We start from the raw sequence: 56,474 nt of genomic DNA, 5'->3' as shown, positions 1-56,474 counted from the left end.
TTATTTTATTAAAATTTGAAAATATTAGACCTTTTGATATCCCTAGAAATATAATACTGATAAATATCTTCTTAGACATGTAATGTTAAGTTTTCTTTGGTTCTAATATTTCAATCACTTATTTTGTTTAAGGGAACTAGTCGGTGGTTAATAGTAAAAATCGAACGTATTCTTTATTAGCGTATAAAAATCGTCTTAATAACAATATTGTCATGAAATTCAATATCTCTTGAAAAACTCAGTATGGGCTTTTATTCTCTCGCTTGTGAATCCCAAAATCTTATTTACCGGCCCTTGAAAGTTCCTTCGATTGTAAAATCGTATTTTTTTAAAAATTGACTTCTCCACGCGTTTCTGATCGTTAGAATGAAGAGAAATCATTTTGGAAGGACTCGTATTTTGTAGGACCCGTAGGGAATAAGTGGAGCTAATTTTCAAAAAAATTATTTTCATGTTTTTCAGCTGATTTTTCGGATTTTATCAAAAAAGAACCCAAGAAAAAACAATTCATAATTTTAGGAAAAATGGGTGACAAGCATAAAAAAATAATTTTTTTGAAAACACAGATCTACTAAATAAGGGGTCATTTTCGGAGTAATTCTTTGCGCATAATTTGAATCCGAAGTCAGAATTTATCCATGACGTCAGGATTTTTGAATATCTTATCCTAAAGAGACGGAAAAGACCGTTTTTTGCCATATTTGATGTCACGTAACATCGCGAAAGAATTACTTTTTCAAAAACGAGAAAAATTTTTTGAAAGATCTATTTTTACTCTTCAAAATCCATATTTAAGATTAGAAATATCGTTTTCTTTCATTGGTATATCGTTGATTAAAATCAAGTATATTAGAAGTCTCAAAACAGCTAAGTTTCCGGATACATAGATATTAGCATATGTATGCGAAAATACGTGAGGTAATCAACAATATCTCGATGAAAAAAAATCTCAAACTAAAAAAATGGATTTTGAACAATAAAAATAGACCTTTCTTTCCATTTTCAGACAAAATTTTTTTCGCGATGTTACAGGACCTCAAATATAACAAAAAATGGGCTTTTTCACCTCTTTAGGTTAGGATATCTAAAAATCTTGACGTGATGATCAAATTGTGATTTTAGATTAGAATTTTACGCAAAAAATTACTTCGAAAGTGACTCTCAATTGGCCAAGAATAAAAGACCTGTGAAAATTGCTCCTTTCATTCCATAGTACAGATCCTAACGAAGATAACGAGGCTTTCTCAAATAATTTCTGTTGATACTAATGTTAAGACAGGGATAGTAAAGTTAATTTTTTCAACAAATAATATGTTACAATTAAGGAAACTTTCTAGGGTCTCTTAATGAGATTGTGGTACTCGTGATCATGAAAAGGAAAGCTCTTATTAAGCCCTTCAATATGAAAAAGTTTTCGTGACAATACCTTTAATAGGATGATTTTAATATGCCAAAAAAAAACTTTTAATATTCACTATTTGATACCGGCTAGTTCTCTTAACCAAAAAGTATTTTGACTCCATTAGCACAATTTTATTTTCATTTGTGAACATGTAACTTCAATTAATTTTTTTATGGTAGCTGTTCCATATATATATGTAATTGCCGAAATATTTTTCCCGTGGCTGATTTTCATGAAGCAGATAATATTATCAAATTATGAAAATTAAAGCTTTTTACTAATACATATCTCCAATTGAAATCAACCTTACAATATACGCAAATCAGTTCAATGTACCTACAAAATAAATTTAAAAAACTGGATAAAATCCAGCAAACGCTTCAAATGTTTATGAAGTTACAAAGAATACATGTGTAAAATTTCACAGTTCTAGTCAAACAAAGAAAAATAAAAATCACCTTGGATATTATTCTTAACTATCAGACAAAACATTTATCATTTTAAAAAAGCAAGAAGGAATTGTAAGGTGTGCGCGTCTCTCAAATTGCCGTAATTAGGTGGGGTTTTTTGAAAATCGAATGATCACACTCCGGAGCATCGCGATTGCGTTAATTTATAACGAGGAAGCAAGAAAAATGAGCTGACTTTTCGCCGGCTACGGATCACCCTTCTGCGTCTAGCACGTTCAAAGGGCAAAAAAGCTCACGACATAAAAACAGTAAAGTAATTAAAGTGAATATAAGCTTATGATAAATTTAAATTAGTTGTCAAGCAGTTGTCTAATTTCAGTAATCTAAAATACTTAACATTTCCATCATTTTCAATTAATTTTCATTGATCTTTGCCAAAATACTAATATTTACGATTTCCCGAATTCATTTGTTTATTTATCAAATTTTATGAAATAATTTATAAAAAAGTACTAAGTATCATTAATTCATTTTTGATATATTTACTTTTTCGTTCGCTTAATTTTTACTTCGAAATTAGGCTTTTCGGAAAAGATATCTGTATGCTAATATTATTTACGATTAATGTTGCAAATGAACTGCTAATATTGATGGCATTCAGAGATATAATATTATCTCGTGACATGGGATGCCATTCAAATATACGTTAATTCTGCTATATGTTTACTCACGTGTGCAGTACTCGTATTTGTATTCATGAGTGTACTTTATTATTTTAGGATGGATCATCAATATTAACACGGTATATTCGAAATTTCGGTATATAGCATGTGATAATTTATAGATCTTTACAAGAAATTTCTGTGATTTCTTATTATATATACAAATGTTGGCAATATATATTAACCTTCTCTATAATACAGACGAGCTTGATGATGGAGCCTACATCAACATGATGCTCCTCGCTTCCGAGTATGAAAGCTTCTGGTATGACGACATTTAAATTGACGAAATGCGATAAAATTCCTGTACTTCTGGAAACCTGCAACATAATATAATCGCAATTATAAATTTCGCTGAGAACATTACAACTCACAGATTTGACTACATTGTCAATAATTATATTTCAGTACTATTGTGGAATTTTAAGTTCATTCATTTAAAGTATAAAGAGTCGATTGTAACTAAAAGTCATGTTTTCCGAAAATATGCTTTAAAACGTTAACAACACCATTATAACAAGTGCAAACTAAATGTCACAAATAATCATTTGTTCCATTAAAAATCATCTTTTATACCACTAAAAAAAACTCGAATACACGTTTTAGCTCTACACTTTTCTTTAATAATATTACGACCCAAACGCTTATACTTCTGTAAGGCGGGACGAAAGTGTCGGTGATTCGTGTCAGTAGATTATGTCAACGTTTGGTCAGATATATCTATTTTTGAGGAAGGTATAAAAACGAGGTTGAGTGCCATTTTTCTCAAGGTGCATGTATTTTAATGAGCAGCTTCACTTTCTTTCTACCGCGCGCGAAACTATAAAAAATAAAGCGAATCGTGTACAGGGTGTTAATGAGTGGTAAATACGCACATTTAACACGACAAACGAAAGTGGATTTTTTCGCTTGTTGAGAGTTGCACCTGCAATGACAACCACTCCTTGTATACGTCAAAACTAATCCTTTTTTTTAATTGCTGTCGTATTTTTTAAACTATATTCAAGGTTGTTTTGTTTTTATTTCACTTCTATCTTTGATGCATTATGTGAGTATATTTAAAGCCGCAATATCGATATAGTAATGTCAATTAATAATTAATTATTAATTAATTAATTAATAATAATAATTATTAATAATAATTAATATTGATGATTAATATGTCAATTATTTGAATATATAAGCATGAACAGCTCATTCCGTTTAGTATATGAAATGCAGTTGAAGGTTTTCTCATCAATATTTCAAATAATTTAAATTAATTTCTCAATCGTAAATTTTTCTAGCGTACCACGTACCTTTTTAAGTACTGAATCGTAAATATAGTTTTAAAAATCGTATATAACTATATATTCATTAAGCACGAAAGAAGGAATCTCATGTTACCTGACATTCATAGGTCCCGTTATCTCGTTCCTGTACATATTTTATTTGCAAAGTCCAGTCTTCCGAACCCTCAGGGTGCAATACCTGGAAGCGCTCGTCGTTCGTGTACGTAAATGTTGAGCTCGTCAATACGTGCCAATCACGTCGCCTTATCCACGACACCTGCAAAGAATTAAATCGAAAATAATGTTAAATACTCACATCACTGAATGTGTTGATTAGATATTTATTAAATAAAAAAAACTTTATTAAAAAGATGAATAGATACTGATATATTTAGTAAAGTATATTTATAAGAATGGCGATTTATATAAAACAAGAAAATTTTAATTTCACTTTCAGGATATTTTCGCATTATCCCAATTTATCCTTATTTTACAAAAGTAAATTATAGTATATCCGTAGTTATTTTGCATCGTTGAAGGGATTGCGTCACTTAATTGACAGATAATCATAATAATCCATTATAAATTAATCAGCTTAAATATTTAATGCATCGCGTTGAAAATAAAACCTCACTTTTTTTGTAAATAATAAAAATAATAAGATAATATCGTCAGTTAGTAAAGGGTTGATTATCTTTCTCCATTAACACACTAGTATGAAAAATCGATAACGTCCTGCGTGACTGTATGGATAAAGAAAGCACGAACTGATCAAGAGCAAAAAATTTATTACGGGGTGATTCTATCTCTTCCAAGAGACGTGTAGGAGAGTACGAAATGATGAAAAACAGCTTTCAGGTTGATTATACAAATTTTCTCTGTTTTACAAGGGAAAAGTTTAGGATCGTATGGTGCAGTATATAACGTTTCGATTGCCGCTCAAAGGGCAATCGAACTTTGGTGTTTGGCGGCATGCCAATGTCGAGTGCACTTCCACGTATTCAAAGACGATCTGCCTACATAGTTTCAAACAAAATCACGAATTTTCTTGTATTTGGTTAGCCATAGGTGCGTACACCATTGATCTTTGATGTAAATTAACGAACAGAAAAAAGGCCCAAACGTTATGTCTTGTCCAATAATAATCTTATTATTCTTATCGTAATCATAATATAGTCAGATTTTTTAAACAGTAATGGTATAGTGCATCACTAAAAGAATTTTTTTACATTCAAGATAAAATAAAAGTTCATACAAAACAAATTGTTCCTACATAACATTTGGTTTCATTTTAAATATTAAAAACAAATGGATTTTTAATGATTAAAGAAAGCTTTATTACGGATATCGACATTATTTACTATTTATTCCATTAGTCAAATGAACAAACTTGTCATTGAAATACAAACATATTGAATAAACCCAGTATGACAAGAATGACAGAACACACAGCTAATTAGGAAGCCCAGCAGCGTGCCAAATTATTCAACACACGTGATTAGCAAGCAGGAGCCTGTTTGAATTGCTTTGATAACGTTCCTTTGAATGAATAGAATGTCTTCTAGTGAGGAATATCAATCTTACTCGCGTGAACATTGATTACACGCGTATTTGGAGCAAAACTGTCTATGGCCACGAGATAACGCGCGACAATTTTCGTTTGATGAAATAATAAAGCCGCAGGCTTATATGTACCACTGCTCTTTCGCTTCAGTCACACTCTCTTCCCACTGTATGGATTTTCTAATTTATGTTTCCTGGTACTTCACTCGAAATTATCTCGAAAGTGATTTCGCAAAGTTTTGTTATGGATTATCAAGAGGGCTCGGAGAAAAAAACAATCATTGGTTGATCTATTGTGTTTCTCGGGAACGGCTCTTCTTTCAACAGTAATCCTCACAAAAACACGACGTGTTCAACCAGTTTCGACAAAATTGAATTGCACAAGATGGGTAACGTGAAATTCACAGTTGCAAAACATATATATACCTCAACATCGGCAACAGTTCTCTCAACAGGATTGCGGAGCTTGCAGTAGAGGAAGGCGGTACTGCCCAACTGCACCGTCACGTTCGATATGGTGTTGTTCTCGTTGGCCTCGTTCGCGCGCTGTAGATCCTCGAGGTTGCTGTAATACAACGCCTTCCATTCCGAGGGTGGACTGAACTGCACTTGACGCTCTAGAATCACAATGAAGAAAACCGTTCTTTACTACATTTATCCTTGTCTTAATCCTTTGTTCTTTTCTCATTTTGATTAAAGGACGCGATCAAGCTTATACAACAAACACAGTTATATTGCAATCAGACTATTGCTTTTCCTCTTCTGGAAATTCTCATCTTATCATCTTACAACTGAACTTACTCATCGCAAAAGAAAACACCAATTTCGCTTATCACGTATAATTTTCAACTTGCAATATTCATTGCTTTACATCCATTACTCTTAATGCTGCAAGTTGAAAATTGTTCGAGTACGATTGGGTTTCAATATATGTTGGACGTAAATAAGTCAAATAAAGTAGTGCGACCAGTAAGATTATCTAAACATTTATTGACGTATTCAGACAACTGAAATTAGTCGCTATGTAGGTCATCGGGATTGCATTCGCAAACATTTGAGAGAGAGGGGGAGGGAGATGCGCAATCAATTAAAGCTCGAGATGCGTTCGAATTTCGACGTTGACTCAAGTGCAACTAGAGAGGGACAGAAACTGAGATCTAACGCAGGCAGTCTAATACCGACTATCGCCAATTGCATTTACATGTCGATGACATTCATCTCGTAAACCATTCATTTAGCGAAAGACTTCATGACAAACAGTTACAACTTTCGCACGAAAGGATGTATTTTTTCATTCATCATTCCTTTCGCGTAGGAAAAATTAAAAATCGGTAATACTGTACTGAAAAGAAGAAAAAAAGAAGGACAGTGAATTTCTAATAAGCTTACTATGCTGTGCAGGCGAAAAAAAGAAGAAGAAAATACGTGCAGGGAAAGAGTAGCGAAGAGTACAGAGTACAAGAAGACTCTTGAGACAGAGCTTTGAGCTTTCGGGCGAGCGCCTTTTGTCTTGCTAGAAGAATAAGCCCAAGTCTCCTTTGGATTATTAAACGACCAACTGCGTCTCTGCTCTCTTGTTTTCTTCCCAATAGCTACTTCAACTCTTTCCATGGATTTTTGTGAAATCCACTTATCTCTTCTCGCCTGACGGTCCAGCTCGCTGAATATTATCCTCCTGAAGATATCGTTGCAATTCTAAGGTTGCTCCTTTTACTTGTCTTTATAATTTTATTTTGGAACGCCTTACTGCTTTTCACATCCCAAATAGTGATAAGAAGTATTTACCGATGGCAGACAACGATTTGTTTTACTACTTTTCGGTACTTAATGAATTTACGAGGGTAACTACAACTTTTACGACCCTCTAACTCGACTTAAGATAAGGACTATTTTCATCGAAAATACAGCCATCAAGATACAACGGCGTGGCAAAAACCAATAGATAATAAATTGTAGTTAAGTTTTATGCAGACACTTAGTGCATTCGGTAAATTATGTACTACTCAAGCTTTCGAAAAATAGCTCTTTGTGTAATTCTTGGTTATAGTTTAATTGCAGCTCACTCAACTCTCTCTCTCTCTCTCTCTCTCTCTCTCTCTCTCTCTCTCTCTCTCTCTCTCTCTCTCTCTCTCTCTCTCTCTCTCTCTCTCTCTCTCTCTCTCTCTCTCTCTCTCTCTAAGAAAAAAACATCAAGGATGGTCAATGCTTCATATAATGACAACAAGTGCATTGTTGTTAAGTCTTGCTAGTAGAGTGCTGAGTAAACAAAGTGAAAGGTAAGCTTCTACTTTTTCATTCAGACAATCAATAACACAAGAATTCAAGAATATGTTTATATATGCTTCATCAAAACTTTGTCACTGTAAGTTAGCATTGCTAAAGTAAAGTAAATATTTCGGAAGAAATGGAAGATAAAAAAAGTAAGTAGCGTGAAAGCAACAGACGGAAATAAAAAGAAGCATTTTAATTCGTTAGAAGTACTGTGCACTCTATACTGCGCACATTCTTTAAATTTGGATGTTCATTGAAATTGCTAAAGCATTACGAAAGTGTACTTAATGCTTGAATTATAAATGATAGATTTCAGCAGTTATGCTGCTTATGATTAAGGAATAACGTAAAACATTATACTTTTGAAATATTTCGTTAAGCTATTGCGAAGTTATAATGTACACTATTGTTCTATTTATTGACCTTGTATTACTATAAATATTGTAAGTAACATAACCACAGCATAAATCACGAGCTTCTCCAAATATCCAGCGCTTATGAATCACAAAGTAATTTTTCGGAACCATAGAAACACCAATCAGATTTTTTTGTGGAGAACTGTCCTAATAAATCACATAGACGTGTGTATATGTGTAGACCAAAGAGAACGAGTAAAAACATTACATCGTCAAAGGGCGTATATTGTTTCGCCTCGTGAGCCCGAATTGCGTGTGGTTGATCGTCGTTGTCGATACGCTACAGAGAGTAGCAGTAGCAAGCAGTCCAGAGCAGGTCACGCGTGTATACGCCAGACTGCACGCGAGATACGTCGCTGGCTAAATAATCCGCGCGTATATTGAGGACGCCAACTAACTCGTCAGTTTTCAAACCTCCCCCCTCGACCTTTCCTGACTGCTATCCTGTCAAACGTCAGGCTCATCGTGTTAAACTTGCTTGGGTTGACCTCGCGGATGAGACAAAAAATAATTGCGTCATTGGATGTCAATTTTACATTCAATACAATTGCGAAACAGAAGCTCATTGACTGCTTTTTGTTTGCTTTGTTGAGATCTTGTTATTTTTCAAATACAATTTTCATACGGTTATTAAGCAAGAAAATTCTCTAAAGCAATAAAAATACAATCTCCTATTTCTTCTCTTCTTCTCTTATCTTAAAAAGGAGAACTGTCGCAGATATCCAACGATGTGATTGGTTGATGCGAAAAAAGACCGCAAAATTTTGATTTTCCGTACAATTTGAAATAGTTGCATTACAAATCTAAAAGTATGAAATTTATATTAGAGCAGTAAATTTAATTTAGGAATAACCAAAATGGACAATAATCTGCAAACAGGAAATATACCGTTAATAAATCGTTTTAAAAAAATAAGAGGTTATGTTTTGAAATTCTTAATATAAATCAATAATTTTATGACCATCTGTGATATTAAAATTAATAATGTCTTAAAGTTTGATTGAAAGAAAGAAAAAATTAATAGAACAAAATGAAAAAATTAGTAACAAAACTTGTAGCGACTACCACTTGTTTTTTATTATGAGCACATAAAAAAATGAAGATATTTCTTTAAGAACATTGTAAATACAACAACTCTTGAAAGTTTCATAAAAATTCAAGCAATGCTCTACATTTTACAGCAATTCAAAATTTTTCTTTTTGCAAAGTAACAAGCAAAGTAACATGCAAAATTCATCAATATTCTAACTTTTTACCTTTTTGACCTTCAGAATCGCATACAAAGAATAATATTGAACTGATAATAATTGTTTTCCTGATATATAAACGTTACAGACCTTTAAATTTAAGCCATTACAACTTGACCAAACTCATGTCTATACAGCTGTAGAAGCGAGTAACACAAAAATCAAAAGTTTCTGTGATTTGCCCATATATCTCGAAATGAGTTAAAATTGATCAGTTTTTATGAAATAATCGGTGCAAGTTCTATTTTTATTTATCAATGAATACCGATGTACGTAGTGAATTTCAAACAGCATGATTTGTCTATGCTTATATATTATTGGAATCTCAAAATTGTCTTGTAAAATGTTCACATAATGTAACAAATGACAAGAAAAATATAACACAAAAAGCCAACTAAGCGTGTATAATAATACTAGTTAACATGTTTACAGCAGATTTAAAAAAAATTATAACGTGAGTATTTTACATTTTCTGAGCATGTAAATTTTAAATTTAAATGACTAACTTTTAGAATAAATGTTTAAATTGCATGACTGTGAAACATGATTTTGATTTAATTATTTTTACTTTGTAACTTGTCAGGTTTATTTTAGATAATATTGTAGAAAGTTGAAGATATTCTTCTAGATTAAGCGAATATGGAATAAAAGATATATAAGCCAATTTTATACAAGAGAAACATTATAATTTTTGAATAAAGCACTTCAAATTGTTGTATTTAATTAAAGTCGTGAGAAATTCATTACTAAATGATTTTGTGATACTGTTTTCTATTAGATATTAATTATCTGTAGATATAAAAGCAATATAAGTAATATACCAAAGAATAGGATTTGCATTTTTATTTATATATAAATATACATTTAAATGTATCTTAATAACTAAATCTTTATTTTGAGGTTGAGTAACAAAGCCTACTAAGTCTATAAGAAAGTAAGAACAATATCTCGAAAATGATGTTGAGAGTAGTTTAAAAATACTAATTTCTTCGTCCTAAATAACTCTTTCTTCGTTTCAAGATTCGGTAAGCATTATATTCAAGACAATTGTTTGAAAAAAAAAACTGTTTGTTAGACAGATGAATTTGTCGTTTTTTTTTGATTACTTTAAGAATTAATGTCTCATCACTATGGATATACAATATAGCGATTTAGATGATCAAAAAAATAAATCACTACACCGAGTCCAATTAAAAAGTCGATTTTTCTCACGTTAGTCACATATACGTCTGAAGAACAGTACCAAATACCTGGTGTGCAACAAAGGCTAACAAATAAAATTGGTGCATGTGCTATCAGCAATCTCGAGGTGCGAGCGGCAGAGAGACGTGTGACGGTGAAGAGAAAAAAGTGCTAGAGATCGGGGATAAAGAGGAAAAAATCAAAGAGCGAGCCGACCAATGCGCTACTCTCTCTCTCTCTCTCTCTTTCCCTCTTGATATGACGGCGATTATAGCAATCATCGGTCGTATATGCGTATGAATGTATGCGATAGATCGGATTTGCTCGGCGCACGTATACAAGCGAAATGTGCGCGCTGTTGGCATGTGTACTTTGCGCATATATAGTCGCTTGACCCTTAAGCAATGCTCACATGGCGTGTAACTGTATTACAGATATCTATACTTCAATATCAAAGGGCACCTTTGATGCATGCTATATGGGCATTAGCCGTGCGAATACAATCTTGACGATCAAAAGGAGATTTTCAAGTATTCTTCATTTGTACGCAAAATTTGTTTGTCGAATATCAGACTTGTCCAGCGGTGCAACAATTGTCAACGATACTATCATTGGAAGTGATACGTCGCGCGAAGACGATATTTCAAAACGAACGCTTGTCTCAACAAGCATAATTAAGCGAGTGAAAGGCGGCGAAATTCGCATAATTCATAGGTACAGAATGATTTATACATTTGCCCGGTGTCACATAAATCTGGAAAACACAGCTTGAATAATATAACACGACCATCGTGGGAGCGCGCACATCGCACAGCGAGACCCGTGTGTGTGCGACGCTGAGAAGTCAGCAGCGTTTCACTGTCGCAAAAATGCTCAGCTTGCGAACGCATCCCTACCCTATTCATACTCGCACTGGGCGCCACGGCAAAAGGAAAAGAAAGGACGCAGGGCGGGCGGATTTTCACAAGGACTGACAGTTCTTGAATACACGTGCATTCAGAAAATACATGTGGGTCGTGGGTATTATCTGGCTATGCGCTTTACAGTGTTCCAACTGTTATTGGAATTTTTTCCCCCTTTCCGTCCATATTTTGTTGTGAAATTCCGTTGGATTAAGTTTGAGCGTTGCGAGAGTGTGAAATTTAAGCTTATACTGAAAGCTTTGAATTGTACGCATATGCCGCGTATTTAGTTTCTGAGGGCAAAAAGTTTTGTCGAAAAAATGTCAAACGTGTATTACGTGTGGAAATAAAAGTGTATGTGTGATACGTATTGAGAGCTTTTATCCGATTGGAACATGTGTCTCTGCGGATATAATGCTTTATTTCACTGTAAACTTATATTTGAGCGATCGTTCGAATAAAACGATTGAATGTTGACCAAAAAGAAATGTTCAGCACGATCAAAAATTGAAACGTATTCGTCGTAAAGTGCATTATGCATTTATGCGTTCTCTCGTAAACTGGAGTTTCATCGATCTCTTTTTTCCTAAAAATATCACTTGCAAACAAAGCGTTTCACTTCAGCAAGTGCTTTCACATGCTAGACGCATCAGAATTTGCATAGGTGTAAGAGTATCGATCGCGGGCATTCAGATTCAACCTTACCCAGTAAAAATTACGCGAACGCTTATGGAACGAGTGAAGGTTAAAACGAGCTCCCAACAAGATTAAAAATTTGCTTCTTGGTATTAATGTCGACAAATGCATCAATTAAGTAATCAACGAATGATTATTGGCACGAATGATATTTTTGTAAGTTAAACAGTTTTTCGAATTTTAATCGAGGTACTGAAAGCAATGCTTAGCTCAAAAAGAGAAACCAGCCATCTAAAGCTCTTAAAGAGACGCACGAGATTCAGGCATTAGGATTAAGGGGTTCCTCCCCACTCTTAAAAAAAAGGCAATTGGATACGACGTAAATTGAAAGCGTGGAAGGTGAAATTGACTTACCTTTGTCGAGAGATCTGGCAAGTAAAATTGTTGGCAAAATGAGAAACAGCGTGCACCATGAGAGTCGGTCGTGCATCTTTTATCGAAATTCTAATGTCCACCTGTAATGATTAATAAAATACTTTTCATTTAAGTATTCAATATGAATATAAACTTTTGTCATAGTGTTAGACAGTTTTCTAAATAAGAGATTAAATTTTTCACGTAGTCATAACATCATTGACGACGTTAATGTGAATTTTCTACGTAACATAATTATAAAAATCAATATACGTGTAGGATGCAAAAAGTAAGAATCAAGATCTAACTTTAGATGAAAATTAAGGGACCGCGTGAACGCCGCCTTGTACACGAAACGTAATTACAAGATACGCAGCTGAATTACGTTAACGAGCAATGGAATACTTCAAAGCGACAACTCCTTCACGCAGAGAAATCAAATATAACGCAACGTAGTACCTTATTTACACCTATTTCTTTCGTAAAAGAAAATATAAAAACAAATAGACATTGATATGCATTACTACAACAATTAGAAATACAAAAAAATATTTTCCTCAAACAGTATTCAGTTACATTTAGTATTTCTTTATTTTTAACGACAGTCAAAAGAATTTCTTTCTACTACGCAGTTCTAATTTTGAATAGAATTCTCATCATCTCTCATTTATTTTCAGATAAAAGTCACGCAAACATTATTCCGATGCAGCGTAATCTTGATATAGCAGGGATATAATCCACTATAATTTGTGTATTAAGCTTCACTGAATAAACTGAACCGAAGTGTTCGTTAGAGTTTGTCATAGCTATGAATTTAATATGATTCTTGAGTTTGGAGTTGAGAAACAAGAAAATACAATTACTCATTAAGGTCATATACTGTGGTAATGCTTACTTCAAGCCTGCTCGATAACACTAAAGCTCCTTTATTTCGATAAGCCCCTTGTAAGAAGAGATCATTTCTTTGATCTCGAATAATCGGACTTGGCGTAATAATTTTTTAGAGTTATCTATAGCTGTATCTATAGTTATAGATATAGTTTCCTATTATTCCGAAATATACAGATACTTAATCATAAATACGCAGATACTTTACTTGTACTTCCTTATTTCAAGCTCAAATATGAAATAGTTCCACACGATAAAATTTGAAATAATTAAAAACATAAAATAAAAACTTATTTTAAATAGTGCTTCCGTCATTGTAGAATGTCATATAAAGTATGATGTTTCGTGCTCAATGTGAGTCTTATATTATGCGTGTAAAATTTTATTGCGCAGGGGACAAGGACGAACATATCTGCAGGCACGTATATATAGTCTGTGCGATCATTAGCAAACGTCTGCTGCGTTAACGAAGTCTCTGTACGCGTCGCTTGATATTATTGATTTCTGTCAATAACACGTGGCATTCCTCGCTCGTCCCCTCCCTCTCTCTTTGGTGAGCGTTATCGAAATCCCTTAGTTCGCCCCTGTGGATGTGTATGCTACATATATGACCGATAGACATCCTAGCTTGGGAGCTGCGGGGCATAACTGCGTTAGTTGTGAAACCGATGTGTTTGCATGATTATTTTCCCAGAAATGTTATCGTATTGAACAAATAACACGCAGAGAGAAGTTCCGATAAATTTTCTATTACCAGTTATAAAACTCAATTCTATCGCGAATGGTAGAAAACAGTCTTTAATAAAAACATTGTATTTGAAAGTTAACTAATGGAATTTAATTGAAGAATTTTGTTCTTAAAAATATATATTTAATATTAGGTTAATTAGATAGTATGAAAGATACTCCGAAGGATTAGTTGAACATATCTAGGATACGTACCTGCATATAAGCTTTACTCAGTTACATTACACAGTTCCATAGCGTTCGCGAATTGAATTTCAGTGGTATAATCTTACATAAGAGCATCTTACGCATCGCTTATGAAAGTCATGTCAGTAGACACTGCAGTTTCACTAATGGTCTAGAGTGCTTTGGTATGCTGAGAAAAAAAGACTTCCTTCGCTAAGAAAATAGCCGTTTGAAACCAATTCTCTTGCATAAAAAAACTGTCACAAGCCATTTCGAATCTTGTTGTAAGGAAAGGAATTTTTTCAAAGTGTTTTTATGAGCTATTTTATTGAAGATGGAAGACAAAAAGACCGTTACAATTTTCACAGCGTGTGATTTCAATTTTCAAAGCAATTCTCACTTATGACAAACAATAAATGTGTCTATGCAACTATGCAAACAAGTCAGCATCAATTATTATAAATGCTACCTCGTATTTTTTTTTTGATCGAAAAAGTAATGAGTTTGAGTATTTCTGCTTTTTTAGTATATAAAAAGGAGCTATATTTTTGATGACCTCGCAAAATATATCTACCCTTGAAAATCAATCTCCATTATACGGTGACAGGTTGCTTATAGAAAGAAAACCCGTGAATTTTTCACTTTATAATTTAAAGTTCATAAGAGTAAAAATGCACATTCGAAGAAAATGAGGCTAATACTCCAGCCAAAACAAGCGATGATGCATGTTGGTACTAAACTTTTATGCGTATAATTCATTCGAGGTAATACCTGTCTATGTGCACACACCTGACGGATGGTTCCCGAAAGTTACGTTCATGCTACTTTTTGCAGCAGACTCCTTTTTCATGCTACATTTTCTTTTTTTTTTTTTTGTAAGTTACAGCTCGTAAAAAATCGTGATATATAGGACGTGGACATGCGTTTCATTAAACGGCAAAAATCACAAAGTTCTTTGTAAAAAGCAGTCTTGCAGGATTAAATCAATTTTTACGACACGTAACTCAGCGATTATAAAAGTTGAAAAAGTTTAAACGTACGCGCGCTCAACACGTTAAATGATTCTTCTTAAATGGTCCAACTTCCGACGTGTACTGCTAGTGAATGGTGATTCGTTATGGTCTTGATTTTTTTCTTCGCGCTCTTGAAAAGAACTTGGAAAATTATGTGACTTCAAGAGAACTTAAATTGCTTTAGAATTTATTTGAAGTAAAGCGCAGAGAACTGTCTTGTAACCTAATCTTTTTAAATGACAACCGAAATATCACGTGAATTATAAATAAAAATGTAAAAAATGAAATTCGTTTTTTCTGAATAGTACCACAATACACTCGTCATTTATAAAGAAAGTCAAACTTTATTATCGGCTCACACGTATACGAGTACGAGTATATTGCATCACATTGTCGTGTATGCCCGTGAAAATTATGAGCCCATAAAAATTTGTGCAGGGAGCGATAATTTCATTTCTAGTAAACATTTGCTAGCTTCTATCACGGCTGTTCTTGTAAATTGCCGTGAAACTAGGATTCGTTATCGTTGCGGTGCCATTGCTTAACCGCGTGATTTAACGGCCCTCGTAATCGATGTCTCATTAGGTATGAACCGCAAACTGAATTTCATATTCCACATATGCATTGTACAATCAGTTATATTTCAAATGTTAACTATAAAATTATGAATATTTAATAAATGAATACATTATTTTCATTATTAACTATATATTAATCAAGAATTGAAACATTTTTTTCTTGAATATTTAGCACATTGAATATGAGTTGGTTAGTAATCTTGTACATTTAATGAAAATAAATACTTTTAAATAAAATTTGTTTATATTAACAGAAGAGTGGGTTATTTGATTGATTGATGAGTCGTTCATTGACGACAGAGATAAGTCATTTAAAGTTTTTTAAAATAATTGGAATAAAAAAAAAACTAATAAAGTATAGTCTTAGTAATTCAGTAGAATTTTAGATAATCATAGTTCGAGATTTTATTTATACTTCATATCATAATCGTGTAAGATTAAAGGGAATCCTCAATACAGGCACCGAGTAAATAAACAAAACAGAAATGTACTGAACGTAGTTTATCATATCCTCTGGAAATACTTATCGGACCCTTGTTCCTGTAATGCGCACCTTATAAAGCAGTTTACACGCGAATTTCGCTTCAAGGCGTGATCGATAAATCCCTCACGCAATGCCTTTCCCCGGAATTTCCGCCCCCCTCCCACCGTCTTGGTTACGTCGCTGAATTAATTCCAGGCGCGCCCAAGTGAGACGTACGATGTCTAATGACCTCCGGCCAGTCCTCTCGTAACCAACGACTGAATAAAATATCAGCTTGTTAATAGTTATCCTTGCTTTGTCGCTCTTTTCTAGAACATACATAAGATACTCTACAATATTTCAGTCGTCCTCGAATCGTTCAGTGGCGTTGATTTGTGAAATACTGTGTCTCGAAAACAATTCCAGTGCTGTTGTTTGTTTTATTGGATAGTAATGAAAATTTAAAGCGTCTTTGATCATACGGAAGACTTTATTATAGGGATCAAAGAAAACAGTTAGTTTGTTTTCGTAATTTATTAAATATTTCGAACTTTCTTAAATATTTATTTTTTAAACTGTTTAGGCGGAATGAACGACTTTTTTTAAAACAAATATATTCTTTTGTGGATTCCATTAATTTTATGTGCAAATACACAGAGATTCCATGACAAAATTCAAGAACGACAGAAAGTATAATACGAAATTTTTTCATTAAATTATAAAAAAATGTCTTTCAGTGAAATTAATTTTTCTAAAAAATATTTTAGGGATTACTAATGTTACCGTCTAATCACTGTTTTTAAATCTATTTCATAAATTCTCGTGACCATCAAAACCGCATTCGAATAAAGGAAATTAAATTAATCTTAGAAAAAATATGCATAGAAATATTTCAGCGCTGTGTATTTTGGTTCTTCTAACTGACTTTATTTATTTTGCGTGATAAATATTTATTCGAATGCTGTTGCCGTTCTAGTCGTTGTAACTTTTGACTTAACCTTAATTACAATTTTTTTGGTGCACAATTTTTCAATGTCATTCTTTTTCTATCTGCATTGGTTATATCCCAAAAATATATCTCAAAAAGTCGATTTCATTTTAATCTAATCGAATTGCGGCACCGCTACACGTTTTTATGATTGGAAAACATTCACATAATCAATACTTATATTTGTATTTATGTAAAGAAATCTTATATTAATGAAATATTTATTTTTACTATTAAATAAAACGGTCTAGAATAAAATTAATATAAGGATATGATAAAATATCAAAAGGGAAATAAGAATTAGGAATTGTGAATACTGTGAAATCTTTACACGTCAGTGTATTAAGCCTCATTCTTCATTGAATTTTAACAAAACCAATTTTCTATAAAAAAACTATCGAGAAAATATTTATATACATAGACTTTGAAGAGGTAAAATATTTTCACTTTATTAAATAAAATTACTATGCATACTGTTCAGTCAACCTACACAATTTTCATTAAACAAACGAAATAAAAACTGTAAAAATTTGTGCCAAATCTATTTGTCATTCATTTCTCTAATATCAATAACAACAGTATCAATTCCAGGCTTTGTTGTTTATTTCTATTTTATACATAAATCTAGTACAGTGAATTTTATGGAAAAAACTATCGGAAAGGTGTCACGTAACTTTTACGATAAAAATAAAAATAAAAGCAAAGAGGAAACTTACACGTATATATATACAATGAACTTTATAGACAATGAACTTTTTAAACAATTTAAACATATGATTAAATAACTTCTTCAATGCTCTAAGTAATATAATTCAAAACAAACACTTAACATGTGTTAACACGCCATATAGTATCTATATATATAATCTCTTATCAGCTATGATAGATAACATGTAATAATGATCAGAAATGTATAGAATTCGCTATCAGTGTGCCTAACAAAGATAGGATATTATTGGTTCGTTTCCTATTCCTAAAATCTACATTAAACTTTTGTTTTTAATTTTGACAAGTTTATAATTTTTCTACATAGTAGTTTTTATTACCAACTATAACTCCTACGTTAGAATATCATAAAAACGGAATATGTGAATATATAAGATATTAAAAACTGAGAAACTAAATCATCTGTTTGACGGTCAATGAAAAAAATTATAAAAGCATTTTAATGAAGGTATATAATATATCTTTATGACTCGTTCATTAGACTCACAAGAAGGCAGGCAATATTGGCTGACCGCTAACAAAAAGAAAATAAAAAGATGAACACCGACGACGACACCGTTAACGACCTTGGCTTTGAACAAGTGAAGGCTCTGGTAGAAAGTTTCTTTTTCAATGAAGCTTGCGCGACGTGGCGACCAGTCGAATAATTACACGGCAGTTTACTGTTCCGAGGCTTTTTGAATAGAGTATAAGACGCCAAGCTTAGGTTGCTTTCAAGCGCGGCATAGACTCGTGCTGCGTTATTCAGCCGCAAAGGAGCGCGCATCAGGCCCTCAAATAGCATGCGCGTCGCATCACATTGTCGTCAGAGAGACAATATGTTGTATACTAAGCTTGCGAGCTCTCTGGTACAGGTGCGATATACACGCGCGTACAGACGCGGATGCGAGCATGCGTAGGCCTACGTCTGTTCACGAGCTATACCTAGTATTAACGGCAAGCATGCGTTTCTCGAATGCTCCAAGCCTCTAATGGCTAGATAATACATTTATGCATGGGCTTTCCCGCGATTAAGCCTGCGGATTATTCAATCTCGACGTTTCTGATTATTAATATTACTGGTATAACGCACAACTACCTTTCGCCCCGCGACATTTCTACGTCCTAATAATCGATAAATAATAATTTCATAACATCTTGAGAGTAGAACGAAAAGAAATTTACGGCTTGAAAGCGCATCACCGAGAAAATCAATAAACAAATACAGCGATTCAAAAAAAAACATTTTGCGGCCAGACAAAACTCTCGGATAACATGTACAAACACACGAATGTGAAGTATAGGACAACCCTCGCTCTCAAGAGACGAAGCAGAGCGAAAAGTAAGAGGCCAAGTAGGAGCACAGAAGCAGCCGCTCGTTGCAAGCGTATATAGCGGGGAAAAAATGAAAGCGAGAAGGAAGAGTCGCGTATATTACGACCGAGGTGGTTATTGCGCGAAATTCTCGAACGCAATCTGCTGAGGTATAAGCGGAAGAGTACCGAAGAAAATCCTCCGGCTGGAATGAGAACTGTAGGAGATAGTACTTATATATATATATATATATATGGAGAGAGAGAGAGAGAGAGAGAAGCGGTGAGATTTTAGGTTGCTGTAAACAACAACTTTATTAATGATGAAGTGGAGCTTTGATTTAGATGGCATCGGGTTGCTGCTACGCACGTTTTGAGGCATAATTTACGAGACGAATGATAAAAATAGTGAATCTCGACGAATCATTAATACTTGCTTACCTTTTTCTCTTATTCCCAGAGCAGAACTAAGTGAGTGAATATTTCCCTCGTAAATAATCCACGCTTAAGTGTATACCAAAATGAAAAATGACCAGCCATATACAACACACGCCTAGAAAGAAAATCAAAAGAGCAAATGATAAGCGGCGTTGGCGCGAAGGTCGAAAGTAAGATTTCGTGATAAACGGCAATTATTTAACGATACAATAAAGAAGAAAACGGGCGCCATTGTACAATTTCATTTCGGCGTGTTAACACATGCGTTTGATCGATTCCACGTCGGCAATAGACATCGCGCTCTGCCGAGTAAATATGTACTCTTACAGTAGAATCGTTTTTGGAATCACCGTATGTCTGTGCGCTCCTGAAAGAGATACAACATGAAAGTTTTTGTTCGACTTCAAAAGTTACCTCGAAGTGTGATAGTTCGACAATGAACCAGAGAAATTTACTTATAAAAAGTTCATACAACAAAAAGTCCTTTGTCATTTTTTACGTTATAATATACATTGTTTAACTTTGGCGTGGGCAAAAACACGTGTAAATTTTAAAAAGCTTTGAAGAATATTAGTTGCTTTATATATTATACACATAGCTTATTTCTAATTTGTATTATTCAGAACCAATCTTTTGAATCTCTATTAGATTGCAATATTGGTCGAAATGAAATTGTCACAACTATTTATAACGTAGTCAATGACATATATCAGTATTTATAGTGACCTGGATTTAGTTTTTATTTGGAAGTCCTTCATTACATGTGAATTATGTGAGTAAAAGCTACCTATCATGAATTAATTAGTTAAATATTGAAAATATTCTCTCTGTGAAATATTCAACAGCTATATTCAAACATATTCAGTCATCGATGAAACGAAATAATTTAAATTAATTATTTTAGAATGACACGAATAAAAAGAATTGGAATAAGTTTCATCAAAAGAAACGTATCTGACTAAATGTTGTAATGAATTAATCGATATTGTCGATTTTCTCATAAATATGTATAAATAGAATTTTTGTTCGTGTTTCACGTTAACCGTCGGGATTGAACTCAAATTTCACAAGGGTGAACTACATACCACGAGCTGAATTCCACAAAAGAATTCCCGATGAAGCCGCGAACCGAGATATTTTTGTTCGACGCCATGCTGTCGTATAAAGTGCCCGTAGTCAATATACAATACTTGACAGGTGTGTGCGTACGCTCTATTACATGCGAGCGCTTTGCACCAATATCATGTCTCGCTGACGTTTATTAATTGTTTTAGTCGTCTTTTTTATCAGTTCTCTGCTCATATTTTACTATGTACTGATTGATAGTAATATGCATGTGGTGTAATGTAATATTGACTGGCTATAGTTCGAGTGATTAAAAGTAAAGACTCATTTTTTCAAGTACCGTTCGTAATTGGTGTGTATAGTATAGAAATTAGTTTCACACCTTTCTATATGCTGCTTTCAATTGCATTATTAAAAATTAATTTATTGAACAATTGAAATATTCCGATAAGATATTCAATGTCTTTTGTAAATCAAAAATATATATGTAATCATACTCTAATAAAAATACTTGTTTTCACACTACACATTTTTTCCGTTGACAACAATGCCCAATATATTTTTTGTGTCATTCAAACGTATTGTTCACCCACGAAAAAAGAAGAAAATAAGCACACAGCTGGAAATTGAACCGATCAACCACAGGCCTTGCTTCATATTTATGCATTCGAGCACGCAACGTGTCGATTGCATTCGGTATTTGCAATTGCAATGAACGCGAAAGGCTATCAGCTGACCGTTCCCAATGTTACGTTGACAGCCGCGCAGTCGCGAGCTGAATTAATGGACCAACCCCCTCCTTCGCTCTTGCTTCGGTAGATTTGCATAGAAAAGCCTTGCATCATAATTCTTATTTTTCTCATACATATCGGAAAATCTGAAAAATTGAACCGTCTATCTTTCATTAAATTTGTCACTCATACAACTTTCAATCCGACTAAATAATTTATACTTAATTGTATATTTGAAAATTGTCCTTTTACTTTTTTTAAATTCTTTTAGATTGTATTGATTCATTATTAATCAATTTCTTATTGGAATGTAGATCTCTAGATAAATATAAACTTATTAACGTTTTGAATTTGAAAATTGTCGAGTTAGTGAAATCGGATTTTCCGAAAAAGCTATTGATTACACTGTCAATTTCCGAAAATGGATGTTCGCTGGTATCAACTGCGAAATATAATTAACTTTTGTTACGATTGAGTAAACTCTGTGGGAGTTTTTTTATAATTTTTACCTATCAGATAGAAGGTTCTCAGTCAGTGTTATTGCGGAGATAAAATTTACTCGCAGATGGCTTTGACGGAAATCTTACGATCACAGAACAAACAATCGAATACTTTCAAATATGAAAATTGCGAATCTTTTAATCGATAACGATAACATTTTTTCAACAACCCTACATCAATTTTTCAGGGGCATCAAGATGCAAACATGGCTACGTCGTCCCCTTTAAGGAAGAGCAACTTTGTGGGATAATTGTCAAAGTTAGGTGGAGAGAGAAATCTTTGACTGACAAGCAATTAAAATACATCTCATGAACAAATTAATTACAAGAGCCGATTCTCAGAATTTCCCTGCAACTGCGTATTTTCTCCAAGCTTGGATTGGACATGAATTATAATAAAGAGATATCTTCTATCACTCGAACAAGTATTATTTGAGAATTGTAATTTTTCAGAAAAACATGTAATTATTGATTTGTTTTAACTTTAAGTAAAACATTCTAATTGCAATTATAATATAAAATACAAACTTTCTGTGGACTACTTTAATAATGCCATATGAAATTAGGACGAAAAAATACAACGATTCACTTTCGAAATACGATTGTTATCACGCAGAGGAAATACACCGTTTCTATTCAGCATGAGAGAACTTTAATCCGAAAATTGGAAACTCGATGTTTCAGGAGGAATTGAAATGTGAAAATTCTTGCAAATTACGATAATTCTACAGAATTTAAATGAAAGAGTTATCAGACAATGTGATTATCGTTATGTTACATTATTTTACAGGAAATTATATGCATAGTAAATGCTCGACTTATAAAGAGTATCTGTAATTATTTTGTATGATTATTTTAACTGATTTCTCTGCAACTAATCTGGATTATTTTTATGTACAAATTTTACAATGAATGGAACCAAGATTGTTTATAGAATTTGAGAAAGCATATAAAACAAAAACTATGTCATTGTTGAAAAGGACTAAGCCGTTGATAAAAAATAATACGTCATCTATCTTTTTCTTTTTTCATTCATTTATTCAAAGGGATGACATGGATCACAATCTATCGGAGCGATATCATCTCAACCCGCTCCTCAAAGTAGGAAAATTGGAAAAGTAGTTCAAGAGTGAAAGAAGAAAGAAGGAACCTTTGATAATGGAAGAGAATTTCTTCCAAGCAAGATTAATGAACAAATCCAAGTGGAATTTTGTTTATGTTTCTTTTTAGTTTAGTAATATTTACACAAAAATATCGAAACATTATCTTACGTGTTCTGTTATTTATTAGTCGATTATATCGCTTATTTGAATAAAGTTGTATACACAGTCATACGCAAAGTTTCATAAGATTATCAAACTTCATTTATAATAAAATATTTTTAAATTTTTATTTTCTTAAAATGAAAATTACATTAGTTTTGATTACTATATTTTGTCATTAAATCACCCATACATGCATTAAAGAGTACACTCGAGTGTATACAGGAACCGTATGGTCGTTCTAACAACAGCTGCGATTTTGATTTAAAATGAAAGTTGGTTTCTTCGGTATTGATAAATGATTTTGAACGTTGGCATAATTATTTTGTATTAACAGAAATAATAAAATCTATATAGGTATTGTAACGTTTAGTAAATAAAGAGCTTACATTCACAGCAATTCACAAGTATTAGATAGAAGCTTTATTAGCGCACTCGCCTACACGAATCCGAAGTACAAAGCAAGTTAAGGCTTTATAAAATACCAAGCTCGATTAGAAGTTCAGCGCAGCTTTATGCGTTCAAGGATAAAAATTTAATTTGCTCTACTTACAATGCCGCTGATGACAAAGAAGTCTTCGTTCGTTAGCAACATAACATGTGTTTCCATGCTTCAAACTTTTTTATTATCCTTTTCGTTATATCAGATTTCTTTATACTAAAAATTATGAAATACCATCTCTACCGATGATTTTAGTTTTTTATTCACTATTATTAGTGATTTATTCATGATATTGTATACACATTTTATCATTGTAGTTCATGCATCCGGAAAAATTTTTAATACAGCTTTAACATCAATCACGGTTATCAAATAAATCATGTTTTCAAGTCTTTGTATAAGAGTAAGAATTTGTTAAGCATAAAAATTCGACTATGCAACTATTACAAATAATTAATCAGATAGAAAAATAAAGCCAACTATTTTTGAAATTTTATAGTAAAAAAATGGAGGGTATTTATGACAAGAGAAGTTTAGAGAAAATAAAGACAACGATCATATGTTTCGTCATCATAGAAGTAAATAAACCTATAATCACTATGAACATTCTTTGCATGTATTTTGAATATACAGGAAAATAATAGTTCTGATCTGAGTTCGAGTGAACGACCACTTCTATTTATACATTATTTATACATTCAAGCAAAACTTTTCACTACTTGCTAGCTACTATATATGTGTGCAACTACAGTATTGATGAAATATTACAAAATAAATAACTACTCGCTAATTTTGAATTAAATGAAAAAATAAATAAATACAAAGAACATTTTTTGATGATCCAGGATAAAGTGCAACGACGGATACTTACTTTATTTAGTTGAAAAAGTGGGTCGCGCGATACTGCTTACTGATTTCGTAATCATCACGGTAAGCTCCAGTTCGACTTTGCCACTAAATTATTTTTCACGAGATATGTCGTAAGCAAATCCATCATCTTCGATAATATTCTTAATACTATAGAACTGTATTTGATTTTTACTACTTAGTACTTCAGAACTACACTGCAACTTACAGCTAATTAACACTCAAATGAATAGCCACGCACGTTTTTTACTTAATTTACATTTACGTTCACTGAATTATCTTCAGGAAACGAGATGATTGCCGCTAATGTGCTTGTTGTCGCTTGAAGAAAACTAAATCGCATGTTATGTCTCTTCACGCTGATGCACACCAGTTCACTGGCTTGCTTCCGCGAGCAGAGCGAGTTAGAGCGAAAGAACCGAGGGTGGCGCGATCCCCACTCTTTCTCAGGGCACCGCGCAGGCGTTTCACTGCTCCTCAGCGCATTGACCCTTGAACCTAGCGTTGCTGCCCGGATATACGTAGCTAGCAAAGTGCATATTTTTTAAGTTAACTATTTTTATACTGTAAGCTTATTACTTTTTGAAACTAATTTCATATTGAATTTATTGATCAATAGTTTCATACATTTTGTTTTTGAAACATTTGAATAATTTCCATCGTGGAAGTTTTTATACAAGAAAAATAAATTATAAATCTAGTTACTTTATATTAGTCTTTAAATAATACACTTACATCAAATTTAAACTGAAAACAATCAAATATCATGAGAATCTTACATGAGTTTATAAATTTTTTTTCTTTTTAATACGTATATAGACCATACAAAGGATACATTTTATCTTATTGCACGTATATGTACTGTGACTGCATAAAATTCCTTCCTTGCCGTCAATTCAATTTTTACGATGAATCCTAGAGCTAAATGTTTATTTTTATTTGAATTACACTGTGAAATACAAATCTGGTTTTAGAGCTGCATCAAATTTATTATGTTTTCAATCTCGAAGAATTAATATTGATAAAATTGATGAATTGACGTTATATTAACTGAATTCTCAATGTCTATCACGAATTTAACATGAGTATTTCAAAAACGCCGCATCAACGAATCAAGTGTCAAATTTGTTATTCGTCAGGGATCAAAGTGTGCTACTAGTTCAGCAGAATGGGATTTAGAAACTTTGTTTTCAAGCAGATCGCGAAACTGAAGAGTTTCCATTCTTGGAAGGACCACTACGATAACTCGATAATCCGATTTAGAGCATCTCGTTTGGCACATTTGCCCATTTTCAATTTAGATCAGCTTGTTGTGTTCTACCGTTTTAAGCTTTTCCACATCACTGACATCCTCGTGATCATATTAGCGACCATTCAGTGCTAGATTTGATTAACTGATTGATTGGAAATAGAATCCTTCTAAATATATGTTACTATTACAAACAATTTATTCATATTTTAAGTTAGGAGAATGCTATTTACATAAGTAGTCACTTACATCAAAACCTAAAAGCTATAAAATAATAGTTGCAGAGAAATTGATATTTGGTTTCCACTTCTAATGAACTAATCTTAGGTTTGAAATAGCAACTCTATAAACATATTAATACATGATATTAAATTCACTAGACAATAGATGAAGGATATCTAGTGGGACGAATATCGATCGCGATATCACAATTATATAAGCTATCAAATGCAAATGAACCATTGAAATTTATGATGCCTGGTCACACCAAGTAAATAACCACTGTAATCATGTACTATTATTTGACGAATAAGAAATAGCTTTCTGAAAAAATGACCAAGCGAGAACGAATTTATCTTTCTTGTACGAGACTTAAAATTGCCAATAAATTGTCTTCAGCTATCAAGTGAAGTAAGTGACTGTAAATAATTTGGATAATTTATAACCAAGGCCAATAAACTAGACGCGATAAGTAAAAGCCGATCAATCAGAGTGGACTCGAGAAATTGATCTCGAGTACGAGGAAATTATGATCGAGAGTGATCAAACTAGATGTTGAATTCTCGTTAGATAGTCAGGGAAGCGAAAGTCCATTTTCGCGCTTCCTGCCGGCAACGAGTTTCGCGCTATGTCAATAAACGTTTGAGAGGCGGAGAGAAATCTCGCGAGTTTCACGTTGAAGCCCTCAGGTGATGTAAGTATCCTTTGTGAGGAGTTTCGTGAGTGCGAAACCAGTTTAAATGAGAAACTTGACTATCTGGTTCTTGCTTTTCGAGTAGGTTCTACCTACTGCAAACATCTATTAAGCATTCGTTTTGAAGTTTTTGAATTCGCATTACAGCCCGAATTAAAAAAAACTGATAAAAAATATGGATTTTTCGTTATACTTATTTAATATTTACAAGCCCATTCATTACACAATACTCTGTAGTAGCGTGTTATAGCGTGGAAGACTATTAAAGTTACATTTGAAAAGTCAACTGAAGTAAAATTTTACTTTACACGACGAAACAGTTAAGATTCGAATAACCCGAGAAAAACATACTCAAGCCACAGAAAAGCCAACAAAAGAGCCACACCAAGTGCCTATCAGAAAAATAAAATATGGAAATATATTCTTTCTTTTAAACACTAGCGATAAAATTAGATAGACTATTCCATAGGTAGCTGAATTAAGGCAATGAATTATTTTTTGATTCATTAATGCGTATACATGGCGAAATAAAAAAAATTAGTATGAGCCAATGTGACAAATAAGACAAAGGATTTTCCTATAATGAGTCTCTCGAAGAAATCCTTCCGTTTTAGTCTATCACATTTTTATAATTGAAAATCCAACGTAGATTTTTTGCTTCGATCATTATATTCAAAAGTTCATTCAAATTTAACCAGCGGTAAATGTAATAGTTTTTAATTTTCATCAATCCATCATTGTTTCATTTGAGAAATATTTTTGGGCTATATATCACATTGAAACCATTTCAATTTAATTAAATTACACACGTTTGTAGATGCAATAAAACGACCACGCTTACAAGCACGGATGACGATTCATTTCTACAATTAAATTATTTCATTTATTAAATACCTGACTTGGATAACTGAATATATATTTCAAGTGCACTTTAAACATTTTATTAATTTCACGTTGAATACTATATGCTAATCCGTATTCATTCGTTAAATATAAAAATTTTTTCACTTCCGAATTACATACTATTTTTGAAGTACTATCATTCAAACTAGATAATTTATATTTATTGTACAAGATGTCTGAATTATTTCTGCAACAAATGCGTGAACAGATGGTTCGAGAAATCATAGTAGTATGCATCTTGCTGGCTGCGCTACTTCCTAGCTGTAACTTGCGCAATGCTTGCATAGCGATATTTCTCTCGTCGCCCGCAAGATTCCGAGTTACAAATAATATGGACTAGCCACAGGGCGTTACAATTAATCGCCGGGAGCTCCGACGACAAGACGACTTATCTTAATGGTTAACCACTATGTGCTATACAGTTATGAGGATTGCTTTTTTTTCGACAATATTATCTTAAATAAATCTTGAGTGATCCTTCTTTAAATTTTGTTTTTATAACCAATATATTATATATGTAGTTGTAGACAATTATTGAAAAAATATATTGCATTATATTATTTTTACTATATAACGCGATGTACACGAAAAAAAATTGTTCTCTATAAATGTTTGGAAAGTTTTAATACACTGTATTGCAAATCCGAAGAAAATATTGTTATGAAAAAGATAAACATACTTTGATTTCAATTAAAGACTGATTAGTAATTAGCAAGTCAGTCACCAACAAGCATTACTAGTAAACGCGTCGTGCTCTTAAGTCAAATGCCTGAGTTTTCGATACTTAGGTTTATTATACGTATAAATAAACAATTTTCACAACGTTAAATTATTTGTGGACAATACGTTTTATTAAATTCATATAAATTCAAGTAACGTATTAAACAGAAAGTAAAGACTCATTTACATAAGCTTCTTTTGTAAATATTAACTAGTAGTACGGATCAATATTGTGTCAGACTTAACTAATGAATTACGTTTTCTACTATATTGACGTCCTTTTCAATGTAATTTTTGCATCTACTTAAAGACCAATATTTATAATATTACTTCTATAAAGGACAAGTCACCAATTTCCGTCCATTTAAGAATTTTATTAATTTACTTGGTTATAATAAATACAAGAAATGTCTACAGTAGATACTACAATTAAAATCTATATTGTCGCATTTTTCAGAAGTATTAACTAATACAATGAAATAGTAATATTTTATGTATTGAATCTGTTTCGTCATTATTTTTTTAAATGAATACAGAAATATTGGATATAGTGGTACTGGATCACCTATTTTATTTTCCTAGTAAATGTTAGTTTATTTACCACTTTAATTATATTTCGTATAGAACTATTCAATAAATCTTAATCAGTTTTTGTCAGTTGTACATTATGAATAGTTTAATTTTTTGTAGAGGTTATAATTAAAATAATCGGGTATAGAAGGTGGTTGGGTACTACTGCTTTGGCCCTATTTTAATAAAAAAATATCTTAAGATGAAAATAACAAGAAATCGAATAGAAGTTATCTTCCAAGGTGTCATTGAACAACCTATTTAACTAATAGAATACTGTGTATATATTTCCGAAGTTGATTCAGCCTAATTGACCACGTGTGTACGCCGCCCAAAATGCAGCTAACCGCGCGCTCGCATTGTTAGATGACGGCTTTGTTCGTGCGTGCTCTAACACTGTGCATTTGCCAGCCAGCAGAGCTGGAAATTAATTTCCTGTCGGAGATGTTCACTCCGTCTGTCTCACAAAGGCCTTAAGATCGATCCTTGTTTACTCAGCACGATTGATGGGAACATTCTCAATGTACCAAGACTACTTGTCTCTTTAAGTTTTATCACATACTATCTGAATGCCTTAAAAAGTTTGTGTAATTTTTATTTATGACGTAACAAAGTCATATATTCATTAGCTTATAAAGTAGAACATATAAATTTTACTTCATTCTGTTATACTTCCATCACATTGCTAGGTTCCAAAGAATTAGAATGAATATAAATAACAAACTTGTTATGATCAAATTGTTTCAAGTAAATTAAAGAAACTTTTTTAAGTCTGTCGAGGAAAGGGTTCCAATAGAGTATTAAAATATATTTTTTGTTAATATTTTATTCTGATACGACAATGTGGATTACCAATGCTGTTTCGTATACACTAGAGTTCTTGACACGGTTGAAGTAATCAGAGTGGCTTTGACACCTTTAGAAACATCAATGTACGCGTTTCATGTTTGGTAAACATACTGTTTGGATTTCGCTAGAAGCATAATGGAACGCGTAGCTAACTAAATTGTACTGGTGCAGCGAGAGGCTGTGAGCGTTAAATTCTTCCTTTGTGTCTCGTAGGAACTACCAACGCTGGTAATATCTCGTGTTGTAAGTGCAGCTAAAGCAAGAGGGCGAGAGAAGAAGGGAGAGCGCGCAAACGAGACATTTTTATGCGAGTAAACACGCGTACGCTCGTGTTGGAGTGGCTTTACAATTAAATTATGGTCATTTCATTAACCCCTTACATACTCTCGTGGGAAGCACTTCATAAACTCTATTTACCGGAAAAGTACGCTGTTTTAATGTCATGTATTAAGGAAGAACGCAAGAAACCCACGTTACTTTTCCACCCTTGTTATAAAAAGTACACGGCTCATTCTAGCTATGACTTTGACTCAACAAAGATTCACCTCAGTAAATATGTTAATCTTGGCTTGGCTTCAATCTAGCCATTCTTTCATTTATCAGACTATATTTGGACAATTTATCACAAACTTGTTATTTTTTATTTAAAACTATTTTTAGACGTAAAACAGAGTTTGACGATTAAAGTTTTATTTTTATTTTGATGCACTTTATAAAATTCTTTGAACTAATAATTAGAAGCTCAGCAACAACAACAGTAAAAAGAGAGAATCCCAGTTGTCACCCGGAAGACAAAGGGACCACGACTGGATTGTTATTACGAGGTGTCGACTTGATCCTCATTAAAAATTCTTACTCATTGTCAATGTGTACCCCGGCTTAAGTGATAAAAGTCAAAGGGAATACTTTGAAGTTGGCTCGAGCACATGGCAATTCGCAAAGTGATGTACGCTTTGCTTTGCGGTATTTTATTCTGTATCTCGTGGTGCTCTTTCAACGCGTCCCCCCAGCAGCACACTATCTACGACGTAAAGTCTTCTTATTTACTTTAGAATTCACACGTGCAAGCGTACGAGCTTGCGCAGTCTACCTTTTGAATTTCATGCAAGCATGAAATAACCGGTTACCGTTCTATTTATATACTCCTTCGTACTCGCGGAAAAATATGACAATCTTTCCGGCAGATTATACTTTCTGGCCTTTCTCGTTACAAAGCGTTTGTAATTGCACAATGTTTTTCAAAGTGAAATTGTTGATATCCAATACTTTGCTTACGTTAATTTTTCTTTATAATTATATCATGCCTAAGGTAAGATAAAATACTTTATTCTTTGAACACAGTCAATATTGAATACTATTTTTTAATAATCATAACTTTGCCATTCAAAGTATTCTTTCGTCACTTTGATCTAATCCAATACATCTAAAATTAGCAAAGTTTTCTCCATAATACAGTGAGTTTATCTTAAGAAATCAGTGAGTTTACCCTAAGAATTGTAATGTAATATGAGTTCAGTTCGATCATAAAAAAAAAGGAGCAATCGATTTGCAATTTAAATAAAAAGCTTTTCTCGAAATACGCGACTTGAATATTTTTGCTAATAAGCTTCTGTTTCGTGCACAAAAAAGAAACGAACCGAGTTCGTTAGCATGCGTTTGCCAAGTGTAGACACTGTACTGCTTTGAATAGATAGTATCACACGCAAAGAACAGAGTGAATATTTGCATAAGAAAATATTCACTGAGACTAGCTCATTTATTCAAAGTCACAGAATTGCACCACTTCCTTGGCAACGTCAGTTTTTTTTAGACATAAAGCCAATCACAAAGATTTAACGTAGACTTTACAACTAAAGCGATTTTATTAAAGCATACGTGTTTTAATAAAATATATATCAAATAGATGGTCGTAATACTATTTATAATCAAATAACTTCAGATCATTTTATACGTGAACAATCAATTCATATGCTCGATCAATTAATTTAAAAAAAGAAATAATTTCAGAAAATTGTAGAATCATATTAAAAAAATTAAAACAGCACAGAAAACCGTGTATTTATCAATAATTTGGTAAAAATTTTGTTCTCTGTATTGGAAATAAAAAAAAGTAGAACTTATTTGTAGTTGAGAGTGACGCCTCTCCAAGAACTTTACTGAAAACTTTTGAAATGAATTATGTACAAAACCATTGTATAAATGAGTAACTAAAAGATTCTACCATTTTTTGAGCTTCATTCAGTGGAAACTGAAAATCCTTTTGCATTCTCATTGTCCTGGAGTATTAAGTTTGTTTGTTGGCTCAAAGTAATAAGAACCGTTCAGTTTAAAAGAGCTGTAAGATCTGACCATTATATGCTCTCGTTTAATATTCTATAAAAAGACATTATATAATTTCAATTATCTCGTTATACAATTAAATTTTTGATAAAATAATAAAAATATCATCGAAATTTAATGTTTAATTTGTTGATAAATTATTACTATTACTTTGTTAGACGATAAGATTTATAATATTTCACAATCAAAAAAAAAAAGAAAGAAAGTTATTTTACTACAAATGTAACAATGTTAGAAAATTTCTCGATTGACAGATTATTCAGAATTTAAAAAATACATCTTGTTGCAGCTTCACCGCGCAATGATCAAATTCCCGGGATCAATGGCGTCCACGGGTTGCGGCAAAACGCCTGCGCCGCATGAGAGTGGAGGGGAGCCTACGCCGTTTTCTCCCCTTGCTCAGTTCTCAGGGGCAGTAGTCATCCGCCTCTTGTCTTGAGCGCTGCACGCTATTAGTGAGCGCAGCGACAGGAATAAACATTATTCGTGTGTGTTTCACATTTCTCTTCTATGATATCGAGATCATAGTGTGCTAGTGCAGTGGTGTAAATGTGATCTGTTATTTTTCAAGAATTTTTGGTTCACTTATGATCCACATACTGAAGCATGATTAGTCGAATCGTGTATTGATGATTTACGGAGCTTCGAATCGGAATAAAATCTCTTATCATCGAAAGTAAGTTGGTATATCACTAGTTCACCCATGAATCGTCAGTTTTGTACTTCATACAATTATATTGTACTACTCTAATATCTGAGAAATGAGTACCTTACCTAACTAGTGCGGGAAAGCAAGTTTTTGTCTCGTATGGTTTACACGCCCGAGCGAAGCTAAAAAAGCACACTATACGAGAATCTCTTTTCCGAATATGTTAGCTACAGCAATTTACAAAACAACTTGTGGAAAGCGCAATGCGAGGGTACGCTTTGTGCCGAGCCTGCGACAAAGTCATACTTTCCGCACGACGGATTGGAAGTAAAATTGACAACAAGAAATATTTGTTCGGAGGTATTAAATTTATGATGTGAACTTTTTAAAAATCGAAAAGTTCCTGTTAAAAATTGCTGATGCATTTTAATTAGATGATTTTTATTGTTATATTTAGATAATAACAAAAATACAGTTCGAAATGACCTTGTAATCACGCACATTTTTTAATTTCTGTCCAAAAGTTTAAAAAATCTCAAAAAATGATGTTACCGGTGATAAACATTTGATCGCAAGTAGATTTATACATATAACTGGATTTTAGTGCCCATAGTATTGTTCAACTTTGAATATTGGAGTTCATATTGTTGATAATAATGGTACATTTGTCTATTGCTTAAAGATTCAGCAAAATTTATATAGCTATACATTTATGTGCGGGGAAAATAATTTGAAATTATTTAAAAGTTATATTTTATAATAGTCAGATAGTGATTATCAAAATGATAAAAAAATTATATCAGTGACTGATTTACTTCATTGATTTTGGAAATTGAGCTGAGCATAAAAAAAAAATGTTAAAATCGAATCTCAAGAGAATTTATCGCTAGTAAATACATGAGTTAACTAAGGTTGATCTGGAATATGAATTATTAGCACATCATACATCGTACTGCCGCACGGTCGAATTCTTATTAATGCATTGCATGTTATCGTGTCATTATTAATGTATTTTTTACCACTACTATAAATGCATTTTCTGAGGATTTAATCTCTTGAGTTAACGGGAAAACTTCTTAAACTTCTTCCTGTAAAGATCATGTCAACTGACGTATAAATCAAACTTCTACTTATTTTTACCATAAGACTAACTTTTGGATAAAGTTGTTGAACATTTGTAGTTAGCGATAATGAAAGAATGAATATTTTTCGGTAGCTCTTCCTGTTTTAGTATAGAATATTCATTATACATTGCAACGTTGTTGAGAGATGTGAATTCTTCAACTTAAGTTCGTTTCATGTAAAAAGGTATTATTACTGTGTTTGTTTTACTCGTTAACTATTCTTCCTAATAACATTTGAGTAATTTTCTATCATGCGATGCTCTGCTTTCTGTAAGACTACGCTTCTATAAAATATAGTACACGAGTTCATATATTTCTCAGGTTAATCTCAGGTTAAATTAATTTTACTAGTTAGATGTCATCTTTCAAAGTAAAACGATCTCAAAAAATGTAATAATGAGAAAATAAAAATTCTGTTCTACTGTAGCTTAGACAATATTAATTATTATATTGTTAGAAAATATGGCAAAATGTTTAAGGGAATCACTTTTCTCATACTTTTGATTGAAATATGCTCTACTTTTTATTGTTTCAGCTGAACCGTCCAGTGTGATAGAATGACAGACAGACTCTCGCGGTACACACTGTTACTTATTTTACCAACAGTTTTGTTGGCTAAAACGCTGAAAAATGGTAAACTTTATTTTTGTTTATTTGTCTTTTTCTCTCACTTTCTCTTTCTATGTTATTTGTACGATATCCTAGTATGTTTATAGTTTGTTGTTTAAACACGTAAAGTCTATTTTTTCAATTTCAACTTTTGCTGTCATTCTCAATATTACTGTAGTCGGCAAATTCATATTTTCTGTGTATTATTTTATGTGATAGTATAGTAATTGTCACTAAAATTACGTATCGTTAACACATTACGTACTTTATTTTTAATGTTGTAAAATATATACATTGTTCAGCTCAACATTATAATTGCATTAAATGCATTTTAAACTTTCATAACTATGCAATTCTATAGTATATCTGATATATGGGTAATTCTAGGCTATTTCGATTGACTTGTAACCCTTAGGTTACGGATTTTTTTTTAATTTGGCACAATTGTTGTACACATAAAACTGAGATTTTTCCCAAATTTTGGAGACGATACATTAATTATATCAAAAGTTATTAACAATTAAAGAAAAATGATAAAAAATTTTCAAACAGCTATATTTTAAAAACTAATAAAGATATCGAAGTCGGATTTTTTTCAAAATACTTATAATGCCTTAAAATTTCGAAATAATTACAACAATAAACAATAAAAATTTTTTTTCGAAAGTTATTAACTTTTTGTTTAAACAATTGCTAATATCTCAAAAAGTATAATTTTTTTTTGAAAAATTCTTGCTCCTACGTATTCCTGAGGATTTTTGCTATCGAAATCAATCATAAAATTCAAGGGCCCGACATATCGGAAAGCGTAGCCCTAATCAAAAGAAGACGCCTCGGCGTAAGGCTGCGGTAGCGCTCCAGCGGACTCACGGTCGAAAGGTACTTTAGCTTTAATCTAAAAAACTAATAATTAAAAGAAGATGCTTCGGTGTCCGGTCGCTGAGGCGTCTTCTTTTAATTAGGGCTACGCTTTCCGATATGTCGGGCCCTTGAATTTTATGATTGATTTCGATAGCAAAAATCCTCAGGAATACGTAGGAGCAAGAATTTTTCAAAAAAAAAATATACTTTTTGAGATATTAGCAATTGTTTAAACAAAAAGTTAATAACTTTCGAAAAAAAATTTTTATTGTTTATTGTTGTAATTATTTCGAAAGTTCAAGGTATTATAAGTAATTTGGGAAAACTCCGATTCGGTATCTTTATTAGTTTTTTAGATTAAAGCTAAAGTACCTTTCGACCGTGAGTCCGCTGGAGCGCTACCGCAGCCTTACGCCGAGGCGTCTTCTTTTGATTAGGGCTACGCTTTCCGATATGTCGGGCCCTTGAATTTTATGATTGATTTCGATAGCAAAAATCCTCAGGAATACGTAGGAGCAAGAATTTTTCAAAAAAAAAATATACTTTTTGAGATATTAGCAATTGTTTAAACAAAAAGTTAATAACTTTCGAAAAAAAATTTTTATTGTTTATTGTTGTAATTATTTCGAAATTTTAAGGCATTATAAGTATTTTGAAAAAAATCCGACTTCGATATCTTTATTAGTTTTTAAAATATAGCTGTTTGAAAATTTTTTATCATTTTTCTTTAATTGTTAATAACTTTTGATATAATTAATGTATCGTCTCCAAAATTTGGGAAAAATCTCAGTTTTATGTGTACAACAATTGTGCCAAATTAAAAAAAAATCCGTAACCTAAGGGTTACAAGTCAATCGAAAAGGCCTAGAATTACCCATATGTCTTTTATAGTATTTTCTATATATATCTGATAATTTTTGCAAATAATTTAAAATTCCTTCTATTTTTCTCTTGTTTTCGTTATCATACGCTGTAATGTTTTTGTACAAAATACTTTACACAGTTAAAAATTATGTTCGACTTAGGATGAGGAATCTTTTATTGATGTTTATTTTAGTTCACTGAATCTACTATTAAAGCCTATTCAAAAGTACTGTAAAAATAAATGTATTAGAAATATTTATCATGTTTAAAACGCATTATAAAGATGATTATAGATACTTTTTAATGAGTACTTATACATAATTATATTTTTTATATATTTTATTTTACAAATTTACGAGTATGATGTTTGAGTAATTAATAAATTTAATTAACCGACGATTGAAAAAAAATATTTAAAAACTGCCTATAAGCATTTTGTTCTTATTTGGATTTCAGGGAGGCAAATACCCTATAGTTTGAATTCTGAGTGGAAAGCGTTGTATTACATTAACCCGGAGGAGCTAGATCGTGTGAATGAAGCGAGTGAAAATAACACTATATCGAACGTCACGGTCCAGTTAGGCGGTACTGCCTTCTTGCACTGCAAGCTCCGCAATTTAGCTGAGAGGACTATCTCTGATACCGAAGTAAGTTAAACTTTTTGGTTCATAAAGTTTCAAAGTTCCACAAACATTATAATAAAAAGTATTTAAAATATTTTTATCATACTGAAATTTATTAACCTTCAAATCATATTGAAGGTTCGAAGCTTTATAAAAAGCCATTCAATAACGAAATTTATACTATTGCTTTCAACATTCCGTGCGTGGAGACTCTAATTCACACATGCACTTTTGAGCATTCTTAAAATTCTTTACCACACACGTCATATCGAAAAGTAGAGTTGAATGTATTTGCAAGAAAGTGATTTTACCTCGTACTGACGTTTGCGCCTGAATGAAATGTGGGGTTGAATTACTTTCTTGTACCATTAGTATAAAAACGTACAATTTCAAAATCAATGATAATTGTGTTGATGAAGTCAAGCAAAAAATAATCTTTCGTTTATTTCTTTCTGCTTTTAGGTTTCGTGGATTCGAAGACGCGATTGGCACGTATTAACAAGCTCGACATTCACTTACACGAACGACGAGCGCTTCCAAGTGTTGCACCCTGAGGGCTCTGATGACTGGACTCTACAGATCAAGTACGCGCAACAAAGAGACAATGGAACGTATGAATGTCAAGTAAGTTTCTGAGCATCTATTATAAACATAACATCGTACAATGCGTTTTTACCTGTAGAAAAAAAAATGTTCCGTACGATGATCTATTCGATTGTCATATCACAATAAATTTTTTAAAATTCATATAAATAACAATAGTAGGAGCTTTATTTATTCCTATATAATAATTTAATTCAAAATAGTCATCTTTTTAACATACAATGATTGATAATTACTGTCGATATTATATTGAGACGGAATAGCTGCTGTGACTCAGAATGTATTAAATGGATAACCAAATACAGTTTAAATTTTTGTAAATTTGAAAATTGTAAAATTCGATAAATAAATCTGATATTGTTATCATGTTAATTGAAATTAATTACATTTTATTCTGGAAATATCGTTTCCATTTTTAATTTAACTATGTTAGACAAACTCCCGACTATGTGAGTAAGACGAAATTTTGTTTTCCTTTGTGATGTTGCAGGTATCTAGAAGTACCGGGATAATATCGCATTTTGTTAATCTAAATATTGTTATACCTGAAGCTTTTATATTAGGAAGTGAAGAACATCACGTTGACGTAGGATCAATTATAAATCTTGTGTGTATCATAGAAAAGGTAAGAGTCGTTACTTATGGCTATTTGTATTTTAATAATCTTTGAAACAGATAAAACAAATTAGGGAAAATCTTTATAATTTTTTTAAATGGAGTTTATTTAATTTGTTAATTTAATTTGGAGTCTATCACTGTCTTATACCCTGCAGTCCATGAATATTGTGTTTTTGATACGATTCGACACTAAAGTTTCTTCAGAAAAATCTAACGACCAGGTTAACGATAATCTAATCTAATATAACGGCGTATACCATTTATTTTGGGGCCAGTTCAATGCTAGATTTAAATTGAAAATTAAAGTAGAATTGTGCAGAAAGGACTAATATATTTTACATATTATACTTTAAATATCATTTACATTTTTATTATGAGAATGATATGATTTCAAGTAAATATATAAAAGTAACGCTACATCCGAATTACAAAAATCATGTATAATTATCTCTTTGTTACATAAGGAGACAACAAATTATGTCAATTAGCTCAATTTAATTATACTCCAAGAAAACACAAGCCGAATGTTTTTTCCAGAGTCCAACGCCACCTCAGTATGTTTTCTGGTATCACAATAATCGCATGATAAATTATGACACAACCCGAGGGAGCGTTGTAGTACAAACAGAGCCCAGACCAACGCAGAGCCGACTCACAATTCACCATGCGGTCGAATCGGATACGGGTAATTACACGTGCAGTGCTTCTAATACAAAACCTGCTTCAATCTTCGTTTTTGTGACCGAAGGTGAGTTGGGTCAGCTGTGGATATTCATTACTACTACTATTAGTATACTAATTTTTCGGAGCTAATTAATATTCGTCCGAAATATAATTGATTTCGGTTTAAAATAAATGAAATAAATGGAACTTGCCTACTTATGCTTTTGAACCAAATATATCATAGAAACAAATATATAAGCGAGCTTATTTCTTATTTAATACAATGAAAATTATTTTGTTTTCTGTTACAGGAAATAACATGGCAGCAATTTTGCGCAGTTTGAATTCCGGTTTCCAATGGAATAGCTGTCAAGTATTGATGATTCTCCTGCTGGTGCTGCAGCTGTGGGCACACTAATCTTTCCACAAAGAAAAAAAATTCCCCGACGAAACCAAAGTAGAACAAGTAAGGAAATTGGCCTGAATCGATGACTGGTTCATCAACGTTCTCATGTACGGATTCAATCAGCCATTAGCGCCGTCAATCTGAACGTGCATGTTTGTATAGGTAAGCATACTTATTTGATTTCTTTGATTTCTACCACAGTATTTTTTATCGAATTAGCGATCACTACAAAAATTTATCGCCACGTTTAAGATAACTTTCAAATTAACTTTCACATTAAATTAATTCAAAGTAGAATCTGATAAATTACGTTACAAATGAATAATTTAATTAATAAAAGATACCGTTGTGAATTTTCACTCGTAGTATTATTTTACATAAGAAAAATTTTGTATTTGATTTTAGGCATACGGTGATAGTTTGTCAATAGATTTGACAAGCCTGTTACACAACGAGATTATCTCGCTGACTGTCGAACATCTGAATCAGATGTGAAAATTCCTGTGATATTAAAAATTATTTTAATGATGTTGAATACAATGTAATTGATTTTAATAAAGAATTTGATACAGTAAATGGGAAGATCTTAATTTTTAATCTGAAAGGTATTAGATCTTATTCATACAATAATTTAATTTAAAAATCATAGTTTGGCGTTTTTCGCTTCCCTCTTGAAGAATATTTATTTTAACAGAATGCAATCTATTCAATTGCTATATATTGTACATATATGACAGGTAAGGTTCACTTACGACATGGACAACTTTGATCTTTTGCTTCATATGTCTATAGGTAACATTTTTCAGCTCCTCTTGCTCGCGTCTGTTGCAGACTTTAAAAGGGTAAGCCAATACAGTTGAGAAAAGTGCAACTTTAATATATGTATCGTTACAAAACATGAACATGTTTAAACGGGTCTTTCTAAATTTCAAGAGATCGATATATGGGTAATTCTTGGCTATTTCAATTGACTTGTAACCCTTAGGTTACGGATTTTTTTTAATTTGGCACAATTTTTATACACATGAAAGTGAGATTTTTCCCAAATTTTGAAGACGATACATTAATTATATCAAAAGTTATTAACAATTAAAGAAAAATGATAAAAAATTGTTAAACGGATATATTATAAAATATAATAAAGATATCGAAGTTGGATTTTTTTCAAAATACTTATAATGCCTTAAAATTTTGAAATAATTATAACAATAAACAATAAAAAATTTTTTTCCTAAGTTATTAACTTTTTGTTTAAACAATTGCTAATATCTCAAAAAATATATTTTTTTTTTGAAAAATTCTGGCTCCTGCGTGTTTCTGAGAATTTTTGATATCGAAATCAATGATAAAATTCAAGGGCCCGACATATCGAATGGCGTAGCCCTAATCAAAAGAAGATGCCTCGGTGTACGTCGCAACGGCAGCGGGACGTCTTCGTGGTCTTACGCTGAGGCGTTTTCTTCTAATTAGGACTACACCTTTCGATATGTCGGGCTCTTCAATTTTATGATTGGTTTCAATAGCAAAAATCCTCAGGAACACCTAGGAGCAAGAATTTAAAAAAATATATATACTTTTTGAGATATTAGCAATTGTTTAAACAAAAAGTTAATAACTTTCAAAAAAAATTTTTTATTGTTTATTGTTGTAATTATTTCGAAATTTTAAGGCATTATAAGTATTTTCAATAAAAATCCGACTTCGATATCTTTATTATATTTTAAAATATATACATTTAACAATTTTTTATCATTTTTCTTTAATTGTCAATAACTTTTGATATAATTAATGTATCGTCTTCAAAATTTGGGAGAAATCTCACTTTTATGTGTACAACAATTGTGCCAAATTAAAAAAAAATCCGTAACCTAAGGGTTACAAGTTAATTGAAATAGCCAAGAATTACCCATATCATTAATTGTGAAAATTCGATTTCTACCCCCATTGTAGTGATGTCCTTTGCTTACGGATTCAATGAATGTATTGGTAGTATCTCTAATGATTCAACGCGTATCTGCTACCAATCCGAGTAGTTGTTTTTTTTTACTTTAAATATTCGTCGAAAAATTAATGATTTTATAGATGAAACATCTAATAGAAATGAAAAGTTGACATTATATCGTTCATACATTTTAATATTCTAATTAACGGCATAATTTTCACTATTCTTATGTAACCATTTTAATGACTTTGATCATTTTTTCATTTTAGTTTGTGTTTATTAAAAGTCTTTTAACATTAAAAAATTCATATATAACAATTTCAAAGGTTATAATTTGTAAGAAAACTAGCGCGCTAGATTTCTTTTAATTAAACTAGCTATTTTAGCGTGTAAGTTATGAGTGCATTATTTAATTCAAAGCTTAAGGAACAATGAATTCTGATGCAGTGTTCGGATGCATACTGAGTTAATTAGGCTGATTCAACTTGAATTGAAACACGTTGAACGTTTTGAATAGGAATCTAGACATGATATACAGTGCTTCTCTGGTTTCATTGTCTATTAGAATATTAACATCCGATGTAAATTAATACACACTATGAAGTATTTTAATTTCTTCTTCATATTCAATAACAAAATTTCCTTTCTCTCGAAAATGTTTTCAGCAGGAATACGTTAGAGGTTTAATAAAAATAGGAAACTAATTACAAGTTTTCAATCTTCCACTATAAACTTTATCGCAATGAAATATATATTTAAATAAATTAACACATAAATTAGTTCAGTTGTTTTGGAGTTTACGTCGGCATACTACAAAAATTATTGCTAATAGAAAGTTGTAGTCTGAAAATGGACTTTTGACCGTCACCGTATAATAAGAATTTCACTCAAAGTTTTATGATCCTGGATAATTTCTTTTTGCGATCAAATTTCCGCGCTAACCTTAATTAAGTTGTTATTCATTAGTCAGATCAGTTACGATTGTTTGATTATATTGCAAATTGCACGATCTAAAAATTATTATATGAATTATCATTACCGGATGCACAATAATATTTTTGTGATGCTATAATCATGGAAAAACATTTTATATCTTTTGAAACTTATTTTTGAAAGAATATCTGATTTTATATATCCATAGTTTTTTTCAGCATTTTCTTTCTTATATAAGCTACAAATAGAGTAATGGATATTAAATTGTATGAGACCATATTTGTGTACAAGAGTATATTGACAATTGTATTCACTAATATTTATACGATAACTCGTATAATGAAATATAGAGTATTTTATATGAATGAAAATTTGATATTTCGTAGATCTATTATTGTTAAGACTATAATGAATTGTTAAAATAATCACAAAGATATTCAAGTTAAATTTAAGGTAACTTTTTTGCGTAATAATCTATTCGGCACCTACGAAAAAAATTAGTATTCTATACTGCTGCTCTAGCGCGTGAACAATTTCACTCGAAATAAAAGAAAATATTCAACTTTGAAAATAAGCCTGCTATCAAAAAGTACTTTATAATTTTTTTTTATTTAGAATATAGTTTAAAAAGTTTATATTGAAGCTTAAGTGAAATATATAAGAGGACTAAACTTCTCTGTTTGTATCAACTAGTTATGTCTAGAACAGTGCGCGCGCTTATTTTTTTTTTTTTTTTGCTTTCATTTTATAGCACAAATATAGATTGATAGTTTTATTGGTGGAATTGAAAATTCGAAAATTCAATATGCATTAAATATTCCTATGAATTGATATATGATATAGCCGACAATATTAGTTTTTGATAAATAGATATGCAGTTACGTTGAAACTCGATTATTATTTAAAATTATTATCAATGAAATTTCATGTTTTTATTATAAGATGTCCGGTGTTCAAAATTCATCAAAAAGATTAAAAAATGCAATAAAAAATGTACCATAAATTTTAAAAACATAGTTTGCTATAATCATATCCTTTACGATGTAAATAACATATTTTAGACGTTCACAATTCTAATTAGAGCATTTTTTTAAATTTCTAATATTTTAATAGCTAAATAAAGCCCAAATCATTGTACAATATTTTATTGTAATAATTTATCGATTTATATATTTTATTGCCTGTTTTGTTCATTAGAACAGCGGATCACGTGACTATCTCTCAACTCATCATATTACGAATAAATTGGCTTCAATTTGTCAGGTTCTCTTTTTTATAATAAAAAAAAAATAAAAATACACACACACACATACATACACACACATATACACACATATAATATATAAAAGTTTGAGCTAACGAAAAAAGTTTGAGTTTCCATGATAAATCTAATTAATTTCTTACATTTTATTAAAACTAAATATCAACTTTTCAATAATACTACTCCTAATTATTGCAGCCATTTTTTTACAACAAAGAATACTGGTTATGAAATGAAAATTAATCAGAATATAACAATGATAAGTGATAAATTAAACACTTGCTACGATGTTAAACACAACATCTTATTTCACCTAACCAAAACCAAAAAGACTGTAAACGAAACCATAGTAGCCATAATTAAAAGCTTTACAACATCCGGCCATAGTTATTTTAAAAGGGGATTTTATTTGAGAGTTCTTCAGAAATTGAAAATAAGGAAATATTATTTTTCTTTCTTGAAATGTAAATATTGTTGACGATAATAGTACCCGACAATCGCATATTTTTACTGGAAAACGGTAACGACTGTTCTACTTTATTCGACAGTTTAAAAAGAAGTGACAATAACCGCAATATGTTTCTCGAACGATATATGACCACGACAAGTCTCGAACATTATACATATATATATATATATATCTGTAACGTATAGGGTAAAGGCATTTCGCTCTTGGCGAGAATCAACGAGCGAAACGAGGGAGTCGATAACGCGCCTTGGTTGTACACGGCGTCATCTTGAGAGTAGCTGCCTGCTTCTCTCTCTCTCTTTCTCTCTCTCTCTCTCTCTCTCTCTCTCTCTCTCTCTCTCTCTCTCTCTCTCTCTCTCTCTCTCTTACACGTGAGCCGTATGCCACCGTGTCTCGACATCCACTTAGGCGGATACACCTTGAGGCTACGTTTGCTCGCGACTTTAGCCGAGATTAGCAATACGACGCTTGAGGCGACGACAAGGTAATGGAAAAAATCTTTGCTGCTATTCGCGGTGTTTCATATATGTGTTACGATGGGATTGCGCCGAGGTGAAATTTTGAAGATTTAATAAATGAAATCTAAAATACTGCAAATGTTTGCGACGAGTTTGAATGAAACACTTTTTCTCCTTTTTCTCGCTGCTCGGACGACAAACCTTGAAGAACTTTACATACGAGGACATGTAACGTTTGCTCGCGTGCGCGCAAAGTTTAGCGTAGTTGTCAAGCCGAACAATGCGGACCAACGCCCAAGGCAAATAAATCTCCATTAATCGCGCTTGAGTGCGAGGCGGACGACACCCTTAATGGCCCTTCTTATCGAGATCGTCGCGCGAGCGCGCCGGCGGTAACGGAAAAGTTACGGTATTTAGGGAATTTCGCCGAGCTCTCTTTCTTGCCCCGCTCCCAATACTACTGAGAAGAGTCATTTTCTAGGTCCTATACTGTCTTGTCCAAACACTTACTTTTTATACCCACCGTTCACTGACCCTCGGCAACTTTTTGTTATCGCCAGCTATATCGCATCTACATAATCAGTTGATTGTTGTGCAAAAGGGAATCCTCCGCTTGTTTATTTCACGGCTTCATAATTTTTCTCTTCTTCTAGAGATTCCATCGAACTTTTTACTCTCATGATCAAAGTTGTCCGACAAGATATCGCTATTTTCCTTGGATTAAGAGCTTTACATTTCACTGCGAGCGGAACAAAATTTAAGTAATGTCTTTTCAGTGAAAAGTTGTATAGTTCACGCAGTGCTATAACTAAGCGATATTTGTCTTGCTCCAAGTCTCAGTGCCAAGAGCCACAAATAATGCGAAGAGCTGCTGGCTAGAGGGACACTTTATCGTGTACCCGGAAGTTCCGCTGACAGTGCGACTAATTGTAATGGTTAACCGTTTAGTAGACCACTCGCACACTTATGTTTGTTATCGATCCTCACGCGCGATATCCCTTCTGTCCGAACATTCTCTATTATCACGTTAGTTCTCGAGCTAAACTCGATCACGAGTTTTCGGAATTTATATCGTCGCATGTCTGCTCGCTTCTTAATTTTATTTATACGTTCGTGAATTCTCTGTGCGAGAATGAGAAGATTGCACATTATTTTCATAGCTCCCTCTAATAAATATGTCTTGCTACATACGTTGGTTCATCCCTTAGCTTTGTCAATTTTAGTGTACATCTAAGAAAATATACCGCGGCACGTACACTCCTGTGCACTATACGCTAAGATGCCTGAGTAACCTTTTGATGTGGTCTCACTAATGAGCGCTTGGAATTAAGATGGCTTAGTTTAGAGACTTCGCTTCTTTTGTTGTTTCTTCTGCTTTGATGATTAGCACATATATTGACTATTAATACTATCGTATATATATTATTCTGTTATTTCGTCTAATACGATAACCCCGATGATCTATAAAATCAGTTACACAGAATCAGTAGTACTGATCAATATTTGTTCAAACATCGATCGTTGAAAAAGTCAGATAGTAATATGACTGAATCTCTCGACTTTACCATTGACTCTGTTACTTTTCAAAATTAATTATTTCAAGAGTGACATCAAGTTGTATAAATTGACTGTTATAACAATACAAACGGTCCCGTTCAACTGCATTTACTCAGTCAATATGTTCACGCAATTAGATCCATACTCACATCACTAAAGTAGTTAATTACCTGCATGTCTAAACCACATAACCATTCGCAATATTTATTCGAAAATGAAGTTCGTTATGTCGAAATACCTCACAATCATAAAATGACAATCGTTTCGCAATATCATCGAATTTCGCAATTGTGACAATGCCGTCACTTACAAGCCATTATACAAGTGCCAGTAAAGCCTTACAAATTATTAAAAAATTGTGCTGGTATCTCATTCCATTAGATCTAAAGAATGTAACTTTAGTTTGATTATGTTTTCCTTTTAAGGTGCTCATAATGATATCATTAGAAAATTATAATTCCGTGGAACCAGTAATTTAGAACAACCAACGCGGATCCTTTTAAGCAATAAGTTTTTATTCATTAAAAAATACAAAAACAACAACGCTTTAGGGATTTCAGTACTCCCATCATTAGATCTAAGGGCAAGCGTATGAAATTACATACCTAAGTATGTATCTTTTCGAAACTAATGATCATAAATTTGTTAGTTTCACGTGTGACCGTGATGTCGAGAAAATTAATCGACTGTGTATCAGATTCCATTTTACATGTGAATTGCAATTATCCATTGAAGTCATTGAAAGTATTTAAACATTCGTCAACCTTGTTATTTTTTATCACTCGAAACTAGTCATCCGCGTAGCAATTGTAAAAGATAGTGCTATTTGTTAATGTGTTTAGACAATGTTATTCTAAGTCCTGCAATATGTTAACCCTCTTGTTGTCATTAAATACTCAATAGTTGTATTCGACGTATTGTACGTGAACGTTTAAGAACGGAGTGAAAGAGTACCTTGACTAACGAATTTTATTTTACATTTTAACTGGCTTTCTATGACGTGAGAAATTGAATTTTATATGTTGCAATACAAATCATGATTATTGTAATTGCTTGCTCAAGAAATTTCCATATATATTCCTAAAAAAAATGTAAAGATATACTTGTAAAATTCTGTTAGTTTTTGCTTTTGGTTAGTGAATTTCGTGATTATGTTGATACATGTAAAAGCACTTTTATTTTTATTTATAATTTTTTATTGTAATTTCATATTGTTGCCATTAGACCAGATGAGGAGGATTCTGAAATTCTTGAAACGTTGTCGTTTTTGTATCTTTTAATGAATAAAAAATTATTGCTCGAAAAGATCCGCGTTAGTTGTTCTAAAGAACTGATTCCTCGGAATTCGAATTTTCTAAGAATGTAATTTTATTTATTAAAAGCTATGCGACAATGAATAGAGCGCGTATCTCTAGGACGGAGTTGCGAGAGACAACGTCACAGTTAAGTCGACTTTACAGTAAGTAACTTTGAAATGTGTCAGTAATATTGTGAAGTAAGAATGACAATGAATTACGCGCTAGCTCGCAGCGATGCAACATCACAGAAAAAGCTCTCGTTCCTCTTACGTGCACCGCAATTGTAGGTAGAGGTGTGTTGCTAGCTAGTCTTTTAAACGGCCGGAATTAATTAACGTATTCATTGTGCCTGTTGAATGGGCGTAAGTGTTTTTTTCTCTCTCACGCGCGATCTTTTTTTTGCGCTGCGCCAGCTTTGTCTTGACGCTACTACTGCCGTGCCGCTGACACAGATTCGAATCGCGCCGACGAGGCGCGCCTGAATTATAGCCTGAATTTTAAGCGGCGTCCTTTGTCTCTCGTGCCTGTGCATGTATATGTAGCCTGCGCTCTCTTTCTCTCTCTCTCTCTCTCTCTCTCTCTCTCTCTCTCTCTCTCTCTCTCTCTTTCTCTCTCTCTCTCTCGCCTCAAGAAATTTTCTCACAGAAAGCAGCAAGCAAAAAGATCGCGACGGCGGCGGCGAAGAGCGACGGAGAAAGAGGGGGTAGGGCGTTGCGAAATTCATTAAGAGAGCTGGCCTCACGCGCCCACCACGCCGACTCGAGGTATTAGCAATTTTAATGTAAGCCACGCCTAAAAAATGTGTCGCGTCCTCTTCCTTTCTGTCTGCCCCAAAATGTTGCCGAATAAATCTGACGAATTTTGCCTCTTTGGAGGCGTCCGGACTTTTCTGTATTTTAATGTTTTTTATGGTCGTGAGGAAGAAAACAACTTAGCGCGGTAATGGTTTTAGCAACCATTTTGGAAGCTTTTATAGCCATTGGCACAATAATGATTTGCTTAAAATAGTCAATCGTTCCGTTTTATTATTTTGTTCATTATCGAAAATGAAAATTTCAATACTAAATATTCCAGGCGTAACATTTGAAATGACTAACATTACAGTCAGCTCTGCAAGTTATATCATCCTATTTCGTTCATTCCATACATTAATTGTAGCGGTATTTCGAATAATACATCGAGAAAAATCTTATCAAATCTTTTTTTATGAAAAAAAAAGAAAACCCCCAATGAAATGGGCAAGACTCTTGTAAACGTGAATGCCTCCCAATACCACAATAGCAAAATTTTCGTATAAGACTGTCACTCAAGTTTCGATAAAATTCATAGAAGTAGGCTGTTGACGCGCCACTCATCTTCTTCGTCGTCTATTCACGACACCGAGCGCGCTGCGAGACTATTCACACACGCGATGCGACACTGCACTTTAATTAAGCGACATTTTCTTGTTTTTTCGTTTGTTTTTGACATGAAGAACCTTTTAATCTAGTTTCTTTTTTTTCAGAACGTCGCAGGAGGGGCAAAGTCGAGAATTTATATATATTCAACTATCTCAGCTACTAAATAATCGTGTTATTATATAGTAATAATATAATTTTAATAACTATATATGACCTACCAATATAAGCTAGGGGTAATTTAAACAATGTAGAAATTTTATTTTATTGGTGGGTACTTTTGATTTACTTTCAGAGGAGCATTTTTATTCGGAAAGTGATGAAAACTTTGAATAAATAATAACACAGATCAGCAAAATTAAGGGTTTGATTGTTCTTGGTCAACTGAAGGTTACTTCCAAAGTAATTTTTTGTGTAGAATTCAAGTTATCTGAATCTGAAGTTAGAATGTGTTCATCATGCCAAGTTTTTTTTAAATATCTTAACCTAAAGAGGCGAATACGGCCGTTTTTTGATATATTTGAGATCCCGTAATAACATGAAAAAATTGTTTTTCTAAAAACAGAAAGAACAGCCTGAAAGATTTATTTTTACTCTTCAAAATACATTTTTAAGATTTGAGATATTGTTTTGTTTTCATGGAGATATCGTTAATTGAAGTAAAGTATTTTATATCTGGAAAATTAGACATTTTAAGACTTAAAATATTTGACTTCAATTAACGATATCTTAATGAAAAAAAATATATCTACAATCTTAAAAATGGATTTTGAAGAGTAAAAGTAAACCTTTTAAATGATTTATTTCGTTTTTGGAAAAACAATTTTTTTGTGTTGTTTTGAGACCTCAAATATATAAAAAAACGGCCTCTTTCGCCTTTTTAGGTTGGCATATCGCAAAAACCTAACGTGATAGACAAATTCCGACTTCGAATTCGAATTCTACGTAAAAAATTACTTTGGAAGAGACCCTAAGTTGATCAAGAACAAAATCATGCAGATCTATGTAATGTAAAGTTAGCGAATAACTTTTTTTTAAGTGAATCTATGGTTAGGGAGAAACTATTACACGTTAATAATTTGCAATTTACGTAAAACATTATAGTTATCTCGTATTCTTTATATCTTAAACTACTCGGAATGTCTTTTAATTTTGTTAAAAATAAAATATTAAGACACAATAATGAAATCGACGATATGTGTTTATAGTGGGGGAAGGGGGATTTGCATCATGTAGTTTTTTAATCATATAATATTCGCTTTTATTCAGTTATTGGCATCATCTCACATGCATTATAATATGAAGAATAATGTATAACTTATAGTATGTCGTAAACATTGAATTTAGTTTAATATAATGAAATCTACAATATTAATTGATTAATTTTATCTATGATATCCTCTTAATACTAAAACTATGGTACCGCGAAAAAATTGTATGCAAATAAAAATTAACAAAAGAAAATACTCACCAATATTAGATTCGCTATACGAATGTTGAGTATTATGCGCCACTAAAAAATATTGACAACGGCTTCTTAATTTTTTGATTACTTTATTTAAAATGTATTATTTTAATTTCATCTTACAATTATTATTTGCGTCAAATTCCTAGAGTATATTTTGAATGCAAATATAAGTAACAATGACTACTATGCACCAACATGTTGTTAGGATAAGATAACATACACATAAACTGTGTTTACATGGGTAGCAAATGCGTCATTCGCTATTTGCATAAACGAGCTGTTAGCATTTGAGTTTGTTGTTTCGCTTAATTATTTATATCTTTAGTTCAAGACTAGAGTTTCAAGACTAGAATTTACGTGTCCATTATTTTATCTTGTACAATAGTCATTTGAATTATTTTTCCTCGTCTTTCTTTCACAGAAGAATTATATTTATTTGAAGTAAAGTAATGTTAATGAAATGATTTCAAAATATTTATTTTTAAATAAGAATTTTTAACAAGTTAATTCTCGTAGAAAATAATTTCAGTTTTTTTTCAAAATCTAAACTCTTAAACTACATTATTTATAGTTTTCAAGGTATTATATAAAAGTAGTTTAATCTAGAGAAAAAAGTTCATCTTGCTGTGCACAGCAGTGGCACTGAGAAAATTATGAGTTAGTATACGTTTTGCTACCAGTGTTAATTTCAAAACTTGTCTGCTTGGCAAACATTTGAACTCATGTGTAATTATTTCTTCTAAAATTAGATAGCGTTTAAAATTTGTTTTTGCAAAGACTGATGCGTGTTGAAAAACTTGTTAGTTTATCAAATGTGAAATTATAATGAAATTGCTTTTTAAAACTTTTATCGAAATATTTCTTACTTAATAAACTTTATGTTATTTGTTTCTACCATCAGTTGAAATAAAAAAGCAATGAAAGAAGCAATAAACAAATGAAAAATAATTACCTTGGAAATAGTTACAGAGAGGGTAAAGTACTATCAAGTTATAGCGCAAAATACGAAAGAATCCCACGTATGCTGGTGCGCACATTCGCATATTAAGGAACATGTACGACAGCAGGTGCACGAGTATAGCGCGTCGAGAGAAAAGCCCGAACGGCAGAAGGCAATAAACCCGGGCGAAATACGCCAAGAGAAAGAGAGAGAGAGAGAGTCAGTTTCATTCGTGGAATTCTCGATACGGCAGTATCATACGGTAGCCAACGCGGGAAATATCCGACATAGAAAAAGAAAGAAAAAAGAAGCAATTCCGCCGAAAGAGACACCAAAAATTTTCATCACGACGCTACACGACGACAACTTTCGCTCGATTTGGTACATCGCGTGCGAACGCGCACAAATGCAGATATTAGGAAGTTTGGATTTGTTCATGAATCCTCCATGAATTTTCCAACGAGTAATCCATTGCCAAGCGCATCAACGCGATGCATTTCCAAGCGCGCTGAATTAATAATAAGCATTCGTTGCACCTGCTGAGATCGGATCTATGTACAGGTGATGCTATTTTCACCTCACCTCAGCGGAAGATGGCGTTCTTTGAAAAATATACAGCAAACTCGTTGGCTTCTTGTAGCTTGCAGCTGATTTTTTTTATCTATTTGAACCGTGCATTGTAAATTTTCGTTTAGTCGAGGCAACCTCGAAAATTTCTTCAACACGCAAGAGCACGGGTAGCCTGAACTGAGTCCAACCTGAAACTTCTGTCACGACAGAAATTTCAACGGAGCTCCATTCCCACATGTTTACTGAGCCTAAATCTGCTCGAACCAAAATCGTAACACGTGCCCCTCGGAAATGCGACCACATTTTCATTTTTTTGTCAAACAAATTTTCAACTTCGTAAAATAATTATATAATTAAGTTTGAATACCAAATAAAAACATAATGCACACACTCACGTACGCACGCGCATGCAGAGACGCTTAAGCATACATATATATACACCAAACAGTAAGTAAACAAGAGTAGAACTATTTTTAATTTTGTTTATTTCTAACAAAAATTTCAATAAATAATACAATTTTTAAAACAAAAAATGTGGCTAGTATATTAATTGAAACAACAATAAATAAACAATATAATTTATCTACCAAAAAAATTATTCTACACGATTTTAACCAAAAATGAACAGCCGATTCTTACAGTAATTTCTCTTTGGCGTTTCGTTAATTTTTTACTGCGTTTAAACGTGCTTGCTATTGTAGTCACAAACTGATTTTAGTAAGTGATTTTCGTACTCTGGATTGTTAGATGATACTTTGAATCTTGCCCACGTTGCTAAGTAATCAAAGTGCACAGATTCCATGGCTTGTTCAGAGTAAAAGCCAAGCCCCATTTTCGTCTGTTCACAAAAGTCTTCTACGTGATAAAAAACTGCGTGAACCTTTGGAGTAACACGTATTTCCAAGCTTAAATAGCTCTTTTTGAATTCATCGATGCTTGATTTATATCCTGTCTGGAGTTTGTTTCCAAAGCATTTCTGTACAACGTTGTTAAATCGTTCTAATACATCAACATATTTTAGACAACTCAAGCTACATATTGCTCGAAGAATATCAGTCTTGTCCAATAAGATTTTACACGAGTTTCCTTTGAATCCAGTACCACCATACAAAAATTCTCGTTGAACAGCACACTTTTTAATCCATTCATTTGTTTTAACTTCAAACTTTTTAGACATACTATCAACAATAGTATTTACGACTCCTATCATCAAGTGCAATTCAGGGGGAGTGACAATATCCAAAATTTTTGTATCACTTTTTCCAGAAAAGAGAGGAGGATGAATACAATTTCCAAATTGTTTAGCCTTTTCTTTTTTCGATCCTGCATTGTACCAATTTCTATAATTACTTTCACAATTGCCAATTGTACGGAATTCGCCACGCCTTTCTAATTGATCCTTCTTCACGTAACACCAAGTACAGGGGTATGTTGAAGAATGGCTCATTATTCCTAATAAAATATTAGCAAGTTTCAAATCAGTAGACAGGGTATTGGAAAATTGATTGATTCCTAACAATTGCCATAATTCTGACACGTTTTGATAATTCTCTTGCGTGCACGGTGATAACGAAATAATGAATACTTTTTTTACTCCAGAATCTTTGAAGTTGTCCTGACCTATACCATCTACCAATTTCCGCCGTTTCCTAACAGTAGCAGAATCAGACTTGTCTTTACATTGAATTGATAAGCAAACCTTAAGAAAACCACCACCACCATCGATCCCAAATTTATAATGCAGATTAGTAGCATTTCTTTCAGTATTAACGTATGAAATAAATGCAGCAAGATTTTTGCAGTAAACAACAGGTTGATTATTAATAGTTTCTTCGTTTTTTAGCACATTGTGAAAATTAATCCTTTTCACATCAAAAAAACTGTCCACCTTATGGGCATTGTTTATTAATGAGTTTTTTAATCCTGGTTCAATTATTTTACGTTTTCGAGTTGCTGCACGAAGGTCTGATGCTATTCCTGCCGTAGTTTTACTACTCAAATTGTATTTGGTCTGAATCGTACACATATCGCTTGTAGATATCACTTGAGGGTCACTTTTATTTTTGGGTTTCACTGTCACTGGCAATGGCTGTCCTCCTTTTGGTTGTGAAAGCTTGAGACACACATCCGGATCCTTTTTGGAACTATTACTGTTTTTCAGAATATCATTTTTAAGCATTCCAGAAACTACTTGTTGTTTTTGCTGTTCATTCAAACCACTTTTGATATAATTTGTAATGTTATGAACTTGATCAGACTTAGTGCAACGATGAGTATGACCTTTTTGCACTTCAACGAAGCAATCATTACAACGTCTGACTGAATTTTTTTTCGTTTTACCTGGAACATATTGAAAGCATATATTTATTTACTAGAAACTTATTTGCAGAGGAATCTTTTTGGCGTAATGATTTTTTGCTTCAAAAGTTTAACTTCAAATGTCTATATATGTTTTTATCAAATGCTACAATAACAATAATAATGTACGTAATATTCAGAACTCAATTTGCAACGCTACTCACTTGCTCGTTTCCTTTTTTTGCATTTAGAATTTCTAGCTAGCTCACACAAGTAACAAAAACATATTCCTTTTTCATTGGATCTTGTAATTTTTTCTTCACCTTTAAATTTGGATAAATTTGGCAGTTTTAATTTTGTGTTCGACCTTGAATTTTCACTTGACTTCGAAAAATACACTTTTCTTCTACACGCACTACACAAAGCAGCAGGGTAACGATCATCAATAAACTTATTAGGTTTCAGCAAATTTTCTAGAAGTGTTAACAATTTTCCTTCAATTTTGAACATAGTTCTAGTTTTACCACAACACAGTAAGCAAATTTTGTGCCGATTCGCTTCGTGAGAACATGCATGCCTTTTTGATATATTGACTTCCATTTTAACTTTGCACCAGAATGATAGTAGGTCTGCACTCAGACAAGAAGAATCGAAATGTGATTGAGAATAAAAAGCACACCTTACTGAGGTTCGCAAAACATAAACAAAGGCTCTGCCGATAAGGCCGACTTAATCTAAGCAAGAACACACATGTGTGTTTGTATACAAACACCGTTTTGGAATATACTATCAGCTCCGATCAATTTGATATCGGTAATCAAGGTATCGCTTTCAAGCTATTGAATTATAAATCTTAATTTAATTTCTTTCACGTGTGCGTGTGTGTATTCGTGTGTCTAAATGTGTACCTGCATGTTGCGTATATATTAAGTTTTTATTTGGTATTCAAACTTAATTCTATAATTATTTTACGAAGTTGAAAATTTGTTTGACAAAAAAATGAAAATGTGGTCGCATTTCCGAGGGGCACGTGTTACGATTTTGGTTCGAGCAGATTTAGGCTCAGTAAACATGTGGGAATGGAGCTCCGTTGAAATTTCTGTCGTGACAGAAGTTTCAGGTTGGACTCAGTTCAGGCTACCCGTGAGAGAAAAAGCTTGATTAAAAAAATTTTCCAAGCGCCTATATCCAACACGGGCAACTCATTTTCACACCATGATATAACGATATTACTTTTGTCTCGTGACACTTTAGCTCCTCTCAGAGCAGATTGCGTTCGAGGGATTCGCCACGCAATAACCACCCCGCGGTAATAGAGAAAGCGTCGTCATCTCTTAACGTTGTTTCCGCCTTGGTATTTTTTTTTTATTTCATTGTTTGCCCGTAAATTCACGACACCTTCACGCGATACTACTCCCTTTTGGCATCTTCCATTCTCGTTCTTTCGGTATACAAAACAAGACTTGATGATGTACCAATACATTAATCATATATCTTCTTTCAAAATGTAAACGTCGCATTTATTGCATAAAATCCATTATTCAGAAGAAGCATAAAATTGGCATGATTCGCCTTGATAAGACTCTGAATTTCGAGCGTAAATGTTTACTTTCTACTAAAACCGCGAGTATTCAGGGTACGTGTACGCATACCATAAGCATTCTCACTTATGATATCTCGTGGTGCGCTTTTCAAGATTTGTGATTAAAAAGGATGATCCGTGAGGATCACGAAGGAAATCTTGAAATGGCTCTTCTAGAACATGAAGTTTGAAAAGTTCTCTAACAGTAAAACTTAAATCATCAAAGTTGTAAAAAACATTCCCACATCATCTCTGTTTGAATAAAATGTTATTCAAGGCTGACGTAACATACATTTAACTAATGAAAAACAAATCAAAATAGACTGATAAAAATTATTCCATTTTTTTACCTACAGCAAACCCATACATATGTACTCCTTTGTCACTGTCACTACTGAGCGAACAGCGTAAGGATATACATACGTTTGTACATGCAGAGTGCCAAGAACGATTTTCTCCCGTCATTCCTCACTCAGAAACGTACGCTGCTGTCTCTCTCTCTCCCTCTCTCCCTCGCTCTCCTTTTTAACGTTAACAGCTGCTCCGTCAAGTGGAATGTAGATTCGCGTCGTATCTGCGTCTTATATGGTTGTCACTCGAAATCAACGCCAACAGGACTCTCGATTGTCAAACGAGCTGATTGTAGAATATTCTAGATTCAAGAAAGTCGAAATAATGCAATCACAGCTTCGTAGCAGCAGCCTTCCAATCACATTTAATGCATTCACGAGGAACAGCAAGCTTCGTGCAGACTAGCACGACTCTTGGAAAAATTGCTTTACCTCTCTCACGTAATCCGATGAATAAGACGCTTCCGATTGAGAACTAATCTCTTAAGGATTCAATTGCCGAGGATTGGTAATCCCTGATGCATTCTTATCTTTCGCAAGACGCGTCGCAATTTTCTCTCTAATTAATTTTCTTTTCTCTTTTCGATTAATTCGTCTGAAAAAATGGCGATTTAAACATAAAGCGTTTTTACCTATTCCGGCTCATATATTATAAGGTGCCCGATAATATGATTGTCTTCCAGATTTTATTTTAGTTGTAATATACGATTGATGTATTCTCATAGAACTATATTGATTTAAAAATCCGCGAATATACAGCTCACATTTCACAAGTTTAGTGCAACA

The 56,474-nt window shown here is 32.7% G+C and overlaps 2 protein-coding genes across 3 annotated transcripts in view; one reads left to right on the top strand and one right to left on the bottom strand.

Annotated features, from left to right (window-relative positions):
* The window catches only part of LOC131668607 (zwei Ig domain protein zig-8-like), a 26,732-nt gene extending 1,780 nt beyond the window's left edge, over window positions 1-24,952 (bottom strand). The window contains exons 1-5 of the mRNA XM_058942925.1: window positions 24,606-24,952; window positions 12,437-12,537; window positions 5,795-5,985; window positions 3,921-4,082; window positions 2,720-2,854 (exon numbers count right to left, since the gene is read on the bottom strand). Of these exons, the coding sequence (XP_058798908.1) occupies window positions 2,720-2,854; window positions 3,921-4,082; window positions 5,795-5,985; window positions 12,437-12,512 (564 nt within the window). The 5' untranslated portion in view covers window positions 12,513-12,537; window positions 24,606-24,952. The remainder of the gene's footprint in view (window positions 1-2,719; window positions 2,855-3,920; window positions 4,083-5,794; window positions 5,986-12,436; window positions 12,538-24,605) is intronic.
* Window positions 24,953-32,578: 7,626 nt separating this feature from the next.
* LOC131668612 (zwei Ig domain protein zig-8-like) lies at window positions 32,579-39,731 on the top strand. 2 transcript variants are annotated; one of them, XM_058942934.1, is made up of 8 exons: window positions 32,579-32,821; window positions 34,454-34,551; window positions 36,709-36,899; window positions 37,338-37,499; window positions 37,969-38,103; window positions 38,634-38,781; window positions 39,099-39,327; window positions 39,571-39,731. In XM_058942934.1, exons 2-7 carry the CDS (start codon window positions 34,476-34,478, stop codon window positions 39,101-39,103), a joined length of 717 nt encoding a protein of 238 aa, XP_058798917.1. In that variant the 5' UTR covers window positions 32,579-32,821; window positions 34,454-34,475; the 3' UTR covers window positions 39,104-39,327; window positions 39,571-39,731. The 2 variants fall into 2 exon arrangements, with proteins under 2 accessions (XP_058798917.1, XP_058798916.1); XM_058942933.1 differs by having other exon boundaries at window positions 38,634-38,844; window positions 39,071-39,327.
* Window positions 39,732-56,474: the final 16,743 nt, after the last annotated feature.

The sequence above is a fragment of the Phymastichus coffea genome, unplaced genomic scaffold (assembly GCF_024137745.1).
Source record: "Phymastichus coffea isolate CEN01 unplaced genomic scaffold, Cenicafe_Pcof_1.1 PCOF00081, whole genome shotgun sequence".
NCBI lineage: Eukaryota > Metazoa > Arthropoda > Insecta > Hymenoptera > Eulophidae > Phymastichus > Phymastichus coffea.
This window is presented reverse-complemented; position numbering and strand designations above follow the sequence as displayed.

Coding starts and splice junctions, on each gene's coding strand:
- LOC131668612 (XM_058942933.1), top strand. CDS start 34,476: ATGACAGACAGACTCTCGCGGTACACACTGTTACTTATTTTACCAACA. Junction 36,900..37,337: donor GGACTATCTCTGATACCGAA/GTAAGTTAAACT, acceptor TTCTGCTTTTAG/GTTTCGTGGATTCGAAGACG. Junction 37,500..37,968: donor ATGGAACGTATGAATGTCAA/GTAAGTTTCTGA, acceptor GTGATGTTGCAG/GTATCTAGAAGTACCGGGAT.